At 40.9% G+C, this 51,936-nt stretch overlaps 1 long non-coding RNA gene across 1 annotated transcript; it reads right to left on the bottom strand.

Annotated features, from left to right (window-relative positions):
- Positions 1-306: 306 nt before the first annotated feature.
- LOC117521709 lies at positions 307-13,732 on the bottom strand. Its single transcript, XR_004564028.1, has 3 exons — positions 13,598-13,732; positions 6,580-6,584; positions 307-319 (listed from the first exon to the last, which is right to left on the bottom strand). It is a non-coding gene; the product is annotated as an uncharacterized LOC117521709 (long non-coding RNA).
- Positions 13,733-51,936: the final 38,204 nt, after the last annotated feature.

Here is a 51,936-nt window from a genome sequence, read left to right as displayed (position 1 = left end):
TCAGTTTATCAGTATTCAAGATGGTCATCAAGAACAGATTCGGCACTGTAAGAAAAACATGCACATTGCTCAAGTCCTTATCTGTAGCTGTGTCTTTGTTGAGTGATTTGGCAGCACATGAACATAGCTAATGACCAAAATAGTACTACAACGTAGTTTTAGGCAGGTATTTCTTATGTTGAATGTTGTTGAACGCAGAGACCAAAGTTGTCACGTTAAAACACACAAGAAATCAACAAAGTTTTGACAGAATCTTCCTCAGGGTGTCAACAGGTGGTTGCCATACAAGCTTTATATGTGTTTTTGTAGTCAACACCTCCTCAACACTGGTGTGTGCTTATGCTTTTATTTATTTATTTTATTTTGCAGAATTTTGTGCCATGAGTTGTGCGTTTACAGAAATGATAAGAATGAGATTAAATATATCACACCCACGTCAGTCTGTCCTGTGTTACACTGACTGTGGGTTTGGCTCAAACTCAAAACACAAAGATTTTATGGTGTTGGGTTTTTTTTTTTTCCCTCCATTTAGGGATTAGTGTAAATGTTGCAAACGCATTGCGTAAACATGTCTGACTCCTCGTCTTAAAGTGCCTGTAGGTACAGTTCACATTGCTGACTGCCGTGAGCCCTCCCTTGCTGAGAAACAGGCTCTGTGATCCTTGGCACAGAATGTGAATATAATATTTGGCACATGATGAGAAGGTAGCATTCATGAAGTTAAGGATCCAAAGGGAGGCTTGTGCGTCATGCTGGAAGATTGTTTAAAGAAAGTTTGATTGCAGCGTTGTCATAAGGATCCTCATTGCTGTTCACAATTATTTAAGACATACTGCACACTCCCACTTCTCGATAACCGCAATGTTACCTCAGACTTGCAAATGACTTATGTTAACTATATATTTTTTGAGCACATTTGACCACAACAGTAAGGCCATAACACAAAAGTAGTAATTCTAAACTTCTGTCATAATTTTTTACATGTTAATTTGCAGGATATTTAATGAGTAGTTGATATAGTTGAAATATTTTTGACACTGACTGCTGTTTGGATTGGAGATAGTGCCTCTGACTTTTTGCATGTGTATTCTGGTGTCCATCAGGGATGAGTTCTTGGTCCCTACTCTGTTCAAGGCTTGTGTGTCCTGTTAGGAAAGCTTGTGGAAGTCTCATGGCTTGGATGCATGTGTTGGCTGTGATCAGTGGATGTCCTGGTTGCAGTTCATGAGGAGGTGAATGATTAGTGGCCCTGTCTAGGCCTACAAGTAGTCTACATAAGTCCAAGATCCAGGCTTTTAATGACTTCATGGGCTTTGATTTCTGCAGCATGTCAGCAGTGATTATTCATCATATGTCCCATGAGGATGGAATATGTCTGGGGAGATATGATGCTGCCAGTACCTTTGCATGAAGTCTTGGCATGCAGTTGTGAGACCTGGGTGCTGAGTGGCAACCTAAGATGATGACTGGATGTCTGTAAAATGTTTTTCTGCTTGAATGAGTTTTTATTATAGAGAACCAAGTGGGATGTTTACGTGGTAAATCCACATTCCCACATACATGATATTTGACCAAGACACCTTCAAATCATGTCAGGTCGTGGGGATAGTCTTTGGGGTGGCTTGGACATTCTTGATGAGTTGTGTTGGTACAAGATGCTTTTGTAAAACTGTGGTGTAACTTTTCTAAATCTCCTTGCTATCTCCCTGCACTCTTGATTTGTCTTGCAGCCATCTTCAAGGCAATTCTGGGCATTCTTGGATATTCATGACAAGTCTTGGATTGTAACGCAGGACATTACCACGACAGAGTCTTGGTGCTGTCTTATGTAATCTTACTAGGGTCTTGGCATTTCACTAAATTATGGTGGTTCTTTGGTGTATCACAGTGATTGCTCAAGTATCACAGGTGGACCGAAGGTCTACCTGGGCAGCTTCCAGTTGGGACAAAAAGCAGCTCCATGAAGTGGGTACAGAAATACTCGCATACTCCAAAACCTGACTGAACCTGAAATCAAAATGAATTTATTTATTGGTCTAACGCATTCATCATTGGGCACTGGTATTGTCCCCCATTGCCCTGATGGAGGGACATGGAAAAACCATCCTTTTGTCCAAAACTCTATCCATATAAAGTTTCATACATTCAAGAGAAGTTTATCAATTAATGACTGACATTCACCAAATATTAAAGGTCACAGAGCCAAAACTAGTGTCTGCACTCTCAAAAACCTTCCAAGGATTTCAGACAGGTTCATCAAATTTTTAGCAAACATGCATCCCTTCAAGGTCTCAAGACCAACGTCAATGATGACCGACTTTGAACTAATGTTGAAGGTAGGGAATAAGGGTACATCACTTGAAAGTCTAGGTCAGGTTGAATGATCATTGTCCTTGATTTAATTTTGAAGGTCACAGAACCCCAAAAAATTGTGCCTTTGTAAGCTGAACACCAGTGTTGTATAGTAACAAAGTAAAAATACTTCACTACTGTACTTAAGTACGTTTTGGGAGACTTTGTACTTGAGTATTTTTTAATTCAGCTTACTAAATGTCAGCCTTACCTAAATTCTGGGTATTTTAGTGAAGTTTAGGGCTAGTGGCCGGCGATCACCTTAGTATTTCTCTGTTTTTCTTGTTTAATTCTGGCAAATTATACAGTATTTTTTGTCTTTCTGATGACTGATTCTGTTTTTTTCTCTAAGGTGCAGCTCCATCCAGAGATGGGAGTTGTATTCGTGTTGGCGATTCTCCTGTCCTGTGCGCCAATAGCATTTCTTGTATATTCGTCCGTGAAATGTTCTGTGAATTGCTCTGTAATTTATGTTTGTAGCATGGCCCAAGCAGAGTTTTCCCTTACCACTGTTGCTCTGGGGGTTGGTAAGGTTAGAACTTACCTGTGTGAAGCGCTTTGAGGCAACTCTGTTGTGATTTGGCGCTATATAAATGAAAATAAATTGAAATTAAATTGAAATTGCTTTCACTTTTACTTCACTACATTTCCGGCCTTAATTGCATACTTCTACTCCGATACATTTTCTATGCGCCATGCCGTTACTTGTTACAAAAGAAAAAAAAAAACACACACACTCGAAAAAAGTCGTGTTTTCACCCAGAGACACCACTGATTACTATGACTGCAACGAAGTCAGGTCAATTTGTCATGAGGCATGTCTGGTAGGCTTTTTTGCAGTTGCGCACTTGGGGAGTGTTTGTCAGGAAAATGATCATTTCCCTGCATTGATTACAGACCTGCAGCGGGTCTGTAATCAACTTTTCTGCAGCGCGGCTTTGCTTTGAACCTTGAACCAATCGAAGCAGTGATTCGCAGGTCGAAGCAGTGCTTCGATCTACGATTTGTGGATTTTATTTCGCTTTATCCTAATTTTTTCCCGCTAAAACCCTGAAGAGCATATGTCTGTGTAATATTTAATATTTTTATGTTAAACCGACCTGTTATGGTCTTCTGAAACAGCTGATAGATGTATTTTATAACTTAAAAACGGGACCGATGCTAACACGTTAGCATGTCTATGGCGTTTTCAATGTTAAAGTTAGCATTAAGCTGTTCACATCAGCACGTTTGTGTTGATTTGTTTTCCGTATAATTAATGGCTCAGCGTTTGTTGTCGTAAAAGAGTCAAATTGTGATTTTTTTAATTTATTTTTATTCATATCGCAACAACAATAATAGTCTACATAATAGACAATAATAGTCAATAATAATTGACTAACAATGTTACAATTTTAGAGAAAGAGACAAAAAGAACCTAATGAAACAAAACACAACAGAAAAGATAAAACCATGTAACAATGAAAATAAATACATATAGAAATAAATGTTTCCTGTGAACACCTAGTGAGTAGCCTACTCCTGTTTAGGTTTTGAAACCTTGTTTCGGAAGTGTTTTTGTGTGATGTGCACAATTTTCAGTATTTTGACTAATACTACCAGTCAATTACAAGCCTAGATAAACTTTTATTTTTTTTTAAAAAATCAGGCCGTTTTTGATTATTAACATTTATTTGTACTTTTCCTTTAATACTTGAGTACATTTAGTTGTACATTACTTGTCATACTTAAGTACAATAAATATTAGATACTTTAAGATTTTTACTTGAGTAGCATTTCAATCAGTGACTTGAACTTCTACCAAAGTCATTTTTTAATGGTATTTGTACTTTTACTTACATGTGATTTTCCGGTACTTTATACAACACTGATGAACACTGACCTCTATAAATGTACAAACATTTCATTTGAGGCAAGAATGCATCCCTTGAAGATCTAAGTCAAGTTCCTACTCCAGCACTGTAGCTTTCATGCCCTTTTCACTCAAACTTCCACGTCTTTCCCACACCTTTTCCAAGCCAATAAAATCCTGACTTACACGTACCGTGGTTGCCTTTTTTCTGACTGTAGTTTCCTCAATAAAACTTTGGAAACTAGACTCCACAGTGATGATTACAATGCAGTTTGAAGTTGCATTCTTCTTATTATGGCATGGCTGCATACAAATACTACCCACTCACAAATAGATGTGGGACTACACACATTTCAGTGACAGAGGACACAAGGCATTCAGGCCAATATTACTTTTTTACAATAATTTTGTAAAAGTATATCATTGTTGTAAAAGTTTGAATTCATTCAGTCAGGATATTTTTGGAGCTTTTGTTGGTGTCATTTCAGAGATTACCAGGTGGATCATCTAGAATAGAGCTGAAGCTGAATTATTCCAATGTTTTTCATTGTCACACCAATGTTTTGTCTTTGACGTTGATTTTACGACTGATAAAATAACTGACGTTGCTGATATGTTGATATCCAGGTGTGTCAGGAGCTACCTGATGTTTATCCACAAACGGAACCCCAGTGCCTAGCAACGGAGGGGAACCCTCTGGTGTTGCAACAAGCGTGACGTCAAGCCGGGTCGATCCCCTCTCAGGCATGCTAAGTGCCCCTATAATCATCCCTGTGAAGTTTGTCACCCTCACTTGTGAAATGCAAATAGTTGATGAGTCACTTGGAGACAGTAACTGGAGAAAAGGTGTTTTGTGAACTTCCTCCCACAGAGACCTGAAGCGGTTACTAAGCTTGTTGAACCTTTCTGGTCACGCCGTGTGTGTGGTCCGCACTGGATTTACTGCAGGTAGTCTTCATGTGCAGGAAAGATTTCCAACCGCCTGTGTAGACTAGAACAATATTGATTTAAAGAGCATATAGCTGAGTTTTCAACCTTAGGAGGCCTTGACAGACTGTTGTAATCTTTCAGTCTCCAGCCCACACATCACTGACAATATAAAGACAGAGCAGGGCAGTTTGTGACTGTAGATTACACAGCCACTGCTCACAGCCTGCAGACAGGCAACTGCAGTGTCACTCAATCAAAGGGCACATCTGGGTGAACCTGTATTTACTTCCCACTAAAGAGGTCATTTTTTTCCCCCTTGGAAAACTGACTCAGCAGAAATGCAATTCCAAGTCTGAAACCACTACATGTTCAGTGTCATGGGTGTAAGCAGATCGTAGGTGCCTTATGAACCCACTTATGTAAGGCCTATCTGAATATTGGGGCTTATAAATACCGGAACAAATCTGTGCTTGACTTTAAACCAGATTTTTGGTGGTCTACAGCTCAGTCATAAAACACTGCCTCACGAAGGCAATGCTCAACACTTTTCCAGACCACAACTCAGGAAAACCGACCCACCAATGTGTGCACAAATGAGTGCAAGTGAACAAGTGTAAGCATAGATGCTAGGTGCGAAAATGTCAACTGCATCAGTTGGAAACTAGCAAAAGGGAGTGCAACCCTACGGTCACATTAGTTGGTTTTGTCACTCGATGGGCGTTCCCAGGGCAGTCACACTCCAGTGCAATTTATTTCATTTATATAGTGACAAATTACAACAAAGCTGCCCCAACACGCTTCACACAAGGAAGGTCTAATCTTACCAACCCCTAGAGCACGCACACAGGCAATAATGGTAAGAAAAAACTCAGTTTGATGATATTGAGGAAGAAACCTGAAGAAAGCTGTTCTGGATGGCATTCCGCCATCTTGGGTTATTTTCTTTGAGCGAACAACCAGCTGATATCACGCAGTCACTGTATTGTGTCAGTATTTGCATAGACTTTAGGTCTATTGCCACTGCAAAACGCTCACTCTCACTGAAACCGAATGGCAAGTCGTCGCTTTGCCTCTGTCACTTGCTGAATGTGACCATACCTTAATCAGCGACCATTTAAAAGAGCTGCTATGGCAACCAGAAATGGACCCATGTTTCTGCTTTAGCAGTATAACTATGCCACTGGTTTAAAAGTACTAAGTATATGCAATAACAAAAATTGCAGCTTGACTTACTGCTAACAAAACTTTTGCCTGGATTAACATGTTTTATAATGGCTTATTCAGCAATTAAAAGTTTAATTTCAGTTCGTAAAATGTATAAAAATACATGCATAAGATTCATAAGATTTAAGATTCGCTAATTGTAGTGAATCTTAAAACCGAAACTGCTTAAACTCCCAAATGACACCGATGGAAGATGGGACCCGAAAACTTATCCTGGCAACCACACCTACCAAAATCAATCAGTTGTAAAGAATCGCAACACTGATAACTGGAATTTAGAACTTCAGAGACTTTTTTTTTTCTTTTGTCTACAATAAGCCAACAAACCAGATTCACCCCAATAGTTTGAAAAACACGACTGTGCTGCTCATACTATTCTTGGAAAGATATCCTGGATACTGTCAAGGCATTCAAACACAAAAAGGCACTCAGTGTTCACCGTCTGTGGAGCTTTACTAACTGACAAAACAGACTAAGCTCCACAGACGGTGAACGGCAAGTGGCTTTTTGTGTTTGAATGCTTTGACAGTATCCAAATATACCCCCGGAGGTACTTTATCTCACTATGTTTGCACATTTGTCTTTCCTTTGTGCTGTGGCTTTACAGTGCCACGACATGCCCTGTTCGGCTGAAAGATTATGTGAAAATGACACATCTATAATGCTTCCCCTGTAAAAACCTGAAGCAAAATCAACAGAGAGGTTTGAGTTATGTTTTCTTTTGACAGTGGCCTGTAATGCCACTCACATTGAAAAGTAAGTCAAGAGTACCAAGCATAGATGTCTAGCATCTATGGTAATGAACTTCTTGTTTTTTTTTCTTCTTCTTTTACCGTACTTACAGAGAGGCAATCAGCAGTTTTACAGACATACAATTTTTCAATTCACTTATCTATACAGCTTTAAATCATATTATAAATCATCCTTAAGCACTATACACAAGCAATGTCTTCTAGACCTTACTCACCCCATGAGCAAACAAATTGGCAGGTAAAAACTGAAAATACTTTCTCAGCTTTTTTTTTGTTTGTTCATAGGAAGAAACTTAAAGCAGGCCAGACTCTGTGGGGTGAGCATCTACTTTGGCCATACAAAGGAGACAGAATAAAAAGCACAACACAGGACTTTCTTGCTTGCCTCTACTGGTGGTTGGCTCTCACTGCGGTATTGTATCACTTCCTGTTCCGGAGCACAGCGGTGTTTTTCTGTATCTGTTAGCTGTTTAATCTGCGCAGTTAGATTGATCTAGTTATCTAGATTACGATTTGTTTCACAGTGTAATCTTCATGTGCCTTAACTAAAGCACTCCCTCTGCTGAATCACCTCTAAATTATTTACACATTATTCACTTTGCGTGTTTTTAGGAATCCGCTAGCTTAGCGTAGCTACTAGCTCTTAGCCGGTTTAGCATGGCGGCTTCTCCTGTCTCTCCTGCACTTTTCTGCTCTGGGTGTGAAATGTTTAGTTATTCCTCGGCCTCCTTTAGCAGTAACGGTACTTGTAATAAGTGTAGCTTATTCGTAGCTTTGGAGGCCAGGCTGGGCGAATTGGAGACTCGGCTCCGCACCGTGGAAAATTCTACAGCTAGCCAGGCCCCTGTAGTCGGTGCGGACCAAGGTAGCTTAGCCGCCGTTAGTTACCCCCTGGCAGATCCCGAGCAGCCGGGAAAGCAGGCTGATTGGGTGACTGTGAGGAGGAAGCGTAGTCCTAAACAGAAGCCCCGTGTACACCGCCAACCCGTTCACATCTCTAACCGTTTTTCCCCACTCGGCGACACACCCGCCGAGGATCAAACTCTGGTTATTGGCGACTCTGTTTTGCGAAATGTGAAGTTAGCGACACCAGCAACCATAGTCAATTGTCTTCCGGGGGCCAGAGCAGGTGACATTGAAGGAAATTTGAAACTGCTGGCTAAGGCTAAGCGTAAATTTGGTAAGATTGTAATTCACGTCGGCAGTAATGACACCCGGTTACGCCAATCGGAGGTCACTAAAATTAACATTAAATCGGTGTGTAACTTTGCAAAAACAATGTCGGACTCTGTAGTTTTCTCTGGGCCCCTCCCCAATCAGACCGGGAGTGACATGTTTAGCCGCATGTTCTCCTTGAATTGCTGGCTGTCTGAGTGGTGTCCAAAAAATGAGGTGGGCTTCATAGATAATTGGCAAAGCTTCTGGGGAAAACCTGGTCTTGTTAGGAGAGACGGCATCCATCCCACTTTGGATGGAGCAGCTCTCATTTCTAGAAATCTGGCCAATTTTCTTAAATCCTCCAAACCGTGACTATCCAGGGTTGGGACCAGGAAACAGAGTTGTAGTCTTACACACCTCTCTGCAGCTTCTCTCCCCCTGCCATCCCCTCATTACCCCATCCCCGTAGAGACGGTGCCTGCTCCCAGACTACCAATAACCAGCAAAAATCTATTTAAGCATAAAAATTCAAAAAGAAAAAATAATATAGCACCTTCAACTGCACCACAGACTAAAACAGTTAAATGTGGTCTATGGTAAATGATATAATAATTGATCACCATATTGATTTATTCTGCCTTACAGAAACCTGGTTACAGCAGGATGAATATGTTAGTTTAAATGAGTCAACACCCCTGAGTCACACTAACTGTCAGAATGCTCGTAGCACGGGCCGGGGCGGAGGATTAGCAGCAATCTTCCATTCCAGCTTATTAATTAATCAAAAACCCAGACAGAGCTTTAATTCATTTGAAAGCTTGACTCTTAGTCTTGTCCATCCAAATTGGAAGTCCCAAAAACCAGTTTTATTTGTTATTATCTATCGTCCACCTGGTCGTTACTGTGAGTTTCTCTGTGAATTTTCAGACCTTTTGTCTGACTTAGTGCTTAGCTCAGATAAGATAATTATAGTGGGCGATTTTAACATCCACACAGATGCTGAGAATGACAGCCTTAACACTGCATTTAATCTATTATTAGACTCTATTGGCTTTGCTCAAAAAGTAAATGAGTCCACCCACCACTTTAATCATATCTTAGATCTTGTTCTGACTTATGGTATGGAAATAGAAGACTTAACAGTATTCCCTGAAAACTCCCTTCTGTCTGATCATTTCTTAATAACATTTACATTTACTCTGATGGACTACCCAGCAGTGGGGAATAAGTTTCATTACACTAGAAGTCTTTCAGAAAGCACTGTAACTAGGTTTAAGGATATGATTCCTTCTTTATGTTCTCTAATGCCATATACCAACACAGTGCAGAGTAGCTACCTAAACTCTGTAAGTGAGATAGAGTATCTCGTCAATAGTTTTACATCCTCATTGAAGACAACTTTGGATGCTGTAGCTCCTCTAAAAAAGAGAGCTTTAAATCAGAAGTGCCTGACTCCGTGGTATAACTCACAAACTCGTAGCTTAAAGCAGATAACCCGTAAGTTGGAGAGGAAATGGCGTCTCACTAATTTAGAAGATCTTCACTTAGCCTGGAAAAAGAGTCTGTTGCTCTATAAAAAAAGCCCTCCGTAAAGCTAGGACATCTTTCTACTCATCACTAATTGAAGAAAATAAGAACAACCCCAGGTTTCTTTTCAGCACTGTAGCCAGGCTGACAAAGAGTCAGAGCTCTATTGAGCTGAGTATTCCATTAACTTTAACTAGTAATGACTTCATGACTTTCTTTGCTAACAAAAGTTTAACTATTAGAGAAAAAATTACTCATAACCATCCCAAAGACGTATCGTTATCTTTGGCTGCTTTCAGTGATGCCGGTATTTGGTTAGACTCTTTCTCTCCGATTGTTCTGTCTGAGTTATTTTCATTAGTTACTTCATCCAAACCATCAACATGTTTATTAGACCCCATTCCTACCAGGCTGCTCAAGGAAGCCCTACCATTATTTAATGCTTCGATCTTAAATATGATCAATCTATCTTTGTTAGTTGGCTATGTACCACAGGCTTTTAAGGTGGCAGTAATTAAACCATTACTTAAAAAGCCATCACTTGACCCAGCTATCTTAGCTAATTATAGGCCAATCTCCAACCTTCCTTTTCTCTCAAAAATTCTTGAAAGGGTAGTTGTAAAACAGCTAACTGATCATCTGCAGAGGAATGGTCTATTTGAAGAGTTTCAGTCAGGTTTTAGAATTCATCATAGTACAGAAACAGCATTAGTGAAGGTTACAAATGATCTTCTTATGGCCTCGGACAGTGGACTCATCTCTGTGCTTGTTCTGTTAGACCTCAGTGCTGCTTTTGATACTGTTGACCATAAAATTTTATTACAGAGATTAGAGCATGCCATAGGTATTAAAGGCACTGCGCTGCGGTGGTTTGAATCATATTTGTCTAATAGATTACAATTTGTTCATGTAAATGGGGAATCGTCTTCACAGACTAAAGTTAATTATGGAGTTCCACAAGGTTCTGTGCTAGGACCAATTTTATTCACTTTATACATGCTTCCCTTAGGCAGTATTATTAGACGGTATTGCTTAAATTTTCATTGTTACGCAGATGATACCCAGCTTTATCTATCCATGAAGCCAGAGGACACACACCAATTAGCTAAACTGCAGGATTGTCTTACAGACATAAAGACATGGATGACCTCTAATTTCCTGCTTTTAAACTCAGATAAAACTGAAGTTATTGTACTTGGCCCCACAAATCTTAGAAACATGGTGTCTAACCAGATCCTTACTCTGGATAGCATTACCCTGACCTCTAGTAATACTGTGAGAAATCTTGGAGTCATTTTTGATCAGGATATGTCATTCAAAGCGCATATTAAACAAATATGTAGGACTGCTTTTTTGCATTTACGCAATATCTCTAAAATCAGAAAGGTCTTGTCTCAGAGTGATGCTGAAAAACTAATTCATGCATTTATTTCCTCTAGGCTGGACTATTGTAATTCATTATTATCAGGTTGTCCTAAAAGTTCCCTAAAAAGCCTTCAGTTAATTCAAAATGCTGCAGCTAGAGTACTGACGGGGACTAGAAGGAGAGAGCATATCTCACCCATATTGGCCTCTCTTCATTGGCTTCCTGTTAATTCTAGAATAGAATTTAAAATTCTTCGTCTTACTTATATGGTTTTGAATAATCAGGTCCCATCTTATCTTAGGGACCTCGTAGTACCATATCACCCCAATAGAGCGCTTCGCTCTCAGACTGCAGGCTTACTTGTAGTTCCTTGGGGTTTGTAAGAGTAGAATGGGAGGCAGAGCCTTCAGCTTTCAGGCTCCTCTCCTGTGGAACCAGCTCCCAATTCAGATCAGGGAGACAGACACCCTCTCTACTTTTAAGATTAGGCTTAAAACTTTCCTTTTTGCTAAAGCTTATAGTTAGGGCTGGATCAGGTGACCCTGAACCATCCCTTAGTTATGCTGCTATAGACGTAGACTGCTGGGGGGTTCCCATGATGCACTGTTTCTTTCTCTTTTTGCTCTGTATGCACCACTCTGCATTTAATCATTAGTGATCGATCTCTGCTCCCCTCCACAGCATGTCTTTTTCCTGGTTCTCTCCCTCAGCCCCAACCACTCCCAGCAGAAGACTGCCCCTCCCTGAGCCTGGTTCTGCTGGAGGTTTCTTCCTGTTAAAAGGGAGTTTTTCCTTCCCACTGTAGCCAAGTGCTTGCTCACAGGGGGTCGTTTTGACCGTTGGGGTTTTACATAATTATTGTATGGCCTTGCCTTACAATATAAAGCGCCTTGGGGCAACTGTTTGTTGTGATTTGGCGCTATATAAAAAAAAAATTGATTGATTGATTGATAGTCAGAACATGCATTGGCAGGAATGTTGCAGCTAAGCAACCATTTGCCAGTGTATTCCCTAATGGCGGCGGCTGGCAGAATCAGCTGTGACTGTGCTCCAGCGTAGGAATTTCATGGCTGCTGTTGTCCCTTACTCTAACTGTAATGTCTGAAAATTTATTGTATCCCTCTGTTCCAAGTCCGGTTTCCAGGTACTTGTTTCTTATGTCTGTATGCTTTTGCAAATGTCACATCACATCGCATAATTTGAAGCAAGAACTGTAGCGTGAAGCACTCTTGAATCTTCAAAGCGTGTGTCAAAGCTTTGAATCATAGCATTATGGACTAACTACAATATCAATACCTTTATCAATTGATAACGCTCAATATCAAGGTAATGTATGTTAATACACTGTTAGCAGATATCCGTGCTTTACACCGCTGCTAATTTGTGGTTTTTCTAGTGTGATTGTGTGCGAAGCACTTTGAAGATTTAATTTGAACTGAATCTTAGAGGCTCAATTCAAAGCAAGAAGCAGAGAAACTCAGGGGTGAGTGAGTGGGAAGGTGAGTTTAAAAATGAAACTGAGTTACATGTCTCTTATTATTGGTTATTGTACAAGTACTACTAAAATAATGCCACACAAAGACAACAAAAATTATACTCAAAATGCATCAAAAGCCACCCTTTTTTTTCCCAGAATTTTATGTGGTGGGGTGGGGGGGGGGGGGGTTCCCCTGGACCCCACTAGAACAATGACTAGTAAGTCAATGATTGTATTGATGCCAGATCAACCACTGAAGTTGGACATACCCCAACCCTGGTACATCTCCAGTTCCCAAGATTCCACCACATCCTGCAAAGCAGTTATCCAAGTTCACACCAGATATCAGATCTCAGAAGTTACGATGAGTAGGTCCTGATTTGTGCTTTTCTGGAACAACAGGAGCTACACACCTGGCGTTGTCAGGAAGGCTGTCTAACGTAAAACTTGTCAAAATGCGAATCACTGATGGATCTGCTGTGGTGAGCCTGAGCAACTGGGGGCAAGCAAAAAAAAAAAAAAACCTTCCAGTATAACTTGTATACATCTTGATGCCAGTACAATCCTGTTCACGATAAAGTGGGAGTTCATCCCACAGCAATCCCTAATTCCCTCATTATGATTGATTCATGGCATTTGCATTTCACATATTAAAACATCTGTGGATCTGTTTCCCCTGTTGTGACTGACCATCCAACCGGAATTACTCCAAAGTGAAGAAATCGTAGCTCTGTACAAGCTTCAATTTACAGTTGTATGGTCCTAATCCTACTTGCTTGAAACATCTGGATGATCCAATTGATCCCCATCCACATTTTGTTTGTTGACCGTTATGTCACTACATGAAACTCAAATGGCAAAATCCTCTTCTGTCCTCTGCATTGCTACAAGACACCAGGTTATTAGATATCAACAAAAAGTGTTCAAAGCCTCTGAGCAGCTTTTAGTACACTTAGTACTTAGACGTATGTCCACTGAATGCAGCCTGGGATTGGGAAATGCGGGTAGACCTAAATCAGAGGCTCACATTCCCGAAATTGCAGTGACCAACCTGCACCCAGACCTAGTCCTTTGGTCCAAATCCTGCCGATGTGTCTTCATCATGGAGCTAACAGCCCCTTGGGGGGAAGCCATCGATGAGCCATTTGAAAGGAAAAGGTTGCAATATGCAAACTTGGCTACTGAAGAAGAGGACTGGGGCTGGAAGGTGTATGTGCATCCAGTGGAAGTGGGTTGCAGGGGCTTTGTAGCTAGTTCCACCACAAGGCTACTAAATGAGGTTGGAATCAGAGGACATGTACAGCGTAGGACCATCAAAGAGCTTGCAGCTACTACTGAAAGAAGCAGTCACTAGCTGTGGCTGAAGCAGAGGGAGATCGTATGAGGTATCAAGTGACCTCATGGAGCCTCCAGTGTGACACACCCAGGCCTGATCAGCCTGTGGTGGGACAGCCTCAGGTGAGGGTGTATTATGATAAAAGGCCGATACAACCAATGAAGCCGGGGTGCACAACTGATGATGTGTTGGATTGGAGACACCAGGCGGACATCCCTCAATCCAACCCCAATAGAGAGGAAATCCTCATCAATAGCACTGTACCGATAAGGGATTCTAACATGTAGTACTTGTAACAAAACCAGGCTAAAAGGTGGTGGTAAAATTGAGAAGAAAACTCATCAACAGCATTGTACTGATCCATCAAGGGATTTTAACATCTCGTCCTAGTAAGAATACCCGTGTACTTTTTTAAACATGCAGATGAAGACAAGTGCACATGGTGCATGGAGACACCTTGCACTCTGAGTAATGACAACGGCAGATCTACAGCAGAGCCAGACAGCAGAAACCTCAATTCAACATTCTTCTAATTGCTGTTTTCACCGGCTACAAGTCGACCAAATCTACATCTGGGGATTATCTGGACTGTAACAGCTGTAATAAACATTGACGCACTCATCTGAAACCCCCTAATTCACTTGGATTGTCCACCAGAGTTCCTTTTGGTTTCGCTCTGCGCTACTGAAAATATTTGTGTTTTCTCTTCTCTCGCTCTTCTGGACATTTGATAGGCCTTGGACAGCTTCCGACATACTTTCTGCTGTCTTAATGTCGGCTCCTTACACCAAATGATATTTTAGCACAAGTGCATGGCAACAGCAAAACAAAGAAGGCACAAGATGAATTCTTTGGCCAACCACTTTTTGAATTAGTGATCATGTAAAAAGCCGCTGTGGCTACCAGATTGCAAACATCAGTCCTTGGAGCCTGCATGCAAACCAAACCTCTAAATAGGTTTGTCTATTTCTGTTGGGTTGTGGGGGAAACATGTGTTAGACATCAGTGTCCCGCTGCAGACATTTGGACTCTTCATTGTCCTCTATACAGTAACAGCGTTTCTCTGCACCACAGATGGATGACAATAGGTGAATTGAAAGAACAGCCATAATTATCGTGCAATCAGTGAGTTCACATTCGAAGACAGCCCAGTTTAGGAGAGCGGTTTTGGACCCGACATTTTGATCTGTTTATGCTTGTGCTTTGAAAAGAGCTCTGGAAAGATGGCAGCAAAGTAAACACGTGCAAAGTACAGCGTGTACCAATCCCACAACAAACTATCCAAAACTATCAAACCATGTACAACATGCTCATCATCAAAGAGGACGCTTACGAGCAACTTTTCATTACTGAAAGACTGAGAAACCTGATGCACAATGGCAGTTCAGTCTGGGAGAAAGTGAACAAGCAGCTTCCTTCCGCCACAAAAGTATGCCAGAGAATGTCAACATGCTCCAAAAGGACTACAACGCCCATTTTGGCATTTTAGCTCGATATACAGAATTATAATACATACAGCATGCAATCATTTTCCAAAGTACACGTGTGAAGTTAATTCTTTAACTACTGAATGTTTCTGAACAATTCCCATCCAAATGAATCAACCAGCGATGGTCTTGGTGGCCACCAGACCTAGGCTTTGGAAATGAAAGACACTGAAACAAATTTCAAGATAACTATGTTGTCCCTGAGGCCCATTGGTGCCATGCTTAGCTGCAGATTCGTTAGGGTGAAGACTCCACTTAGACGCCAGTCCAATGCAGCCTACTTCTCCAGCCAAGGCTGGTACCCACTTACAGTTGAGTGGAGTGGAACCATACAAATGAAGGGTCTTTTCCAAGGGCACAAACAAATTGCATGATCAAGAGTCAAACCCTGGTCTACTTTTTGGTACCCCAAGTCCATATCCCACTGAGCTACATGCTCTATATTCCAAGATGTAGTACATGTATCTGAATCATAATGATCCCCATAACAATATTTAAGTAAATATTGGAGGAGTGGGGTACAATTAGTTATACCTAACAACTAACGTTAGCTTATCTAGCCAGCCTTAGCAACATTCATCATATCTTACAAAATAGTTGGTTCCTTTGTGTTTGATAACAATCTTCTCCTGTGACGTCTTATCCTTCTTATGTCTTATTACTCAGGGTTGGGTAGGATTACTTTGAAATGTAATCCAAAAGTAATCAGATTACAAGTAATCCAAATGTATGTATGTACATACATACATACATGTAATCCACATGTATTCTTTCAAAGTAATCCTACCCAACCTTGCTTATTATATTATATATACCTTTTTCTTGAGCTGCTTGGGTGGGTGGGGAGAGTTCCCATGGTATAAAAAAGCTTTTTAACCTACCATCCCTGGTTCTCAAGACCAGGCGCCTAAGTGGCTCTACTCTACTCTTTTCTACTCTCCTATTTTACTCTTCCTTTTTAGATATTTAGATATACCTGTGTATACTGGCATAGTTCCACCTTAGAATTGGAATATAATATATAAGATATACCTTACTGAATTTTCATAAGTTCAGAGTGGCAAAGAAAGAAGGAAGAAGTGCCTGCTTTGGCGACACTTATACAACATCTTTCCTGCTGTGTTGTGTGCATTTTTGACTAGGGATTGGACTGGAAAAACTGTTCCAGTTGAGAACTGGTTCCAGGTTTTTCAATCTTTGACTTAAACATTATCAATTCCTCTTATCAAGGTTGGCGTGTTGTTCTGACATGTCTGCATTTCAAAAAACATTTATGTCTTGATGTCACATCTGGCATCATGACATCAAAATCTGCATTGAGCCACAAAAGCTGCATTGACGATGAAAACGTAGACTGATATCTTTCACACAGGAAATGGATTAGGAATTGATAAGGGAATTGTAGAATCAGACTGATAACTAGAATTGATAATTGCGTCCATAAAGGCACCAATTTCTATCAATACATGTGAATGTGTTACATGAGTTTTAGAATGTAACTGCTATAATTATTAGAGGTGGACAGGTGAGCAGACCGGGGCTGGTTTCATAAATCAGCCTAATCATATTTAGCTGAATAAGTTTATTAGTCAACTAATTTTTTACATTAGACATTGCACAAAGCGCTTAGTCGGCTAAAGTTTCGCGTTACCCGACTGAAGTTTTTAGCCTGGTACAGAGGAGGTTAATCTTATTTTAGTCAACAAAACTTCAGTGTCTTACCTCAAAAACGCTTGTGGCAAGAGCGGGTGTTCCGGGACCAGAATAATCTATTGGAGATGTTCACGGACACCAAGGTCGGGAGCGTTTCTCCTTTGCTGGGGCTGACTTGGCTATGTTTGTAGCAAACAGACCAACACGGAAGTAAACAAAACTGTCACGCATTGGAGGTGTTTCTTGGCAATGGCACCCGCGAGGCCACTATGACCATGAAAATCATCGACTAACGTAAGACGGCTGAGCTACAAGTTTAGCCGTTGATGTGAAACAGCCAGGGGTGGCCAAGTTCGGTCCTCGAGAGCCACTTTCCTGACATTCTTAGTTGTCTCCCTGCTCCAACACACCTGAATCCAATGAAAGGCTCATTAAAAGTCTGCTAACAAGTCTTTCATTGGATTCAGGTGTGTTGGAGCAGGGAGACAACTAAGAATGTCAGGAAAGTGGCTCTCGAGGACCGAACTTGGGCACCCCTGGAAACAGCGATTAGATGGATAATGTTGGGCGACTAATCGACTAAACGATGATAGCTGAACAAAGGAAAAAAGTCACAAATCGACAAGAAAAGGTGGATGAATGATCCTGCACCTTTCCCATCACCGAACAGCCTGGGAATCAAGAGCCCAAAAAGGAACGAAACAAAACCAAAACTAACAAAAAAAAACGAAGCGAATGTCGACCTTGACGCTTTAAACGAAACCAAAATGAAACATTTATGATGATGTGACTGACAGCAGGTATGAGACCGAGTGCAACCAGCCAGTTCGTCATGTTCTGCAGGTGCAGGATCTGGTTGTCTTAACAACAGCATGTGCGCACACGCAGGCCAGCCACAAACGGCTGGAACATGCGTAAATAGTTAGAGTAATTGATAAAATGTTCTTGCCACTATTGTTTCTGTATGAAAACATTGCTTTTTGTCCTACACATGGATGAGTCACGTTCAGCTCATCAGAGCTTTAGTAATTGACCCGTTCAGATATCATCAGCGTTCGTGCAAGCCGTTGGACTTGGGAATTTGGACGAAGCTGGACGACAATCAAACGGAATGCTGACATTACAGGAAACGATAAGGAACCGTCAACACAGAGAGGAAAACGAAATACAGATGAACTGAGGTTGTCATTGGGATTCGTTGACATATTTGACAGTTTAAAAATTCTGACCAAGCGCCAGCTACAGCAATGAAGTTGGACAACGGTTAAAGGATGCCAACGTAAGTCCAGATTTCTTGTTTCGTTTGGGCTTTGGTGTCCTTCGTTACTGCCGTGTGACCGGGGCTTTAGTCGACTAAGTAAGTAGTAGTAAGTTAGTAGACTAAAAGATTAGACTGCTTTATGAAACTGGGATGTGCATTTGAGCACCTTAGAAGAACACCACCTTGTGTGTGTGTGTGTGTGTGTGTGTGTGTGTGTGTGTGTGTGTGTGTGTGTGTGTGTGTGTGTGTGTGTGTGTGTGTGTGTGTGTGTGTGAGAGAGAGAGAGAGAGAGCGAAGCGAGAGAATAGGTGAATGTGAGGCATCATTGTAAAGCACTTTAGGTCTCTTCATAAGATGGAAAAGTGCGACAGAAATGCAGACTATTTGAAAGATATGATTAGTGTTGTTTTTTGCAGACTACATATTGGGCAGACAGAAAAATTGGTCACAATCTGAACTTCACTCTTCTGGTTGTAAAATGGTTGCCAGTAACATAATGTACCTGCTGATCAAAGATAATAATAATAATAATAATAATAATGTTGATAATAAATCCTGCTTTGGTTCCCAAGTGTGGATTTATATCAGTAAATCAGGATAATTAAATCCATGAAAGCTTATCTTATGAAATGTTCCATCCATCCATCCATCCATTTTCTTCCGCTTTATCTGGAGTCGGGTCGCGAGGGCAGCAGCTCAAGCAAAGCCGCCCAGACCTCCCGATCCACACACACCTCCCCCAGCTCCTCCGGGGGAACCCCAAGGCGTTTCCAAGCCAGCCGAGAGACGTAGTTCCTCCAGCGTGTCCAGCTGGAGGGACTTATGAAATGTTTTGAAATAAAATTCTCCTTAACATTCATTTCCCGCAGCAGAGATTAGAGAAATACATTTTCCCACCATGAAAGAATTTCACAGAGATTTCAAGATTTCTCTTCTAATTTGTGAGCTTAATTTTTTTCTGAGGTGTATTCTGATTATTAGGTGTCCAATATTTTTGAACAATCTGTAGATTATTATTATTTTATTTTTACACTTAACTGCTGAATCAGGTCAGAGGTCAGGTCTGGGAGCATGTGCTGGTGCTGTGTGTCGCCGCATCCACCCACCATACCACAGAATCAACCAGTCCATCCACACTTCTTGAAAGTAATCATTGATGTGTCCCAGCCAGGTGAAATGTGGGCGTGCCCTTGGACTGCGTGTTGGATCGTGCTTGGAAAAATACGCCACGTGGACAAAATGTCATGAGGTTCCTTCACAATGCAAGATCTTCCTCATCTGAGTCTACATAAGAAACCACTCATTAGACACAAAGTCATCCCCAAAGATCCTCCGAAGAGACCTCATACCGAAGACATCTACAGGTAGTTATCACCTTAGGTCAGATTTGACAACCATATATTAAGACAGGAAGCACCAGGACCATCAAGACTTGGACCTTTGTTCTCCTGCAAAGATATAGTATCAGCACTGCTTAACACCTCATCATGACTCTGTAAACTCTTCCCAGTTATATCTCGATCTCAAATCCTGAGGATCCAGAGACATGAGCTTGACATGCTATGAACTGATGAATTATTTAGTCTATTAAATGTCACAATAGATGATTACATTTCTCAGACCATCAATTTAAACCTACTTTTCAGAATTTCATAAAATTTTGTGACCCTGACCTAAATATGAAGGTGATGCTTGTGACCCCGGGTCATAATCTGTGAACCTCATAGATCCAAGCAGTTCGTGCTCCCGGAGGAACCTTTGTGTATTTACCCAATCAGCTCTGGTGGAAGAGGAGGAATGAGAGGCCTGTGTGACACCAGCTCTCTCCCTCTGTAATTTCCATCCCCATTTTGTTCCACCAAGACCACTCAATCTTACAACCATATGGTGGTTTGCTGCCATAACTATTCGCAGCTGAGTAAAAATAAACCTTTAAGATGCATCCTTGGGACAGGGGGTTGACTTTGTGCTGGTTAGGATAACCTATACTGTGATTCATCCTATCTGCAGATGATTCTCCTCATATAATTTGCGCTAAGCGTATGGTCAGGGATGCATAGTGAGGGTATACAGTATCATCCAGTTCAGTTTCAAGGGTGAGGAAAAAATAGAAGCTCAACCACATGAAGGAGTGTGCACCAGAAATAGCTTGTTTGATGGGTTTATATTTTGGTGGTGCAATGATGGGGTCTCTCTGGAGAGCTTCAAAACCTCCCCCCTTATTTGAAATTTGGGGTTGCACACGTGGTTAAGTTACTGCGCGTGTGCTTCTGCATGAGTCAGATTATAGAATTCAAGCATCCTACAGATTTTACAGTGGTGGCCATAGCACATATAATCAACTACCGTTACAGCTAATTAGTGAAGCTAACTTAGCTTTTCAGCTAACTTTGAAAACCATTAGCAGACAAATTAGCTTCCATCAAATTACAGTACATTCCCTGAACTTTAAAAGTCAGGCAACATTTTTAAAATAACATTTAAGAGTCAAAAATGTTCGTACATCCTAACCAAATTAGCGAACAGCTAATTAGTAGATTAGCTTTTCAGCTAACTTTGAAAACCATCCTCGAGGTCGGCGCTACATCACTTCTGATGAAGTGGCCAATCTGAATGCAAGAATTCGTACTTCCGTGACTGGCCGCTCGGTGAAAACACTCTGGCTGTATGCTGTTTCGTTGAAATCAGACGGTTAGCTTTTGTTTCTGACTTGCTTCTGTCAACCAGCTGACCGCTATCAGTGCCTGGTACGATGATTTAGCTGACCTAAAATGAATCACTGTGCATTAAATTGACTTTATTGACAAGTCTGAACCCTTTGAAAAGTGACCAAATTACATGTAGGCAAAGGCTATACGCCCAACCATTGGGCGGATAAATACGAGTATAATGTCTTTTCTTATTTGCCCAACCGCGATCGTGTATTTTACATGTTTTGTGCATCTAAACTACATTTTTTACACCACTTTTTAGGGCTCTATTGTGGCGTATATTTGACACATTTAATGGCGCCATCTTTAATTACTGCAAAAACACCGCAATGGATCAAAACAGACAAACTTCATAAGCATTTTGTACGGAAGCCTGTTAACGACGACGAAACAGTTTTTGAACAAAATACTGCTTGTTGGCTGTAAGATGGTGTTAGTTTGACACAGTTCCCTGGGTGTGATGAGCCAAACACAACCGCTTTAGATCACAGCCCCTCCGCGTGCTGCGAACCCTCCCGCGTCCAGTGAAAAAATATCCGCCTTTTTTCCCTCCCGCATTGAAACCGGAAGTGAGCTTACAAGCGCGCTCATTGGTTGGTTGTGGTTGGGCGTATATGCTCGTGTATTTACTTTATTGAACCAACGGTTGGGCGTATAGCCACTCTCTTACATGTATTTGTATTGAGTTCGGCAATGTTTTCACCGACAAAACCCGCCCCTAGAGGTTAAATGCCCAGATGACCAACTTTGAGAATTAGCAGACAAATTAGTTTCCATGAAATTACGTTGCCTGAACTTTAAAAGTCAGGCAACATTTTTTAAAATAACATTTAACAGACAAAAATGCTTGTAAATCCTAACTAAATTAGCGATCAGCTAATTAGTGAAGCTAACTTTTTTGTGAGCAGAAATGCTTTTCAGCTGACTTTGATTGGTTAGGTAAATTAGCTTCACTCTAAATTTAGTTCCCTGAACTTTAAAAATCAGCTAACTTTTATTTATTTTATTTTTTAAAATAGCATTTAAGAGTCAAAAATGCTTGTAAATGATGCTGGCATGCTCAAACTTTTTGGGAACTTCCATGTTTATGACACAACATGTTTTAAATTTCATCTCTTTTGGTCCGGTCCTTTAGGGTTTTAGCGACAGAAAGAGTAGTTTTCTCTTGTAGTTTTTTCTTAATTATAATAGTTGGCATTATCAGTTGCTTCAGCTCAGTGTTTTAGTAGCTTATCACTTGAGCATTATTACAGTTACCTTCTCAGCAGATTAGCGGTTACCGAAGCTAACATTTAGGTTAGCTGTGACCACCACTGAGACTTTACAAATTTAAGCTGATGTGGTTTTCTCAAATAAATGCAGCAGCTGAGACACTCATTTTTAAGCTTTAAGAAGCAGTTAATGTGATTAATCCTGTTTTTTCTTTAGCCTTTCTGCAAACACAGTGTGTCTTCACCCCAGCGCCTGATGTAGTAACCGGCTATAACTTAGCAGGTGTGGCCTCCGCCCACTGCCTCCCACATCGATTAGCTTGTATACACATGGAATATGGCACGAAATGTGCAGACATTTGGCCAACAGTTTAAAGAGATTATCATCTCTGTAATTATTGTGACTGATATATGGCAGCGTTAAGTATTGTATTAGTGAGTGTTTCACAATGATGATGACACATACGCTTAGTGACGGATGCACAGATGCTGTCATGTCAATCTGCAGAACAGTATGATCTAAAGAAGCAAAAAGATTGTTTTTATGGAAAGTCATTTTTTTTAAACACTGAAATATGGGTATTACAGAAGTAATGTGAACACTTTATAAATAAGAATGGCACCCAGCTAGTGCATTCCTCCACCAACACTTGAAGTGCTCTTGTCTAACAGGTACCCCTTGTGCAATTTTTATTTCAAATTGTTCTTAATTAAAAAAAAATAAATAAATAAATAAATATATATATATAAATATATATATATATATATATATATATATATATATATATATATATATATATATATATATATATATATATATACGAGGTCTGTCAATAAAGCAACGGTCCTTTTTATTTTTTTCAAAAACTATATGGATTTCATTCACTGTTAAAGGAGATTTTTTAAATGAAAGACATGCGGACAGGTCCGCGCGTCGGGACGCAGCCGACGCGGTGCGGCGGCACAGGAAAAACACCTCCGTGTTGATAACCATTTGTAAAATCCAGGCGGCTTTTGATGGCTTTCAGTGGAGTGAGTATATGAGAAATTGTTTAACAGCAGGACATGTTCCAACTTGTCCTTAAGGCTTTCAACAGAGGTGTTTTTCCTGTGGCGGCGTCGCGTCAGCTGTGAATCGACGCGCGGACCCGTCCGCACGTCTTTCATTAAAAAAAATCTCCTTTAACAGTGGAATATCCGGATAAAATGCTGAAACCGACTTCTTCTGAAACTTCTCTGTTCTCTCACGACGTCCTGGATCAATAGAGCCTGAAATGTGGAGGTTTTCAGCTTGAACAGGCTGACGACGGCGGCTGAGAGCGCTGCGCGACGTCTCGCACCGTGGGAAGTCCTTAAAGCGACAGAATCACCTCAAAATCTCTCATCAGCCGTTAAAATTTTCACTGAAAACCAGCTTAATTTTTCGAACCGTGTCCACTTCGATGTGTCTCACAGGTTTAGAAAAAATTTTGATCAAACAACGCGCCAGTCTCTCAGCAACTTCTCAGACAAAGGAATTCCGACGAGGGGCTGGACGACTCCTCCCACAAGGAGTGCTCACAGGCGAATGACGTCACCGACAGGCATGGAAAAACTCACGCATGCGCACGAGGGTTCAAGCACGTCTGACGTAAAAACATATGAATGAAATCCATATAGTTTTTGAAAAAAATAAAAAGGACCGTTACTTTATTGACAGCCCTCGTATATATATATATAAAGCTGTACACCACATTCACAAACACTAAGGTGCCAGAAAAATAGTAGCAATAATTAAATAGAAGCACCCGGAGAGCGCAAACCTCCGCCAAGGCCATAGGATCACTGACATCACATGGAATACCCTTTGGCAAAGAGACTTATTCCATGTCGTTTTACGCATCTACTGTCATATTTCAGATTCAGTGGTTAACCCTGTGGGGTCCGAGGGCATTTTTTGGACAGTTCACTCGCCTGGCATAAATGTTTTATTATTGCTGTTAGCAGCTCTCCCTGCATCCCACAATCAAGTTTTATGTCTCTTTTTTTCAGGACAACCTGTTCTTTCAAAATATATATGCTATAGTTGTGTTTTATAAGTGTAATAAAGGTTTACAATCAGAAATAAGAAAGGAAAAAGTAAAGCAGAAATGATTTTCCACACACATTTAATCAAAACACACAGCAAACTATAATAAATAAACGAGTAACACATCACTCCTAAAAACAATCTTTGGTGTGTCATGTGAGGTGAATCTGCCCTACGAATGGATTTTGGAAAACCATGTGACGGTGAACCAATTCCGATTGGACACTCACATTGCTTATGTCATCACACAGCTTATATGAGGATTTTTTTAGTAATCCTGCTAACAAACCAATCAACCAGCAAACAAACGGACGCGACCGAAAACATAACCTCCTTGGCGGAGGTAATAAGATTTTTCTGCACACTTAACTCCAAGGAGATCTTTAATATGTTATATTTAGGGGAGGTGATGGTCTAGTGGTTAAGTGTTGGGCTTGAGACCAGAGGATCCTCGGTTCAAACCCCAGCCTGACCGAAACATCACTAAGGGCCCTTGGGCAAGGTCCTTAATCCCCTAGTTGCTCCCAGTGTGTAGTGGGCGCCTTGCATGGCACCAGCCTGACATCGGGGTGAATGTGAGGCATTGATGTGTAAAGCGCTTTGAGCGTCTGATGCAGATGGAAAAGCGCTATATAAATGCAGTCCAGTTTGCTTACCATTTATTTAATATGTCTTTTTAAAACCAAGCTTTTGGTCAAAAGACCTTAGCTTGGTTTGAAAAAAAAGGACATATTAAAGATATGCATTGAGTTAAATGTGCAGAAAATTCTTATTTAGTTTTGGATCCGCCCCTCTCTTTGGATCGGTTTCAAAATTCATCTTTATATGTTTCTGTAAATATTAGTGATATTTTTTGGTGATCACAATGCACAAAATCTGGATTGTTATCAGTATTTGTACCAAATTAGATACGGGCAGTGCAGTCTCGTTTGAACCCCCTGCGTGAAACGGTTTAGTGAGACCTTGACAGAGTAGTTGTCTCTCATCAACGCGTGCACAACCGCCTCAAAATGTTTGAGCTCCAGGTCATAACCAAACCGCAACACTTTTTCTTAGTGTTTTTGCTTTGTTTGCCATGTAATTTGCCCAAAAACCCAGAGACAGTGCCATGTTTCTGATGGGGACAGATGAGTGACTGGGCGGTATCCCTGGAAGTATATTTATCGCGTCATACGAGCTTTCATTTGAACCCTTTAGCGCCCACCCTCAAATGAGACTATGGCACCCAATTGGCATACTACATATGCCTATCCCCCCCCCCAAAAAAAGATCTGTGCACTATTTTTTGACAAATTCATGCCCTACTTGTTCTGGATTGGGCTCAAACCTCTCAATTGCCCCTCGTAACCTGAAACAATGCTTTTTCATGAGTTTATAATGAGCCCTTCATTTGTACAATGAAGCGGGCCCCGTCATGGAGGCTGCCATGTTGCACCGCCATGTTGATACAGTAGCCCAAAATGGACAAACTTACTCCATCTTTTCCATCATTTCCACCATGTAGTAGCATGACCACAAGATTGAAGAAAACTGAAGAGGAACCAGTTGTTCCTCTATACATTGTGTACTAGTTCCTACTACAGGGTAACATGTTTGAGAACCCTAATTTTTGTGAATTTTTGTGTTGAAAGGAGGAGCACGAATCCCTGTCACTTGAAGAAATGAAGGTAAACAAAATTATGGCCGACGATGGTATAATGCAATCTGCAACCTCACCACTAGCTGACACTACATCCCACTTAGTGTAGCTTTTAATATGTTCAGAAAACATGCAAAATAACTAATTGTATCATTAGAATTTTAACCATGTGTTCAAAGTTACTGAATGCAAACAACAAAATGCTTTCATACAGTGAGAAAAAAATAGACATAAAGTACACGTGAGACAGTTGCTGGCATATTTTAATAGAAGAAAATGCATCACATCTAGGCTTGAGCCTCCCATGTGCCTTCTGGCAAATTTTGGCTGACATTTCACATCTTCATTTATGAAAATCCTTCTCTGCTGCACTCCACCTTGAAGAGTTGTAATTACAGCCACAGAAGTCTGTAACTCCATTAGAGTTTTCATGGGTGTCTAGGTGGCTTTCCTCACTCATCTATCAGTTTTTGAGAACTGCCTGCTCCAGGCAGTGGTGTCCAGAGTATTCCAGAAAGGGCAGTGAGGGTGCAAGTTTTCTTTGCAGCCACTGACTCCAGCAGGTGATTTCACTGATGAACTCATCTCATCTGCTCAAAGTGATGTCAATCCCTTTCTGGAATACTTTGGACACCACTGCTACAATGTCATAGTGTTTGGATTTCTTAATGATTGATATAAATGAAGTCAAAGAAACTTGTAAATGTTCATGTATTCACCCTAGGAAAGGAAACTGGCTGTAAAGGGATGAATTACTATAAATTCATTAAAGTGTGCCAGTAACTGTCAAGCGTACATTTTATATCTGAACTTTTTTTTATTTCACTGTTGTTGCTGTTGTTGTTCGATAAGCTTGTAAATTTCATTAAATATTCTGGCTATTAAAAATGATTGATTCATTTGTATTTGAACCGCTATAAAAGCCAAGTGGCCTCTGTGGGTGTGCGTGGGCGTGGCTTTGATCACAGACAAACTGGGGAGAGCTTGGTATGCTTATGTACGTATTTTGGGTCAAGAATGAACGCTACAAAAACAGAAAGTTGATAGGACTAATATTTTTGGAGAAATTAGCGATATTACCTAACAACAGTGAACAATGGACATTGTGCTGCAGTGCACCATGGGAGTTTGGAGTTTGTGGATTAAAAAATTGCTATTGTGGTTCATGTCAGTTTAACAGTATTGTTAGTGTTATTGATTTATTGTGTTTTTGTAGTTCAGTTGGTTTAGTCAGTTAAGTGTCATGTTGCCATTACCATGAGTGAAAACTGTACTGCCACTGTCTCTGATTGTGGGTGTGTAAAAATAGAAGCACCTGCTTGTGGCAGAATGCAGAAAAGACAAAAAGCTCTGTCTGTGTGCATGCGTGCATGCAACCTTGATCACGGACATACTGGTGAGAGCTGACATTTGCCGTTTGGTTTGCTTATGTATTTTGGGTCAACGCTGAATGCAGCCAAAACAAATATTTCAGTTATTGGAGAAACTGTGGATATTGGCTAACAGCACTGAACAATATACGTTGCTAATTACATTCTAGACTCACACGCCATTCCAGCAGGGGGCAGTAAATCATCTTTATATTAAAAGCATGAGTGCGTGCGTGCGTGATTTTATTTAGTAAGTTCAATGTCACTACATAAAATAATTGTGAATACATTAGAAATACATGGATGACACAACAATCTGAAAACACTTATTTCCATTGTGGTCCATTTAAAAATCAAATGACAAAAATAGAAGTAATAATAATAATAATAATAATAATAATGTGTTAATGATAACAAGAACCTAAGCAATTTATAAATCAAAGTCAATGTCAAAGTGTCTTTATTTGTCTCCCTAAGGAGAAATTTGCCTTGGACAGAGGGGTCTGCTACACAACAACACATTCAGTACATAGCACCCATACATCAAAACAACATAGTAAGTCTAAGGTTAAAATATAAATACACAACATTATTAACATCTTTGTGCAAATTCCGCAATACATAACCTTATGCTATCTTCCCTGAACTATCTGCTGATTTATGAGCTTCACTGATAATGGAATAAATGAATGTTTATATCAATTATATTTACAAAGAGGAACCCTGTACCTCCTTCCTGAGTTAAATAAAATATATTCAGAGTGCAGTACATGAGACACATCTGTTAAAATATTGTTTGCACATCTGAGAACTGCCTGTTCATACAACTCTTGGGGAGTTACAGGTACCACCATACCCATGATTTTGCCAGCTATCTTAATCAGATTTAATATTTGAGTTTTTGATTTAACCATTAAATTACAAAACCAGCTAGTAATACCATAGCGTAACACAGACTCAATTGTTGCTCTATAGAAAATCAACATAATATTCCTACATACACCAGACAGTCGGAGTCGACGAAGAAAGTGCATGCGCTGGTGGATAAATGCATTAAGACATTAAATTAACATGACAAAATTACGTAAGTCACAGGAAATAAAAAGGCTGAGTTCTTCTTCTAAAACTGTTAAGTCCAGCTTGGGACTCCAACAAGGGTGGTTGCATCTCCTCCTCTCTCCTCCATCTCTGCTCCAACCTTCAAAGTCCCTACTTCAGCATACTGTGAATTTTCAAACTATTTTTGGATCAACCATGGAATTGATCAGCTGGTCTCTGAACATTATTGACACCATTTTTTCAACAAGGAAATCAGAGCTGGGGGACCCTACTTGCCCAGACGGAACCTACCCTGTGGGCTATGTTCTTGACGCCTGGGAGAAGTGGCGTGTTGCATGCTTGGTACCACTCTCTGTGGAGGATGTCGAAGATATTTATATTTGGTTTGGGCTGGTACTTATTGGTTTATGTGCTGCCCTGACCTATCGGACAGTTGGCAAGACGGCTGCTACAAGAACCACGACCCCTCACCTGTCCGTCATGATTAATGAGTTGGGCAAGACGATACATTCTCAGACTGCATTAATGCTTGAACTCAGATGTAAGTTGGATAACATCTCGGAGCAAATGTATGCTTTGCAAAGGAAGATGTTGGAGACCAGAGAATACTCATACAACCCCTGGCAAAAATTATGGAATCACCGGCCTCGGAGGATGTTCATTCAGTTGTTTAATTTTGTAGAAAAAAAACAGATCACAGACATGACACAAAACTAAAGTCATTTCAAATGGCAACTTTCTGGCTTTAAGAAACACTATAAGAAATCAAGAAAAAAAATTGTGGCAGTCAGTAACGGTTACTTTTTTAGACCAAGCAGAGGGAAAAAAAAAATATGGAATCACTCAATTCTGAGGAAAAAATTATGGAATCATGAAAAACAAAAGAATGCTCCAACACATCACTAGTATTTTTGTTGCACCACCTCTGGCTTTTATAACAGCTTGCAGTCTCTGAGGTATGGACTTAATGAGTGACAAACAGTACTCTTCATCAATCTGGCTCCAACTTTCTCTGATTGCTGTTGCCAGATCAGCTTTGCAGGTTGGAGCCTTGTCATGGACCATTTTCTTCAACTTCCACCAAAGATTTTCAATTGGATTAAGATCCGGACTATTTGCAGGCCATGACATTGACCGTATGTGTCTTTTTGCAAGGAATGTTTTCACAGTTTTTGCTCTATGGCAAGATGTATTATCATCTTGAAAAATGATTTCATCATCCCCAAACATCCTTTCAATTGAAGGGATAAGAAAAGTGTCCAAAATATCAATGTAAACTTGTGCATTTATTGATGATGTAATGACAGCCATCTCCCCAGTGCCTTTACCTGACATGCAGCCCCATATCATCAATGACTGTGGAAATTTACATGTTCTCTTCAGGCAGTCATCTTTATAAATCTCATTGGAACGGCACCAAACAAAAGTTCCAGCATCATCACCTTGCCCAATGCAGATTCGAGATTCATCACTGAATATGACTTTCATCCAGTCATCCACAGTCCACAATTGCTTTTCCTTAGCCCATTGTAACCTTGTTTTTTTATGTTTAGGTGTTAATGATGGCTTTCGTTTAGCTTTTCTGTATGTAAATCCCATTTCCTTTAGGCGGTTTCTTACAGTTTGGTCACAGACGTTGACTCCAGTTTCCTCCAGTTTCCTCCCATTCGTTCCTCATTTGTTTTGTTGTGCATTTTCGATTTTTGAGACATATTACTTTAAGTTTTCTGTCTTGACACTTTGATGTCTTCCTTGGTCTACCAGTATGTTTGCCTTTAACAACCTTCCCATGTTGTTTGTATTTGGTCCAGAGTTTAGACACAGCTGAGTGTGAACAACCAACATCTTTTGCAACATTGCGTGATGATTTACCCTCTTTTAAGAGTTTGATAATCCTCTCCTTTGTTTCAATTGACATCTCTTGTGTTGGAGCCATGATTCATGTCAGTCCACTTGGTGCAACAGCTCTCCAAGGTGTGATCACTCCTTTTTAGATGCAGACTAACGAGCAGATCTGATTTGATGCAGGTGTTAGTTTTGGGGATGAAAATTTACAGGGTGATTCCATAATTTTTTCCTCAGAATTGAGTGAGTCCATATTTTTTTCCCTCTGCTTGGTCTAAAAAAGTAACCGTTACTGACTGCCACAATTTTTTTTCCTGATTTCTTATAGTGTTTCTTAAAGCCATAAAGTTGCCATTTGAAATGACTTTAGTTTTGTGTCATGTCTGTGATCTGTTTTTTTTTCTACAAAATTAAACAACTGAATGAACATCCTCCGAGGCCGGTGATTCCATAATTTTTGCCAGGGGTTGTAAATTGGATTTGGACAGTCAGAGGAGCTGCAAATATGTTTCTCTGCTCAACCCTAAACATGGCAAGCTTGTCAGCCTCCGAAGGTCAAAACGCCCCGCCATTTTCCTCCAGAAGAATTTCTACGGCCTTGGTGAGCCTCTTATTTTCTGCCCTCCCCGACAGTCTGATGTTGTCAAGGCAACTCCAGACATTATGCACACACTGACAGAAACTGATACAAACTCATCTGACTGATACAAACTCATCTGCACACATGACGCATGCCCCCCCCTCCGCCTCCACCCTGCCACTCCCCCTAGCTTGCAGCTGCGCGGGACACTGCTGCAGCTCCCGCACATTCACATTGTCTCAATTCGGATGACGGACTGTCTTAAAGTTTAGCGTACAGAAACAATCAAATGTATGTATGGTTATTCTAATTCTGATGTGTGCCATTATTATGTTCAACTTGTAATAATTGTGGATTAATTGTATCTTTGTCTGAGGTGATTGGGTGTGATGAAATTTCATTGCACTTGTAATGACTATATCTATCTATCTATCTATCTATTGAGGTCTAATGTCTAAGGTTCTAAAAACATTCTGGACTCACATGCCATTCCAACTCATTATAGAAACGTTGCATAATTTATTATTTATTGCTTAAATATCTGAAACATTTTACCCTGAAATATACACAGAAGAAGGAGAAATCAAGAGCGAGCAAATGCATGTTCTTGGCACTGTATCTGTAAAAAGATTACACATTAAGTTGACAATGTTCCTAAATTGACCTTGTCAGCTGCGGTTAATCGACTTCGTGGCGCTCAGCACCCACACGTAACTGCTGCAGCTGCCATCTGTTGCCACACTAAAGGTGAGGATGTAGTGCCGTAAATCTATCTCATCATCTACACAAACAACTAACTCGGGTTCACAGAAACTGCAAGTCAACAGCTTCAGCTGCAAGGTGTTTAATGTATGTGCATTCACGGTAACATATCAGCGGGGTTAAACCTTTTTCAATCACTTCTATGGAACCAGGACATGCATCCATATAATATAAAATTGCCACTGCCGTCTTCAGTAAAGAGAAAGAATGTAATTCGAAAGATTCTGCACACTGATATCTGAAGAGGCTTCTTGTTAAGTCACAGGATGTGGCAACATACCGACACTTTCATAAGACTTCATGACCTCTGTGCCGCTGGTTTTGATTGTAGTAACACATTAAGTATATATGGGAGTGATTTGACTTCAATGGTAATCATTTTACATTTGATTTTTATTTATTTATTTATTTATTTATTTGCCTTTTGGGTTGAAATGACTTTTCATAAATTGGACCAAATTTACTTTCTGTTGAAACCTACTTTTTCTGAAGTACCCTTGTCTCTGTGGTAAATTGCAACATTGCAGCTAATTTGATTGCTGGTAAAATATTTATTCCATAGCAAATGTAGTGAGTAAGATCTTGCAGATGATATTGTGGAATTGCAGGTGCAAGGTTAGAAGTTCATGCTGCATTCAGTGAACACTAGGAATTCAGAATTTCCAACTAATAAGGCTTGAAAAAAATACATATAATAACAATAAAATCTAATAATAAAATAGTCTCCCTGCTGATTCACTTTGGCAAACCAAGGTAACCCACCATAACTATAACTAACATTACTATTGACAACAGACACAGAGGACCTGTGATCAGATATCTAGCCAAAACCTTTCGTGTGAAACTTGATATTATATCGAGTTCTTTCTGTTTCCATTTTACTTTCAGTCACTACATTTCTTCAGCTCTGTTGTGAGTACACCAGTATATTTCTATAAGCTGAATCCGCATTATTAACACGCATTTGTCATGACCATGTCAAATATTCTAGTCAGCGTTCACGGTTACCCACTTTCTTAAACAAAGCCGCAATATCGGAGTGAGTGATCCATTTATAGCTTGTGCTTAAAGTTAAATGAGCATTTTAAGCCTTTTTAAAGCAGCGTGCCAGGTCCACATTGTTCCGTGGCTGGTTGTCGGTACGCCTGGGCTGCAAAAATGGGAAAATTAAATTTGCCGGGTACACGAATGCAAACATGGTGCCCCACTTTGCATTTGCGATCTGCCATAAGCCCTTTTGACACCGGGCCTGTATAAAGTTGCATTGTGCTGCATATCTATTATGCAGGAATGGCTGCCTGTGTTGCACGCAGGGGGTGGAAGCATTGGCCTGCCTCTTCTTCTGTGGTTTTGAAGCTTAACTGCCAGTAAAGTTCAGCAGAGGCCAGTGGGATGAATAAAATCTGGCAATGCAGATATTTACTGATAAAAAACCAAAAAGGATTTTTTGCCGGAATGGCGTAGGGTAGCGTACAATTGCAGAGGCATAGTGTATAGTAGTTGCACCGACTTGCGTAGAGCACTCCATCCAGTGCCATACGCCAAATGTCTGCAAAAAATAAACATGTTTAATTTTTTTTCATCCATTTCGCAGACCCCTTTGCGTTCCTCAGCATATTGCCACGTGGGGCTGCATAAGCTTGCCGTAGTTGGTACGCTGCGTTACGCAACTCTACGGTGGCCCAGTGTGAAAGGGGCTTTACACACTTTTCCAAAAGAATCGTAAGATCCCGAAGGATGTGCTGAGTGGACTAAATTAATAAGTTCTAATTATTATTTTTACTTTTATCTGTTATATATCCAAATAAACAGCCTAATATATGATGATGTAATGTCTATGTTACGGTAAACTACTGCATAGATCTGATGATTCATAACCAGCCCAGTGTCACGTTTTTTCCATTCTCCCATCACGAAATGAGTCAAATTTTCGTGACAGGATTTTTTAACTCACTATTACTAACCTACTCCTACTCCTACCCCCAACCCTAACCATAACCACCCCGACCCCCCGCTTCACGTTTAATTTCGTGCAGCCTTCACAGAATGAATTAGAATGAATTTGTGCTGGCGTGACGAAAATGAGGCACTTTTTGTCACAATATCACAAACCAATAGATTAATGTATATTTCGTGCTGCTGAATCATGACTTGCCATGAGACTGGGTTGTTCATAAGGTGTCCATCTATATGGTATATAATAAAGAATACCTAGACATGGACAGGTCTCAGACTGTATACCCTGTGTGTTGCATGGCCATGCAGGGTTTACTCGTCTTTCCATACGAGATACTCATTGATATCTACGTACATGCAGGTGTTGTGAAAGTGTAGTGACACGGACCCACAACAGGGGGCGCAAATGAACGGTCAATAGATGAGCCAAAAAAGTAACAATTTAATATTGTGAAGGTGCACAACGAATACACAGACAATCTCAGAATCTGATAACAGTCAATCCACAAAGGTGACGTGTGGGCAGGCTCGAGGATAGAAGACGTCTGTCCAGAGAAGAGCCGGAACCACACGATTTCCGCCGCCACCGAACCTGGTGAATACTGGAGCCGCCAAGTCCCGAATTCCCAGATGATCACCGTCCCCGACTGTCGGATCTGGTACTGCTGGCGAAGAGCAAAGACAGTCAAGTGTGGGTGTGTGTACACCCCGTAACAACAATGGTGGGAATGCCACCTCCACCTCTAACACACACTCGTGCAGCGTCTGTTTAACCACTTATCTGACGGGACGTAGGACGAAACAGTCGCGACCCACGCCGGTCCTCTGGTTGACAGCTGCAACACAATAGCTCTTGGAATCAATTAATACAGGCAGAGAAAGTTACCTCCATAGAAGTACGATATCTCGGCGATGAGGTGGAGATGACGTCTGGGTTTTATGGAGTGAGATGATGAAGAATGAGTGACAGCTGTCAGGAAATAATGAGAGACAGCTGTCACTCCCGGCTGTGTCCGTGGCGGCAGCGCCCTCTCGTGCCTGAAGCCCGCACTTCAGGCAGGGTGCCCTCTGGTGGTGGGCCAGCAGTACCTCCTCTTCTGGCGGCCCACACAACAGCAGGGATGCCATTTGTTTTTTGCCAATGTCTCGTTTTCCCAACAACCTGTTGTAACAGATCAGGAAATATCAACTTCAACGGTCTCTGGTTCGTCTCCTTTAGTTGGTACTATGGGGGCGTTTTGTAGCATGAGTACATAAGCTAGGGCCACAAGTTCTTTTTTCCACTTCTTAGCTATTCTGTAGCCCCATTTTTTGCAAAAATTCTTTGAAAAGTCAACTTTCCAGCACTCAAAATCTTCTATATTTACGTTGCTGTGGGGCATTATTGTGTGTCTTGCATTGTCATGAACATTGACCTGGCCCGGCATGTACCGCACATACAGAGATGCTGAATTGGCTTATTCATTTCAATTTATATATTAAAAGGATTACAGCTTTAAGATATATCATCCATGTCATAAACTTGTCTTCTACTAATAATTTATGTTTTCTCCAGAATTATCCCCAGAAAGCATTAATCCTGTAAACACCTGAACTTCTTAGCACACTCTTTCTGACATTAAACTGACCTCATACACTTTAACAGCGCAGTCGCGCACCCAAGTCGTCACATTTTGATGCAAACAGTTGTTTTTGATGCAAGTTGGTCATTTTGACCAAACATCAATATGCAATGAGTCGGGTACCCCTGTTGCATGACTGTGTTATGTATGTGGAAAAGTTACCCCAAACATAACCATAAGCATGGCCATAACCATGACCATAACCAAAACACAGATGAATATTCCCTGAAAATGTAGAAGTGAAGCAAATAGTTTTGTGCGCTGTCAAAGAGAAAGGACACAGCTGTCAAAAAACATGTCTCTCCACCTGTCACTAAATGACACAACAGGGCTACCTAACCCATCACATCGTGATGGAAATGGGCACAGACCAAGCGTAAAAATGTGATGATACAGAAGAATAAGATGGTTAAGAAATTACATTCTGGAATTTTTAAAAAAAAAAATCGAGATTTCTTTTAAAAAAACTGGGTTAAAATTGCATTTTTCAGAGCCACAACTACTCTTGTGACCTCCAAATGGAAATCTCTGTGCTTTTCATTCCAAAATGTGTAAATCATATTTATTTATTTTAAATATGAAGCAGGCCAACTTCCAAAAACTTCTTCTTCCTGCATCTCTGCGTTTTGTGGATGATGTAGTCCTGTTGTCTTCATCAGGCGGTGACCGCTGACGCACATTGAGCAGGTTTGAGTGTAAAGAGACTGAGGTGAGAATCAGCACCTCCAAATCTGAGACCATGGTCCTCTGTCGGAAGAGGGTGGATTGTTCCCTCTAGGTGGAGGGCAGTTATTGCCCCAAATGGCCAATTTCATTCCATTCCAGCTTATTAATTAATCAAAAACCCAGACAGAGCTTTAATTCATTTGAAAGCTTGACTCTTAGTCTTGTCCATCCAAATTGGAAGTCCCAAAAACCAGTTTTATTTGTTATTATCTATCGTCCACCTGGTCGTTACTGTGAGTTTCTCTGTGAATTTTCAGACCTTTTGTCTGACTTAGTGCTTAGCTCAGATAAGATAATTATAGCGGGCGATTTTAACATCCACACAGATGCTGAGAATGACAGCCTCAACACTGCATTTAATCTATTATTAGACTCAATTGGCTTTGCTCAAAATGTAAATGAGTCCACCCACCACTTTAATCATATCTTAGATCTTGTTCTGACTTATGGTATGGAAATTGAAGACTTAACAGTATTCCCTGAAAACTCCCTTCTGTCTGATCATTTCTTAATAACATTTACATTTACTCTGATGGACTACCCAGCAGTGGGGAATAAGTTTCATTACACTAGAAGTCTTTCAGAAAGCGCTGTAACTAGGTTTAAGGATATGATTCCTTCTTTATGTTCTCTAATGCCATATACCAACACAGTGCAGAGTAGCTACCTAAACTCTGTAAGTGAGATAGAGTATCTCGTCAATAGTTTTACATCCTCATTGAAGACAACTTTGGATACTGTAGCTCCTCTGAAAAACAGAGCTTTAAATCAGAAGTGCCTGACTCTGTGGTATAACTCACAAACTCGCAGCTTAAAGCAGATAACCCGTAAGTTGGAGAGGAAATGGCGTCTCACTAATTTAGAAGATCTTCACTTAGCCTGGAAAAAGAGTCTGTTGCTCTATAAAAAAGCCCTTCGTAAAGCTAGGACATCTTACTACTCATCACTAATTGAAGAAAATAAGAACAACCCCAGGTTTCTTTTCAGCACCGTAGCCAGGCTGACAAAGAGTCAGAGCTCTATTGAGCCGAATATTCCTTTAACTTTAACTAGTAATGACTTCATGACTTTCTTTGCTAATAAAATTTTAACTATTAGACAAAAAATTACTCATAACCATCCCAAAGACGTATTGTTATCTTTGGCTGCTTTCAGTGATGCCGGTATTTGGTTAGACTCTTTCTCTCCGATTGTTCTGTCTGAGTTATTTTCATTAGTTACTTCATCCAAACCATCAACATGTCTATTAGACCCCATTCCTACCAGGCTGCTCAAGGAAGCCCTACCATTATTTAATGCTTCGATCTTAAATATGATCAATCTATCTTTATTAGTTGGCTATGTACCACAGGCTTTTAAGGTGGCAGTAATTAAACCATTACTTAAAAAGCCATCACTTGACCCAGCTATCTTAGCTAATTATAGGCCAATCTCCAACCTTCCTTTTCTCTCAGAAATTCTTGAAAGGGTAGTTGTAAAACAGCTAACTGATCATCTGCAGAGGAATGGTCTATTTGAAGAGTTTCAGTCAGGTTTTAGAATTCATCATAGTACAGAAACAGCATTAGTGAAGGTTACAAATGATCTTCTTATGGCCTTGGACAGTGGACTCATCTCTGTGCTTGTTCTGTTAGACCTCAGTGCTGCTTTTGATACTGTTGACCATAAAATTTTATTACAGAGATTAGAGCACGCCATAGGTATTAAAGGCACTGTGCTGCGGTGGTTTGAATCATATTTGTCTAATAGATTACAATTTGTTCATGTAAATGGGGAATCTTCTTCACAGACTAAGGTTAATTATGGAGTTCCACAAGGTTCTGTGCTAGGACCAATTTTATTCACTTTATACATGCTTCCCTTAGGCAGTATTATTAGACGGCATTGCTTAAATTTTCATTGTTACGCAGATGATACCCAGCTTTATCTATCCATGAAGCCAGAGGACACACAGCAATTAGCTAAACTGCAGGATTGTCTTACAGACACAAAGACATGGATGACCTCTAATTTCCTGCTTTTAAACTCAGATAAAACTGAGGTTATTGTACTTGGCCCCACAAATCTTAGAAACATGGTGTCTAACCAGATCCTTACTCTGGATGGCATTACCCTGACCTCTAGCAATACTGTGAGAAATCTTGGAGTCATTTTTGATCAGGATATGTCATTCAATGCGCATGTTAAACAAATATGTAGGACTGCTTTTTTGCATTTACGCAATATCTCTAAAATTAGAAAGGTCTTGTCTCAGAGTGATGCTGAAAAACTAATTCATGCATTTATTTCTTCTAGGCTGGACTATTGTAATTCATTATTATCAGGTTGTCCTAAAAGTTCCCTGAAAAGCCTTCAGTTAATTCAAAATGCTGCAGCTAGAGTACTAACGGGGACTAGAAGGAGAGAGCATATCTCACCCATATTGGCCTCTCTTCATTGGCTTCCTGTTAATTCTAGAATAGAATTTAAAATTCTTCTTCTTACTTATAAGGTTTTGAATAATCAGGTCCCATCTTATCTTAGGGACCTCATAGTACCATATCACCCCAATAGAGCGCTTCGCTCTCAGACTGCAGGCTTACTTGTAGTTCCTAGGGTTTGTAAGAGTAGAATGGGAGGCAGAGCCTTCAGCTTTCAGGCTCCTGGGGGGTTCCCATGATGCACTGAGTGTTTCTTTCTCTTTTTGCTCTGTATGCACCACTCTGCATTTAATCATTAGTGATTGATCTCTGCTCCCCTCCACAGCATGTCTTTTTCCTGGTTCTCTCCCTCAGCCCCAACCAGTCCCAGTAGAAGGCTGCCCCTCCCTGAGCCTGGTTCTGCTGGAGGTTTCTTCCTGTTAAAAGGGAGATTTTCCTTCCCACTGTCGCCAAGTGCTTGCTCACAGGGGGTCGTTTTGACCGTTGGGGTTTTTACGTAATTATTGTATGGCCTTGCCTTACAATATAAAGTGCCTTGGGGCAACTGTTTGTTGTGATTTGGCGCTATATAAATAAAATTGATTGAATTGATTGAAATGGAGTTTAAGTATCTCAGGGTCTTGTTCATGAATGAGGGTAAGTTGGTAACATTGTGAGACGGTTTGGGGCCGCCTCTGATGTTTTACAGACCCTGTACCGGACCATCGTAGTGAAGGAGTTGAGCCAGAAGGTGACGCTGTCAATTCACCAGCCGATTACGCTCCCATCCTCATCTAGGATCAGGAACTTTGGGTACTGACCGAAGGAATAAGGTCGCAGATACAAGCAGCGGAAATGAGATTCATCTGGTATCTGGTCTTACACTCCAGGACAGGGTGAGAGAGACTCTGAGTAGAGCCGCTGGTTCTCTGCATCAAAAGGAGCCTGTTGAGGTAGTTTGGGCATCTGGTGAGGATGCCTCCTCTGGATCTGATCTACCTAGGGAGGTCTTTCAGGCAAGGCCAACTAGGAGGAGCAAAGAGGGAAGTCCTAGGACCCACTGGAGGGATTATATTTCCCAGATGGCTTGGGAATGCCTCGACATCCCCTGCGAAGTGTTATAGGACTTGTTTGAGGATAGGGAAACATAGAATGAGCTGCTTAGTCTACTGCCACCACAATCGTGACGTGGATAAGCGGCAGAAAATGAATGAATGAAGGCCCAACTTCCACACTCAATGAATGTGTTTATGTGCAGCATCATGGTTTCGTTCTGTTCTTTTCTCTCCTTGAAATTAATGTTCTGTAAAGAACAAAACAAAGGTAATTTTGACAGTACTGTCCCTTCTACTTCATTAAACAGCATTGTACCACACTTGTCCATCAATTCCATTTCTTGCCAGTGTTGTTCAAGATGCCTACTGCAAAGTCAAGCAACATATGTGCTTATTCAGAACCTCTGCACCCTGTGGCCTTTAAAGGTTTTGAAACAGTTGGTGACACAATGAGGACCCTTTTAACCCAGCACATGGTATCTTCTTTTTGATACAGACTTGGGAACAATGTTCTGAAACACAGGTGTTGCAAAAGTTTCAGTATGTTCCGCAACAGTGTTATGAGTTTGCCATCAGTCAGTAATTTGCAGTACCAACAAAATGTTTTGGTATCCAGCCATGTGTTCTGTCCATTCTTTAATTCTGATGTTACTTGAACATTTTGTTGACTATTTTGTCCTGCATCTGCCCATGCAGTGGGCATTTTGTTTTTTCTTGTGGTTGCTAGTTTAATTTGCTAGCTGATGCTCATGTAGAGCGCTAGCACAAGAAAGAAGTAAAATAGGCCTGAAATCCTATGCTTTCATTCATTTAGCTTACTAAATTGTGGTTTTCAATCTACTGTTTAATCTTGCTAACATATCGCACATTTTTTACTCTAGCTAACAATAATAATCACTGTTATCAAAAGAAGATGAGCTTGTGAATTGATTGCATGTTTAGCTTAGCTAACGCCCTACAAGTTATGGTTTTCCCAGAGGGGCTTTAGTAATACATGTAAAGCTAATAAGTGCAATTTTTGTTTATTTTAGCATTTTTGATTCCTTCCCCTGAAAAATGGATATGCACAATACCTAAATTTACTAAATACAATGACAATTGGCTCAAATCTTGAGCTTAGAACTTTAATATTTTTATTTAAAGTATATCTCTCTATTTTGAGTTATAAACCTGCACTCGCGCTCCAGACTGAGTGATCCAAACCTGGAACCAGCTGCAGCCTCATCTTCACTACCATTTGACATGAAATACCTCAAGAAACAGTGTTAGCAGTCACGCTTTAAAAGTGAATTTAACGAGTAACCAATGATTTCCCCAAACCTCTGATTTATGCTGTGTTTATCTTACCTGGGAACTAAGAACTCTGAAGAACATCATTTGTGACCTTTCTGTGTTGGCCCTCGATAAGTGGGAATCAAGATGGATGTTCTAATGAAAGCTAACATTTGGTTTGCTGTTTTCAAACACAATAAAGTGCCGTAAATATTATACAAACATGAACTTTATTTAATGTGGGGGATTTCTTTCAAAGTGTATCTGTGTTGAGAAGAACTGACAATAAAATGTAAGTACACTGGAAAATTTAACTTTGGTTTCTTCGCGGAGATGTCAGAGATGCAAACACACGTTAGAATAGCAAAGGGTTTGTCCATGAGTCATCTTTTAATGATTCATGTCCAAGTGTGGCAGTTTATCATTAATACTGTGATGTTAAACAGTTATCAAAAGTGTTTAAAATGATATCAGATGTGAGTATCAATAGGAAGGTTAGTTAATGAGCTAGCAACATTATCTGTCTTTATCCAAAGTGAGTGATAACATTATTACTAGGGATGCACCGATACCACTTTTTTTCCAGACTAAGTCCAAGTACGAGTATATCATATACTTTTGGGTACTCGTCTATACCGAGTACTGATACGAATACCTAATGATACCATTACAGTTTAATGATGTCTTTGAAAACATGTTTTATTCACCAGTTGTTCCTTACTTTTTGACTGTAACTGCAACCAATATCATTACCAGCTTTGTTTTTAATTCACAAGCTGCACTGCAAAAATTTCACTTAAGTTATGTAACATCACTTTAGACTACAACTAATTGTCCTTTAACATTAATTGACATCTCACTTAAACGTAACCTGGACTTCAGCACTACAAAATATACAACACCAGGAACAGAACTGAAACTGTTCATCACTAACTTTAGGGCCCCTTCACACATAGTGCGAAGTTTGGATGCCGTTTGGACAAAAATGGTGAAACACCACGAAACAGTTCGAAAATTAGCTCATGAAACATCGTGCTGACAGGCAGGCGTGCATGAACCCGGTGCGTGAGTTCGTGCATGCGCCGGTGTCTTTCGAGCAGGAACAGTGAGAAGTGCAACACATGGCGCCACTTATGTGGAAGAAATAAAAAACAGCTGGTATGTGTGGAACCACATCACGCCGCTTATGTGGAATAATTTTAAAAAAGAGAAAAAAACACACCACCCGGGATGCAAACTCGCGCCTTTCAAAACCTCTGATTCCCAGTCAGAGACTTTACCACTGAGCTACGGAGCTGTTCTTTGAAAGCTGTGGGAATTTGCCTCATATCAGGAAGGACATGGAAGTATTACAACAAAAAAAAATTAAATCCCACACCATATAAAAACACAGCATTTATCAAGCGAGCAATACAAATATGATCCGTCTGTTCCTCTCGTGATGACCCATGGTCACAGACATACAGTCATGAAATGACATGAATGAGACGCAGTGTGCTCTGATCATGTCCATATCTACTGGTCAGGTGCGTCCAGTCTGCCGCGCATGTGTTCTGCCCGACACACATGTCTTGTGGACGGTGCACCACAGCACAGACACCGCGTCATGTGGAAGAGCTCACGTGGGTGACGGTCAGATCGCCCGCTGTGTGTTCTGATGTGAGGGTCCGTTTCAACCTGGGGGGCTGTCAGTGTCCGCTCCGTGTGCGTGCTCGCTTGCTGCAGCTTGCCGCCACCACAGCGATATATGTTTTTAAGTCCATGTAAATACAGCAATCAGACACATGCGCCTCACAGTGAACAGTTGTTAGTCCATGACTGTCCAAACACAGTAGGTGTTGTCCAGCTGGAATATCCAGAATGACAGATCACCACAGCTGCTTCTGTCAGACGCCACGCCTCCTGTGAGTGGAACAAACACACTTGTCAGTGTGTGTGTTTGCAAAGTTACATTCGTGGGGAACTTAGACAAATTTCATAGCAGTACAACAGTGATTGTCTGCAGTCTCTTGTCATGCCAAGATTGCAACTGGCCACACATTTTGTAAGTGCCACACGAGCGGTGTTTGGTGTTCGTGCATGTCACCTGGGATTTGGCCGGCACCTGCCGCGAGAGGGTATGATGGGTTCACACAGCGCACACTCTGTCTTTAAGGCGCTTGTGTGCACAAATAGTTGTAGCAACAGTTGTACGAGGCACTGGTGACAGGGATGACTTTACACAGTTTGCACACAATTCCTGCATCACACGCACTAAGTTTGTACTTTATCCAAACTTTGCACTATGTGTGAAGGGGCTCTTACTTATGTCTGTGAGGACTAAAAGCCTTTCTTGAAAATGTGAGGGGCAGATTATTTTTGATGAAAAGAAGCTTCTCTGCCTTGTCATCTGTGAGACTGTTTCTGTTTTTATCTACAATGTGTGACACTGAGCTAAACAGCCTTCACTCTGTGGCTATTTTTTCTTCAGGATGTGATGAATCCCACGGAAGGGAACAGGTAAGATTTTATATTTACTCCGTGTGTAAATTTACTCCACATGAGGGCCACGGCTTTCAGCCAGTCAGTGGACAGCACGGATGGACGTATTTCGAATTATGAGTAAATTACATGAAAGCCTGTAAAAATCAATGAATTAGCCACATCATTGTATAAGCACCAGTGTTCAAAATGTATCAAAAAAGTAGCGACTTATAATCTGGAAATTACAGAGCGTGTGCGTGAAAATGTATTTTACATTATATGTTTATTTTACATTATATCTTAAACAAACGTGCTGCAATCACTCTGATATTTGAAAGTGAGGTGCAGACTGGCACTCACTATCACCTGACAAAGTTTGATCCAGATCTGATCCAGATTGTGGATTTTGTGGACATTTGAATTTTATATTGAAAAAGCCATTTGGTGTACATTTTGCATTATATTGCAATCAAAAGTACCTCAATCACTCTCATTTGTGACAGTGAGGTACAAACTGTCACTCTCAATGAACAGACTAAGTTTGATCTACATTGCGGATTTAGTGGATATTTGATTTTAACATTGAAAAGCCCTTTTGATTTCTGTTTTGTATTATAGTCTTACTTATGAAAAGCCACTTCTAACAGGACTTTGACTGTGAAATTTTTTTCCAAAGTAAAAATCTGTGAAATTGGAAACTAGTGTTAGTGGAGGTTTGCGCTCTACAATTTTGCTTGTATCTGTTGTATTATGAGTTGTGCCCAGTGGACATGTGTGGTACTGCAGTAAAACACATGCAGGTCAAAAAGTATTTTCCCCAGAGGAGACAGAATGGAGACATTTGCGCTGCATTTGCTTGTTGATGGTAATAAAACTGCTGTCTCTGTGGTTATGGTGGAGTCAGTATCAACTGCAGACTCTAGATGATGGCGGGCAACTCAAACTTGACAGTGTTAATTAGGTGGACAGTAACTATAATTACACAACCTGCTTGTGTTTTGTACAAAGTTGGATTAAATCAGGCAGCTCTGGCTTTAACGGTTTTAAAGTGCAGACCTTTAGAAATGTTTCATCTAAATTTTTCTCTGTATTGTCAAAATCACCTTCCTCTGTACAAACAGAATTATCCGCTTGCTGTTTTTCTTTGAACACCGTTGAGAATAAATCAACAGTGGGTTTGTTCTTGAAGCTGTGGCAAGTGGGAATAGTTGAAAAATGTTTAAATGTTTAACAGCACGTATGTTTGCAGTTTCATTGTCTTCTCAATTACACAAATAATTGGAACATCCAGTCTGCTGTTCACCACACTGTCAACAGTGAACGTCATTCTACAGTGGTCGAAACTATTGTGTACCGTGGACACGTGTGGCCTTGAATGCCACATGATGTCATTTACTACTCTTTGTATTTAATCCCTTAAACCATAAACATTGAATATTTTATAAAAAGCTCCCAAAACCCAGACTACCATTTGTATGTGAGATGATCCTGAAAAAGTGTTTATGGGTCGTAAATCATGGTCTGCTGCAGAATACACACTCCTGATTACCAAGCTTTGATCTTGGTTGGGGTTCTTTGATCCTGATGACTGAATTTACATAGATTGTGATCACTGAGCTTTGATCCTGACTGTTGAAATTTGATGCTGAACACAATCCAGTTTACTAATTTGTTATTGTAATCTTTGATCTCATTGCTGGTCTTTAATCTTGATCACTTATCTTTAATCCAGATTGCTGGACTTAGTCCTAATTAATGATTGCTTTGATCTTGTAAGCAGGAGTTTAAGAAATCAAGATAAAATGTAGAATATTGTTTTTTAGTCATAGGCATTATTAAAGATGCTGTGGTCTGCTGGGGCTGTGGAAGTTCTGAGAGGGACAGGAAGAGGATCAACAGATTAGTCAGAAGGTCCTGGACGGAACTCTGGACCCCATGGAGGTGGTGGGCGAGAGGAGGATGTTAGCTAAACTGACATAAATTATGGACAACCTCTCTCACCCCCTACATGAGACTGTGGGAGCCTTAAGCAGCTCCTTCATTAATAGACTGCTGCACCCTCGGTGGAAAACAGAACACTTCCACAGGTCAACACCTCAAAATGTTTTTAGCGCCATAATCACCTGTTGATTTTGCAAAATTAACTACGTCTTCTGCCACTTTTTGTGCTTTTTTACATGCACAACTGTGCAATTCATCCTGTGCAATAATTTTACCACATCTATACATACTTATACTTATATATACCCACTTATATTCTATTTTTCCACGTAATCTGTTCACATTAGTGTTTATGCACGCACCAGCACCTTTCTTTCATGTAAATATTTTTCTTTTCTTTACTACTGTATGACTCTTGCTGCAGCAACAAGTGATTTCCCCCGCTGTGGAATCAATAAAGTTTATCTTATTTTATCTTATCAGGCCCTCTTCTCTGTTTGAATGTGACATAACAAATTTATTAATTAAATCCACGTATTGAATTATTAAAAAGTCCATTTTGTTTTGGTGGAGTTATTTTGAGGTGGGGGGGGGGGGGTCCAGCTCATTCAAGCCCCACCCTAGAGCCGCCTTTTCTCCTATTCCTTCCCATGGCTCATATCCCCGAGCAGTGTCACTGCTTCACAAGTCGACTCTGGCGTTTGTGCTGTGAGGTCACAGTGGAATTCCTTTGTAGTCCATCTAACCTCAGCTCCTCCCACCTTCTTGTGTCCCTCACCTGATGGCACAGGTGAAGTGAGGTGAGCAGCACCATGAAGCAGCAGCAGCAGCAGTGTCCCTCAGGGCTGAAGGCTCTGCTCCTTTGATCCTTCACAGAAGATATGATCAGTGAGGGATGAGGGACACCCCCCCTCCCCCCAACACCAAAACATCTTCAGAGTTTTATCTTAATTCAAACCGCAGTAATCTGAGTGATGGCTATCTCTACAGGACAGTGATCAGCGATCATTATCTACAAAACAAAGCACCTGAAAACAAAAAGACGTTCATATCTCTGAACCGAAATCCTAATGAGGGTTTGACTGTGTCATCCACCTGTGAGCCGAGGCCGAGTTCCTCATTCGTGTCAGCTCATAGCCTTTAAACAGATGCTGGATGCGCTGCAGCCAAACCAGCCTCACTTTTAGTGTTGACCCATGTGGTTATTCTGTTTAACTTCCTACAGACCCCATTAAATTCACCCAGATGAGCTGAGCCAAATATATCAGGCAATTTCAGTTTTATGTGGAGTGGAGTTTAGCGAGTCGCTTTTAGTTTTACAAGTCGCTTTGAAGGAATCTTCCAGGGGAGACATATTTTGAAGATGATTTGAAAGTAAGCTGAGTGGAGCTGCACTGTTTCACTTGTATTGTTAGAAGCTGCTGTGGGAAACTCTTGGTGCATGTGTTCTCTCTGGGTGAAACAGTACTGCAGGTTGACTCATGATGCTGCATAATGGAGCAGAAATGCACGGAATCCACTCGCCGAGCGTCCACGCACAGACTGACGGACGTATTTCAGGCACGCTGACAGCTTGGTGGAGTAGGCGGGTTGCAGAGGAAGACGTTAGTTAAATGTGTTGTAATTTCTACCCCTTCTCTATCATTTATTACCTTCCTACATAATATCCGTCTGAGAATGCTTCACTGTGATGGTTTTATAATGGCGTTGTCTATTTTATAGGAAGGAAAAATAATAACAGCAGCATTCCTGAGGGGCTGTAATTTTCTTCCGGCGGGTAAAACTTGTCCATTATGGTCAGAGTCAAGGAACACATGCAACCCCGTCATCAGGGCCGCGTGGTTGGCCACATCAGAACTGTCTGGGGACCAGTGGAAAGGCTCAGTTTGCTAGGACAAAACACAGCCAATCAGAAGCCTGAGGCCCCAGTGCCTCAGTACGTTTGCCCCCACTAACCGCGCCGCGCTCTAATTTAAGCGCACATATTCCATTGAAATTACAGTAGACGTACCCACCCTTCCCTGCAATTTACATGATCTGCATGGTGATGGGGTGAGCAGAGACAATGCTGATACAGTACAAAGCCAGCGTTGGAGAAGTCATTCTTCTTTTTGTTTTCTTCTCTGCACGTTGGAGGATCCACTGCTTCACAAAGGTCATCTAACAGTGCGTCACCTCCTAAACTTTAATCCCGATCGCTAACATTTTAACCTGTTTGCTGAACTTAAATTTTGTCTTTGACTGTGACCTCACTTTTTTGTACCCAACTTTGATCCTGGCATCTAACCTTTGATCCTGACTGCTGAACGCACATCAATTCTGATCACAGAACTTTAATACTAATCTTTGATGTGACCATTCATCGTTGATTTTGACCACGCATCTTTGATGCAATAATTTGATCCTGATTGCTGGACTTTGATTTTCTTTACTGAAAACATAAGCTCGCTGATGAAGGCCACATTTTCTTTGTCATTTGTTTGTTTTGTTTGGTTGGCATAAATCAAAGCATATGGAATTTGTAGTTTTCTTCCCACAAAAATAAAGTACACCTGTTCAAATCAAAAATATGAGTTTGTGTGGGATGTTGCTCAGCTACATTAACACAGGAATCCAGAAAGGAATTTTACAGATTGACATTTACTCTCTGAACAGTGCCAGATCTTCACAGTTGTTGTTGGACACAAACGTATTCTGCATGTATCTACCTCAGAGGCATTGACAGCGAGTGCAACTATCTCACGATCGCAGCGATGAAAGACATGACAATGTGACACACACACCTCACCTGGGAATGCCTTGAAAAAAAATGCACATTGCACGATGTGCGCGATGCATCCTGGGATAAATGTGGCAGTGATGACTCACCGCGGCATGTTGTAAACCTGCAGGGCAAAACATGGTATGATGTCTTGGTATTTTTATTATAGGTTATCAGATCCAGACTTGGCAGATGAAGGTATCTGACTTTACTCTGAGGAGAATTATCTGTAGTGTCTTTTGTTTGTTGTCCTCGTGTGAAGGGAAGCAGATTCTGCATAATAATATTGTTTTCTATATATTTTTTCAGGAATGCCCACAAAGCGTTAGACAGGTGTCTGATGTGCTCGTGTGGCTCTGCAGTCAGTGTAAAGACCAGTGCAGGCAGTGAGACTGGAAGACTGTCCCTCTAAACCAGAAGGTGGTGCTTGTTAGTCACTATAGAAGATGGTGGAAGGAGCTAACAGGTCAAGTCAGGTGAAGTCAGGTCATGTCAGGTCTGGTCTGGCAACATGCACGGGTGACGTGTGCTGCTGCATCCACCACACTAACCACCCTGGATCCTGATGCGTAACCTTATTATCCAACAGGACAGAATATTAAATAATATGGCTCAACATCTAATTAGCTTTCATCAAATGCTGCACGTGTTTTTTTTTTGTTTGTTTTTTTTTCATGATAACCTGCAAGCAGGTTGCTGGTGCTGCATGTGGCCACGCCCACCACACTATAGATCTGCTTTGGATCCTGGATAGTAAGAATAAGCAAAACTATCTGCTGCAGGGAGGTGAAACTTGACCGTCCTCTTGGCCTTCTCCAGCTGCTGGGATCCTCAAAACTGAGACACCATCATAGTGTCACATGAACAAAATGTCGTAGCTGACACTCCTTCATGGAATGCCTCATTTGATTCTCCCAAAGGAACTGTTTGTTTGACACAAAATCATTACAGCACTTATCCATGCATCGTCTGAAGCACTGCTAAAAAGGTGCGACTTATACTCCAGTGCAACTTATATATGGCTATTCCTTTTCAACAGGCATTTTTAAACAGGAATGAGTTATTTCCTGGAAAATACACCACTGAAAAGTTAGCTTTGGATGACGGCACACTGTTTCTAATTGGCTGCTACTACAGGAGCGGACCACTCACAGATTTTACGTTCATACTTATAAAAAATAAAAAAAAAACCTTAAAATAAGAGGACTTCTATCAAAGCTCGTGAAGCCTACTTGTGAATAAATCTGTTTGTACGAGTGGTTTCTTCACAAGATGAAGTAAGCCCCTGAGGCTCAATGATGCCGGTGTCACAGACTGAATGGTCCCCTCCTAAAAATTGGTCCGCCCTGTCTCCACTGTGCATGCATCATTTTCAGACCACAGCAAAGTGATCAAATGGAATAATGTCATTATTAACCACCAGATGACAAGGTAAAACCTCTAAAATCATTCTAGCAGAAACGAGGCGATAATCTGTGATGTTTTGAAATGACGGAAATTCAGTGAACGCAGGAGCTAGCAGCTCATGTAGCTGCGGCGCTCTGATCGCTTCTTCCATCTTTCTGATGAAATAATGCTGAATTTATGTGGAAATGATTGTTGTACAAAAGCTTCAGATATCTGTCGCTGAGACAGATGATGACTGGAGTGCAGTTTGAAGGAGAAACGAAGTTTTAATCTGTGAACCGCGGCTAATGACGTATGCACAGTGAAGGGATGGTGGACCGAATTTTAGGAGGGGACCATTCGGTCTGCTGATCCTCAGATTCTTTAGCGTGAACCGGATGAGTGTTCAGCTGGGTGGAGTGGAACAATGCAGAGGGGGGGGGGTGATGTTTGCACATGTTAAATAAAATCACAATAACATACTTACTGCATGATCAAAAGTCATTTAAAAGATCCCCCCTTCTTTTTTCTTAATTTCATCCAGGTGGGGGTGGAGATGGGATGAACTGTAATAAGTTATATATGTGTGAAAGTTCATTTTGGGTATAACTAAATAAATATGTATTTAAAGAATTCTTTTCAGGTCTTCCAAGGGGGAAAAACAGGCTGGAATGACTGTGCTACATGTAAAAGTTTTCTCAACAATTTTTTTTTATTTTTAACACTGTAAGATGTTTTTGATGAAAAAGCCGTTTGTTTGTTGTAGCAAACCTGCTGTGTTGCCATGACACCGCTGCTTTTGTGTGGTCACAGAGGAGACAATAATATTTAAAATAACTCAGACAATACAAGAAAAACATGATTATTTCGAAGTCTAGTGAAAACATCTTTATATTGTTTTGTCAGTTAGGTTCTTTTTTTTTTTTGCGACGGCGGCTGCAGGGGTGGGGGGTGGGGTGGGGGGGTGTTGCTAGGACAGTATTGTTGCCGTTGATTTTGAAGTAAATCCTATGTGGATGTTACATTTACAGTTCAAGGACCGTTTTGTTGAAAAGTGATGCGGTTGATTCATTTACTCAGGTGCGCCGGCCGCGCCACAATGCCGCGCTATCGCACAGTAAGTGCTTTTCAATACCAATTTGTTCATTGTCACATAAGATGGAGAGGCCGCGGGGGCCCCTGGCATGTGAAAAGGCCCCGATGGAGGGCCTCCTGGGTGAGTGTTTACCTTCAAGGACAAATGAAGCCATTGAGTCCCTGCGAGCTGTGAATGAGCTCCTTCTGCACACACGAGCTTTTTCAATGCACATCAAAACGACCTCAGCAAACCCAGGGACACATTCCACAGGCATTTAATGGCGAACGCAAATAGGCAACCACTTCAATAAAATACCTCTCCGACGCAATTGCATAAGTCGGAAAGGGAGCAGGATGAAACTCGGGGGGCATCAGCTGAAGGTTTACCTGAACTTTTAAAGGGCTGTTTTGAAGAGAGGGATTTATTGTGATGACAGGTTTACAACATGCAACTAATATGTTCCGGTGTCACCGACCACCCTGCCTTCACTACGCATGCGTCATTAGCCGCGGTTCGCCGATTATCACCATGTTGCTGCTTCAAACTGCACTCCAGTCATCATCTATCACAGCGACAGATATGTGAAGCTTCTGTACAACACTCATTTCCACATAAATTCAGCATTATTTCATCATAAATGACAGGGGAAGCGATCAGAGCCCCGCAGCTACATAAGCTGCTAGCTGATGCGTTCACTGCATGTCCATCATTTCAAAGCGTCAGCAAGTATCACCTTGTTTCTGCTTAAAACGGACTTTAGAATGACTTAAGAGGTTTTACTTTGTCATCTGATGGTTAATAATCCCATTAATCCATTTGATCGCTTTGAGTGAAGTGACTGTCTCAGAGGAGCTGCTTAGCTCTGAAATGATGCATGCGCAGTGGAGGCAGGGGGGGACCAATTTTTAGGGGCAGACCGTTCAGTCTGCGACACTGGAACAGAAATGCCACTGAGGGAACGGCAAAGGTGTCATTTTGTTTGAACTGGATGTTGATATCGGTGTCAACGCCTCAGTGCGTGTCTCATTTATCAACTTGAAAAAAAGATTTTGCTGTATGTCTATTTTTAAATCTTTCTGAGGTTGAACAGACAATAACAAGTCGAGCCCTGCGAAGCCCATCTATTTTAATTATATTGTACCATAACTCTCCCACCACCTCGTCCGCAACCCCTTCCCTCTGCAAAAGTGCACAAGAAAGCATCACATTACACGCCGGCGTCCCCGCTCCCCGGGCCACGTAATTATACAAGCGGCAGAAAACATTTATTTTTAGGGTCAGTAAATGTTTGACTTCTGCTGGTGTGTACAGAGTTGAGAGAACAGGCAGGGGTATTTCGCTGTAAAAATTTTAACAAGTCAAGCTTCATTGTCCAGTTTGGGGATTTTATGACGCGTAGGCGTTTACTTCAGTCGAAAGCGTTTCCAGTTCCAGCATCTTCCCAGAAAATACTTGGAGTGCTCTGTGATCTCAACACGACAGGTGAAACCATTTAAATGTTCCTATATGAGGGGGGATTTTGAGGGGAAACATCTCTAAGTAGCGAGGGAAGCCACCAAAACACTCTGAAGTGCAGCTTTTATCTGTCGCATCGCCAGTTACACAGCTTCATGATGAAGAGGTGGTGTAGAGGAGGATTTTCTTAAAAACATAACGC

Source organism: Thalassophryne amazonica, chromosome 12, assembly GCF_902500255.1.
Source record: "Thalassophryne amazonica chromosome 12, fThaAma1.1, whole genome shotgun sequence".
NCBI classification, from domain to species: domain Eukaryota; kingdom Metazoa; phylum Chordata; class Actinopteri; order Batrachoidiformes; family Batrachoididae; genus Thalassophryne; species Thalassophryne amazonica.
This window is presented reverse-complemented; position numbering and strand designations above follow the sequence as displayed.